Here is a 72,089-nt window from a genome sequence, read left to right as displayed (position 1 = left end):
GGATGCGCTTTAATATAGTTCATATACCGATTACTCTGTATGAACATTTAAAATGCTATCATAAAGTGTTACTACAGCGGGGTAAAAATATTGGTTCTACATTGGTTCGATATTAAAGTAATATCGACGTGAAGCGGTGAAAGGATAGCTACTGGAAGCAGACAGTCTTATGAGTTTCACGTGAAGCTACTAGACGGCTTCTGCTTTCGATGGTTGCTAATTTACGAGTGATACATTAGAGAAAATGTAACTAGTAAACATCACTTACGGCCGACTCTTAACATACTTTTACCAACGAAACATGAGATTGAACGTCACGTTAAAGATTCTTGATGCCTGAACGGACGAGGACGTTCGGTTAGGGACTTCAAACCGCGATCTGCCATGTTACTCCTAACCCTGAGATAAAGAGAATGAGCAAATAAGATTCGTTATTGAGGTATGTTTGACAGTGTTGACATTACTACGTTGCTAACATAGGGAAACATTTTACACAGAGACAAACGTGACCAGAAGGGTCTCACTCCTCTACTTTTCTCTATAAGGTCAACTAATGTCTTTGGTTTACTATGTTGCGCTCCCTTCTTTGAAACGGCTGAATGATAGCGTAGGACAGCAAGTAAGGTACAGCTGTTGGAGTCAGAGAGCATTATTTAAAACGACACTTAGTAAAGTACAATTGTTGGAAGTCGGACATTATTATTTAATATCACACCCAGAACAGTACAACTGTTAGAAGTGGAAGAGTATTATTTAATACAACACTTTGTAAAGTACAACTGTTGGAAGTGGGACAGTATTATTTAATATTACACCCAGAACAGTACAACTGTTGGAAGTGGGACAGTATTATTTAATACGAACACTTAGTAAAGTACAATTGTTGGAAGTCGGGCATTATTATTTAATACAACACTTTGTAAAGTACAACTGTTGGAAGTGGGACAGCATTTCTTAATACGACACTTAGTAAAGTACAACTGTTGGAAGTGGGACAGTATTATTTAATACAACACTTAGTAAAGTACAACTGTTGGAAGTGGGACAGTATTATTTAATACAACACTTTGTAAAGTACAACTGTTGGAAGTGGGGCACTATTATTTAACACGACACAGTATCATTTACAAATAAAAACAATACTGGACATGAATGGCGCTCATTATAAACACTTTTAATACGTTTTCTGTGTAAATTTTCGATCAGCACCCTCTAACGATAATGTTTCTCACTGAATTTGTTTTCCCGTCCTCTAAATTAGCTTAGACAACAGCTATTAAAGGACTCATTTGGTTAATATTCAAATTGTGTACATTGGAATAGTCAGAGAAACTTTACAATAGTTCTTGCATGTATAAACGAAGATGACAGAATTTTAAAAAAATAAACGTACAGTAAACACTGGGACATGCTGCAGTTCAAATGTATAGGATGTTGTAAAGAAAACGCTTAAAATAAAAGTCACAAGCTTTCATCAGTATAGCTTTTTTTATATAACACGTTTACAGTAACTCGGGGTGGTCTTTCTAACACGGCTGCTAATACGAACAAGGATAAGTGTTTTAATTGGCTTTCTCAAACAAGATGCGCCTCTATACATTTCATCACGTGCTACAAAACTTCCCGATGGAAAAATAAAGTTTGGTAAACATGGTATGTTTAAATAAGGGATAAAGTTCAGAAGTAGGTGGCCTAACCGTGGATTTCGTCCGTGTGATAACTAAAGCCTGCGTTCTGTAGAAACAGTCTGGTTTGCAAGAAGTTAGTTATTGGCTTGAACCTTCCGAGTGCTTTAATATGGGTGTCTTTTTGTTTGTTTGTTTATTTTTAGATGTTTATTACATTAGATGGAAATGTAATATGTAAGATTGTTTACGATAACACATTTATCGTGCATTAACTTAGCCGGCAAGTCGCTTCTGTTTCACTGTGATATATAGAGAACTGGAATATGGCTGATGTAATGTAGATAATTTTAAATGCATTATGAATCAACAGACATTGTCTCAACCGTCAGTAATAAATCTACAAGACGTTCCATCATTAATAACAAACTTAAAGTACTCTGAACTGTAAATAACAAATCTTAAACATACTGTCTTCATGGATGGTCTTCCATGACCTGATGATTAGAGGTCGCTCGACTCGCAGTCTGTTGGTTACGAGCTTTCATTCCCGTCACCAAACATGTTCGCCATTTCAGGCTTAAAAAATCAAAACACGTGTTGAAGAAAATGTATTGTATCAGATCACCTTCTATTAATAAACTATCAAATGCTACCTTGTCTGAAGTGACAACATACAAAACTAATTCTTGCACTTTTGTCTTAACTTCTTGAATTTAGGGCCCGTCGTGACCGAGTGGTTTAGGCGCTCGACTAGTAATAATTTTCCCGTTGCTATTAGGAAACCCGAGACGTGTATCGTAGTTCTTTGGATTTTAACAGCACATTGTGGAATATACGTTGATTACACATTTGTTACCATTAATAACCGGGAACATAGGGGTAAGTTCTGAGGTGTTTCGGTATCAACCAGATGGTTATGACGCTAGATTTGTAATTTGAGGGTCGCGGGTTCGTTCCCCACCACACCAAACACGATCACCCTTTAACCCGTGGGGTCATTATAATATGACGGTCAATCCCAATATCTGTTAGTAAAAGAGTTGGCGTAAGGTAGTTTTACCTAACTACTTTTCTCTAGTTTATTACTGTTAAATTGTGGACAGCTAACACACATAGCCCTCGGCTAAATGTATATGAAATTCAAAACGAACAAAACTCTTTTCATTCTTAATAAATCTACGGTACGTTACTGTTTCAATAAGAAACACCTTATCTTTCTTTCTCTTCATTGTAATATCTTCTCATGGATCAACAGTAAGATTACGTTCTTATAAAAGTTAAAATCCAGTGGACCGTTCTGCTAAAATCACGTTGTTTTTAATAATATGTTTGTTTGTTTATACTTAATCAAAAGCTACACAATAGGTTATTTTTCGCTTGAGGGAGAAAGTTAAAAGAAACCAGCGCGAGTTGTTGGAGAATGGTCACTGGTTTCTTCATCATGACAATGCGCCTTCACATATTGGTTTGTCTGTTCAAATATTTTTGCCAGAAAAGAACATTCCTGAGATACCGTAGCCCCAGTATTCTCTCGATCTTACACCCTGTGATTAAAAATTAAGTTGAAAGGAAAGACATATGATGACATTCCAATTATTATTAGAATTATTAAAATACGTAAAAATTAATCGTGTGTTAAAAAGTTGAATTGAAGAGATCCTTGAAATACAAATGATTTAAATTACGGATAAAATAGCTTTCAGATACAAACGTCTAATATAGTTAAACATATTGAACCATTATTAATAACAATATAACGTCATCAGATATCTCAAGTCAACACTATTCTTAAACCATATAAATAGATTTAATGTTTTTATTTAAATGTTCCGTGATAGTTCATGAGTAACTCCTAATATCCATAGATTAAGAATAGACTTTCTTTCGTGAAGGGATTAATAAAACGGAAACCTAATTATTCCGTGTTAGTTGATGAGTGGCTTCTAGTATCTAAAAATTAAACTTAATAATACAAAAGAACTGACAAAATGTTATTAAAGTCGTAGTTTCAAACTCGTGTTTAGAAACGTTCGGCGAGTGCATGACAAATAAAAATCTCCGACCAAACCACTCAAAATCTATGATTAAGTCAAATAGCCCCAAAGGTTTTCAGTAGAGTTTAGCTCTAGTTTTTTCTAACTTATGGTAGTAAGAAAACAACGTTTTTAAACACTGTAAAAATAGTCCATAGAATGACCAGTACATGGAGTTATAGTTTTATGACAAAACTTTAAAATTCAATCTCAAACCCGTGTTATACTTCTTAGAGAAGAAATTGTTTATAAATTTTAATTAGAGAATTTCACTATTCTAAATAGATTTAACAGCCCCCCTGTGGCTCAGCGGTATGTCTGCGGGTTTACCACGCTAAAAACCGGGTTTCGACACCCGTGGTGGGCAGAGCACAGATAGCCCATTGTGTAGCTTTGTGCTTAATTCAAAACAACAACAACAACAGATCTAACAAGTTGTGAAACCAAATGTTAACATACTACATTCAGCAAATTCTCTCTAAATCGTTACAAAGATGACATTGAATTAGACAATGTATATGCAGTAGTTTTAGGACTCTAAGAGTGATTACTGTTCCCCATGTCGAATTTTACACGGTGTAAACAACTTAAGACTATTGTACTCTCATTAATATTCGATGCTTTTCAAAACCAGTCTGATGTTCGTCTGTAGTTACAATAACCGATCTATTTTGAATTGATAAATTACCAGTCTGGTGTTTCTTCGTAGTTGTACGAAGTGATCTGTATTGTATAAATAAAATACCACTTTGTTGTCTATTTGTCGTTGTATCAACTAATATATCTTGTATTGATTAAATACTTGTCTGGTTTTCATTTGTAATTATACTAACTGATTTATTATGATAAAACACCAATCCGATGTTTCTCTGAAATTATAGTATTCTAGGTATCTGGTATTTATAAAGTAGCGGTCTGGTATTTTTCTGTTGTTATACTAACAGATATATCTTATAATGGTAAAATAGCAGTGTGATGTTTGTTTATAGTTACAATAGCTGATCTATCTTGTATTGATAATTAACCAATCAGGTTTTTGTCTGTTGTTACACTAACTGATATATTTAATGATGAAAAAATCCAAGTTTTTTTTTTGTCTGTAGTTACACAGACAGACCTATAGTGTATTGATAAAATACCAGTACGGTGTTTATCCACACATATACTGACCAATATGCCTTGTATTAACCCAATATCAATGTTTATAATAAAACTCATTGATTTATCTTGTGTTCTGGAACCAGTAAAATTATATTTAAAATGCATATATCTTTCTACGTTTTAATGTGAATTTGTAAAAATTGCGATACTTTGGTTATGGTACTCACACTTTTTGTCGTATACAGTATTAAAAAAAAATTATATATATGGAAGGTCTGCCCAGCAGGTCTCTCTACATTACTCTGGTTGAGTTTCTTATGTTAAAACGTAATAAACGTTGTTAGCTCTGACATATATTAATTGTCTCATATCAAGATTTGGGCCCTATTTGTAGTACAGCTGTATATCTGCGGATTTGTCACGCTAGAAACTGGGTTTAGATACCCGTGGTAGGCAGAGAGCTGATAGCCCATTGTGTAGCTTTGCAGTTAATTACAAACAAATAGTCCATCATAACGATTCCAGTTTGTTCTAGTCAGGTATATATATATATATATTTCTAAAGCTTTTAAAGTAATTATTGAATAAAGCGAGACGTACCTTTATTATTTAATTTTTCAACTAAAACTAATTATAATAAATACTAAGTTATAACTGAATAATTCAACAAAAAATTCTTCTCAACCAGTCATTATACAGTTTTACTCAGACTCATTAAAGTTTGTTTGCTTGTAATTAATCACAAAGCTACGCAATGAGCTGCCTGTATACTCTTCTCACCAAGGGTATTGAAGACCAGTTTCTAGCGCTGTAAGTCCGTAGACATACCGCTTTGCCACTACAGAGGAGGTTCTTTACAGAACAAAATGGAGAATTCTTATCGATGCAAACTAATATACTTAAACACGTTTCACTTTCTCCAGTTCCTGACAAACTCAGTTCTTTTTAAACTTGATATTTTTTATATTTTTCAAGTGTTTTCATCCTCGATTCAATACTGTTATGTGGAATTTGTTAACGTTACAGTAATGACACTGTAAGTCGTTGATTAGGGTTAACTAAAGAATCACGACCTTTCCATCAACAGCTAGAAAACAAAGTGAATCTTTCCTAAAATAATGAATTGCTTGAAGATCTTTCGGCATTTCACACTAGATATCCCAACAGGAAGCCAAGGAATTATTCATGTTACCTGATACCATTGGTCCTTGTAAAATCATACATTCTTTCAAGATTATTGGACGCTCTGCGGGTAAGGGAGCTAATCTCATAAGGAGTCCGTCTGATGGAAGGCAACCGCACCCAAGCGTCTGTATTTCATTTTCTGCAGGGATCCAGTTTGTGTTTCTCTATATACAAACGGAATTTGATGAGTCATTAGGATTCTTATTTGTATTCACCATGAGTATATAACTAAAACTCGAAGTTCAAGTGTACGTTACAGTAGTTTCACTTCGTTTATGGATGCACATGCACAAAACATTTGAATCGACTTACACATTCCATAAAGTCGGTGGCAAGAGTTACTTTGTACAAACATTTGAATCGACTTACACATTCCATAAAGTCGGTGGCAAGAGTTACTTTGTACAAACGTACGTTTTGCTCATAACAGTAGAAATAAATATGGCGTTATATATTTTATAATGAACCACTGTAAAATATTTTCTCAACCCAAACGAGCCGTTTTTACATATATATTTCTCTACAAGTGGGTTTTCTCGACATCACTGATCAGTGAGTGCTTTGTACACTATACTGTCAGTGTCTTCAGAGAACCAACCCCTTTATTATGTGCAAAGTTAAGAAGTAAAAAAAATCAATATAGATAATATTAAATTTTATTACAAAATTTCGTAGAATAATTACTTTAAGACACAAAGGTTTATTTAGTGCGATGTTTTATTTGAAAAGGCCGCTTTTTTACTTGTAAAAATTATTCGCTCATAATGGGGGACTGGGACTTAAACTAAGCATATATTTACCCATTGTTTAGAGGAATATAGTTTCACAGAAAGTATGAATTGTCACTATTTCCTCAAACGAATCTTCATGGCAAACTCCAGCTGCAGCTTAAATTTTACATTTCGAACTAATGTAATCAAGTAGTCAATGGCTATAGTAAATCATCATGAACCGTATCAGCTAGGTACTAAATATACTAATTATAATTACGATGTAGAAAGTCATTCACAATATCAAGTAATTCTTTGCCAATAGTTGAGCATAAAAAAGCCAGCAAACAAGATAAATACAAAAATTGGAATTGAAAAACCTGCCAGAAGAGATTGTAACAAGTAATAAATTAAGGCTGAATATAATGTAAACAGGTTAAGTAAGTAATGTTCACACTATCTTCAGCCTTCTTTCTTTGCATTATTTACGATCCCTAATTACAGGTTTGTAAATTCCAAATCTTTTTATTTATCTTGTAAATATTTTATTCTACAGATTTGAAAGATAATTTCATTTGTTTTGAGTGAAAACAAAACCAACCAAGAAACTGGGATTCAAAACGTTTACAAATATTTTCGAAATCTTTAATAAACAATAAAGTAAAGAAAAAACATTTTTTTTCGTCTTAAGTTGGTAAATTTTCAAACAGATAAATTTAATCTGAAGAGCTTTATGCAACAATAATTATCTTGTATATCATTTCGTCTTTGAACCTTTCTTTTACTAAAGACTGGTTATGATATAATTATTAAATATTCCTTCTGTCCAATGTGATATCTAGAGATAATCAAACACTATCCATGTGCTTTGCCATGTTATGTCTAAAACTTTCATTTTACATTTGTCAGATGTTTTATGATGAGAAAGAACATTTGTATTTCATATTTTTATCTGCCTTTATCCAAAACAAAAAAGAAAATTAAAGTCGCCTGAAAAGTAAGTTTGCTATTAACCTACTTGGGTGGATTTCTTTTTCGTGTTTTTTCTTATAGCAAAGCCACATCGGAATATCTGCCCAGCCCACCGAGAGGAATCGAACCCCTGATTTTAACGATGTAAATCCGTAGACATACCGCTGTACTAGCGGGGAACGAGCCTACTTGGAGAAACGTTTAAAATATCCAACAAACGTGATTGGTTGTTATGAGAGAGACAGTGACATTTATATATTATCTGTAAAACATTCAGTTACAAAACATTTGCATACAAAAGTCAGTATTTCTTCCTTCTTTTATTTTTTTGGTAACTTTAAACTAAGGGAAGGTCTCGTAATCTGAGGGTCGCGAGTCCCCGTCGCACGAAACATGCTCGCCCTCTCAGCCATAGGTACGTTATTCGTTGGTAAAAGAGTAGCCCAAGAGTTGGCGGTGGGTGGTGATGGCTAGCTACCTTCCCTCTAATCTTACACTGCTAAATTAAGGACGATAACCTCTGTGATACTTGTTAGGTACTTCATGTATGGAAATGGACGCCTTTTCACCTAAATTAATTTACGACCAAAGAAGATAATTTTGTATATATTAAACATTAGTTAATACAGACTAGAAAACTGTGTATTTGGCTTTTATCAGAAGACAACATACTCAACGGTTTTTCATTCCAACAAAATACCTGTTCGGTTTTTGTTTATTTGTTTTCTTGTTGACCTGTTACTTGTGATAGTTGACTACCAATGACTTAATTCAAACGGTCTATTGTATACTTATTTACTGGCTTGACTCACTTCGAGTACAAGTGAATAATTAATAGAAGTAATTTATAGCTTATATAAAAAAAAACAATAACATTTAACAAACTATCAGGAAAAAACAGGGTGTGGTTTTATTAGTAATATATAGCAGATTAGCGCCACCATCATACACGAAGTAGCTGAACAAGAGGGTTATACGTTCACTGCTAATAACAGTACTACTAGCGCCACTACCACGTATCAAATATCACAACCAGCAGGCTATACGTTCACTGCTAATAACAGTACTACTAGGACCACCGCCATGTACTAACTATCCGAATTAGTAGTTTCTCTTTCACTATTAGTACCACTGGTAATAATGTCAGCACTTTTTCTATCTTCACGTCGCTTTCAGTCAAAATATTCAACTTAAATGTATAATCAGTTTATATAGTTATTTGTAAAAACTAAAATATCGCATATGCGAAAGAAAAGCTTTTAGAATTGAAAATCTGAACCATATAAATGTGAAATAGCATGAAACAGTGCACAAACTATTATGGTTACACTTATGTATGCGGTCACAAAGCAGTTCATTACCTCCCTAAGTATAATTCAATTAAGACGTGTATGTTGTGAAATAGGGCCTACACTGTTAGGGCCACACTGCACCTTTACAATAAGCTTGAAACAATCAGACCAAAGTTAGTTAAAGAGAAAAGCTGGACGGAATTACGTAAGATTTGTTTACGCTCATTTCTTTTTTCCTTTTTAATCGTCTACACGAATTTCACAGTACAGGGATGTCACATAAAGATCACACCGCCTGCTGGGAAAGGGTTATAAAGGTTCGATGCTTCCCTCTGTGCCTTGTGCAGTGACAATAGCAGTAAAACAACGTATTCGTCAGACCCAGGTGATAACTTATTACGATGGAAACAGTATACACTGCTTGTTAAACAGGCGAGTCTACGTTCTCATTTGAATCAGACGTTGCGTTCACAACTGACTCCAGTTTTTATGAAACGTTGAAAATTTTCCAACGCATATCTGTTAATACAACATTGATTCTGATCAGACGTTAACTATAAACTAACTTTATTTTATTAAATGTTATGCTATTCTTATTAGGTGGTGGATAAATAATTTCTTAAACTTAGTTGGTGTTATAAAAAATGTTACACTAGCTCGATATGCATTTGTAAAAGAATAGACATGAATCTTTAATTACAGTTAAACAGTGTAATGCTCATCAATATATCTTGGGAACCCGATATACACATGTTACATTAATCTTTAAATGTTTCAAAGTTTTGACATAACAGTTTCTACGGTTACTATATACAGATCATAGCGACGATACATTAACCTCAGCAGGTGTTGTAACAATGATAAACTAGCTTCAGCAAGTATTGTAACAATGATACATTAACTTTAGCAAGTAATGTAACAATGATAAACTAACTTCAGCAAGTATTCTGACAATGATACATTAACTTCAGCAAGTATTGTAACAGTGATAAACTAACTTCAGCAATTATACCCACAACCACACATTAACTTCAACAAGTGCTATAGCGACGATAGATTAACCTCGATAGGTATTATAACAATGATAAACTAACCTCAACAAGTATTGCAACAATGAAGTATTAACCTCAACAAGTGCTATAGCAATAACACATTAACTTCAACAGGTGTTGTAACGATGATACAGTCACCTTTGTAAACGTGAAGATGACCTAAGAAGATCGAAATGTTGTCTCTACTTTATTCTGGCCCAGCATGACCAGGTAGGTTAAGGCATTCGACTCGTAATCTGAGGGTCGCGGGTTCGAATCCTGGTCGCACTAAACATGCTTACCCTTTTAGCCGTGATGCTCAATCCCACTATTCGTTGGTAAAAGAGTAGCCCAAAAGTTGGCGATGGGTTGTAATGACTATCTGCCTTCCCTCTAGTCTTACACTGCTAAATTAGGGACGGCTAGCGTAGATAGCCCTCGAGTAGTTTTGCGCGAAATTAAAAAAACAACAAAAACAAACTCTACTTTATTTCATTAAAAGGTTTAATATCCATACCAACCGTATGGCAGATATACAGGTAGTGATTATAGTGATAATACATTAACCTTAACAGGTATTGTAACAATAAAACATTAACCTCAATAGCTATTGTAACAATGATGCATTAATATCAACAGGTATTGTAACAATGATACATTAATCTTAACAGGTATTGCAACAATAATACATCAACCTCAACACGTATTGTAACAATGATACATTAATCTCAACAGGTACTGTAACAATGATACATTAATCTCAACAGGTACTGTAACAATAAAACATTAACTTCAACAGGTATCGTAACAAAGATACATTAATCTCAACAGGTGTTGTAACAATAAAACATTAACTTCAACGGGTATTACAACAATGATACATTAATCTCAACAGGTGTTGTAACAATAAAACATTAACTTCAACGGGTATTACAACAATGATACATTAACCTCAACAGGTAATGTAACAATAAAACATTAACTTCAACAGGTATTATAACAAAGATACATTAATCTCAACAGGTACTGTAACAATAAAACATTAACTTCAACGGGTATTACAACAAAGATACATTAATCTCAACAGGTGTTGTAACAATAAAACATTAACTTCAACGGGTATTATAACAAAGATACATCAACCTCAACAGGTATTGTAACAATAAAACATTAACTTCAACAGGTATCGTAGCAAAGATACATTAATCTCAACAGGTGTTGTAACAATAAAACATTAACTTCAACGGGTATCGTAACAAAGATACATTAACCTCAACAGGTGTTGTAACAATAAAACATTAACTTCAACGGGTATTATAACAAAGATACATTAATCTCAACAGGTGTTGTAACAATGATACATTAACCTCAACAGGTATTGTAACAATGATACATCAACCTCAACAGGTATTGTATTTTAAGGATCATATTATTCCTCGCAATACTTTAAAATAGTTTTGTTATAAATGGCTACATGAATCACAAGCATCAGAAACGTCAAGAAGAAGAAACTATACACAGTGAAAATAGTAGTTAATTATATCATAGCTTGTAAGGTATTTTATTAGAAAACGGTTTGTATGAAACCGTGGACATTTTCACTCATCCTCTTTAGTCAAACATTTCACAAACACGTTGAACTAAAAAGAATATGTGGAATGTTGAAACTTGTAACCCTAGAAAGTCTTCGTTCACTAATATTCGATCTAGATTTTATATTTTGTTAGCTGTCAGAACACGTTTATGCATCGCCACCTGTTCCACATTGTTTCATGAAATACATATTTAGTATTCGTATTCTATTTAAACTTTCCTGCGGGTACAGCGCTAAGTGTACTGAGTTACAACACTGTAGTCAGGCGTTCGATTCCCCTCCGTAGACTGAGCAGATAGTCCGATGCGGCTTTGTGATGTGAGAAACACACACGTTCCACACCAAGTGAAGGAAAGTCAGAAATGCACTGAAGGCAACACTTGCACTTTCTTACAAGCGACTTTACCTCTTACGTTGTTCAGATAATTCAGTTTTAGTTGATAGAAAATTGTAGTGAGATTTGCTGAAACGTTTAAGTAGAAAATCTGAAACCTTAAGTAAAACAGGAATGTGAAAGAAAAATATTATTTTAGGTGAATTAACCAAAATGTTTGTTTCTTATTAAAATTTAAGTTTCACTGCTGCGTGAGTGAGATATATCCTAGAAGTAAACTCGACAAGTTATGTGACGAGTTTTAGCTCCCTCTACCGGACGTCGAACTAAACAAATACTAACAACTTTTGTTTTTTGAAAAATTTTCACAAAAGCTATCTGACGTAGCTGTCCCTAATTTCGAACTGATAAACTAGGTGAAAGGTAGGTGGTCAAAGGCACCCACCGCCAACTCTTAAGCTACGATTGTACACTCGAATAAATGATTTCATCATCATTCTAAAGTGCGGACCGTTTCATTGTAGTAACGGGTCACGGACCATGAACCCTCAGACATACTACAGAAGAACGCTAGCTACCGAATTTTGCTGCCTGACCCTTTTAAGTGAAAATACACACCGATATTTAATACATTGAAATATGCATTCAATGCTATTTATTTTCCTATCTGTAAATATGTCGCTTTTCTCTTTAATACTCTGCAAATATTTTATAAGTATCTATTTAACACACACACACACATATATATATAAACTTAAAGGACCAGTGACCCCAGTTGGGCTTATTTGTAGATGACGTACAGATTGGCTGGACCTTAACGATTTGCGCAAGAAGACCGAACGTCTCCGACCAAAATCCTACAAACTTACTATCTGCAATCCGGCCCCTTTGTTTTTAGTGCAACAACAGACCCCTTATAATTTCGAAATTCGGATGATAAACGCCTGATGTAAATCAATTCGTACTGTTTGACTACTTCAAGGACTGTATGTTTCATAATGAATGAAATAAATTGACTATTTCACAATAGCCATATCGTTTAGCCTAAGGTACAAGTAAGGATACAGAAGTCACACCTGTTCGTTACCACAGTATTGTGCCAAATAGCCGTTCTCATATCTCAAGTAACAACTAAACACACACTTGATGTCTGAAACATTATAACACATGTTAGAATACTTGCCCACCACAACGCCAGAATCCACGTTTCCGAGCCTAAATTAAGCACAATAAAAGTACAGTTTAAAAAAGTATGAAAGAGTCCAAAATGTGAAATATATAACAGTCCAATAAATTAATTAGACCAAAATTCTTTAGTAAGTATGCGACTATCAGAGATAATAAATCGGTCACTAGTTTGAAATTATACGCGTATAACTTTTAAACAGACAGTTGACAACCAAATTATTTTTATTCGAACCCTACCTCGAGTGAAAATAAGAAAATACAATGAAACAAGATGACAACAAGCCCTCCGCAGACAATGGTGGCGCCACTGTGACCCTCAGAAACGTGACGCCACAATTACCTACACTTTGTCACGTCGTAACTAGTTCGTTTCAAACACCTCTTGTATATGTGTCTCCAGAATGATAAAATTTACATGTGTTTTTAATGGGCTTTTCCCCACATAATTTTTGGAACATAACTTGTTTCTCAGTTACAAAATTACACGTGTTATATTTCCTTTACAACATGAATTACCTGCTGTCATCGTAGATTTTATATTATTCCATTCACAAGTAAACGTTTCCGACATATAATTTTTTATATGATTTATGACACATGATTTTTGTTACATAATTTCACAACGACAGTGTTACTAGTATTTCATAATATTGCCTCCCAGTGGCTCAGCGGTGTGTCTGTGGACTTACAACGTTGAAAACAGGATTTCGATACCCGTGGTGGACAGAGCACAAATAATTCATTGTGTAGCTTTGTGCTTCAATACCCGTGGTGGACAGAGCACAAATAATCCATTGTGTAGCTTTGTGCTTCAATACCCGTAGTGGACAGAGCACAAATAATCCATTGTATAGCTTTGTGCTTCGATACCCGTGGTGGACAGAGCACAAATAATCCATTGTATAGCTTTGTGCTTCAATACCCGTGGTGGACAGAGCACAAATAATCCATTGTATAGCTTTGTGCTTCAATACCCGTGGTGCACAGAGCACAAATAATCCATTGTGTAGTTTTGTGCTTCAATACCCGTGGTGGACAGAGCACAAATAATCCATTGTATAGCTTTGTGCTTCAATACCCGTAGTGGACAGAGCACAAATAATCCATTGTGTAGCTTTGTGCTTCAATACCCGTGGTGGACAGAGCACAAATAATCCATTGTGTAGCTTTGTGCTTAATTCAAAACAACAACAACATTTCATAATATCACTTCATGAGTGATCGCTCCTAGAATAACTTTAAAAATTCACTCTTTACTATTAGAATTCTGAATCGATACATCTTACATTCTGCTTCTGCTAGTTGTCAGGGGCGCCGTAGCCTTCAGAATAAAACCTGATGTGATCATAAAGAGACAACTCTACTTTTGTCTTCTATGGCGAAAAAATATTAAAAATATTTAATTAACTAAAAAATATTTAATATAAAATAAATAGCAAGAAAAGTGTGAACAGATAAAAACAATAATGTATGTTTGTTTAACCCTAAAGTAAAAGGCCTATATAATGCAAGGTAATAAATACAGATTACATCAGTTACATGTACATGTCATGAAAAGTAGTAATGACTGATTACATATTTGAGAAATACCGATAGTCATGCAACCTCCTCCCTAAGAGGCACAGCGATACGTCTGTAAACTTAAAACTCTGTAAACCGGGTTTCTATTCCCGTGGTGGGCAGAGCACAGACAACCCTTCGTATTGCTTGTGCATAACAACAAACAAACAAATATATATACATGTAATGTAAAATAGTAATGAGTGATTACGGATATGAGGAAAGCAATCTGTAACATATACGGATGACGAAAAGCAGTAAATTATATATATTACGTATTAAAGAGGTTTTCAAATCGCTGTATATTAGCTCTTTTGTCACTTTGTTCTTGTGCACGTTACACAATCTTTTCTATGACAAGTGATGTTTTCGTAAGAGAAAAGCTTTTCTTTTGTTTTATTTCACGTGAACTGACACACACTCAGTTAGAAGGAAACTCGAACTACACGTGTAAACATTTTAGACATTGGAGATGCATTCGATGTAGCTTTTTTCTTGTACTTTCGAAAAATAAAATATTCAAGGAAAAACAAAAATGTTCTTGTTGTTCCTGCGAAAACAATGAAGTCCAAGAGTCGTGTATAAACACTTGTAAACAGACTTATGAAACACATAAATGTATGCCTGGAATAATGTGACCCACTTATGAATAGTGAATAATCATTTTATTTTATTTTTTAATTCTGTAGCTGTTTGAAGTTTATTCGCGTGACTGGTCTAGTAGAATTCGTAGGGTACGGTTAATGTCTACAACGAATAGGGTAGTGTAATTCCTGTAAAGAATAGAGTTGTGATGATGTCCACAGGGTATAGGGTATTCTTAATGTCTACAGAGGGTAGGGTATTATTAATGTCTACAGAGGATAGTGTATTATTAACTTCCACAGGGTGTAGGGTATCGTTAATGTCCACAGAGTGTAAGGTATTGTTAATGCCTAGGGAAATCTTTACTGGTCATCTCTTATCTGGATATTTTTTTTTTGTCTGTGAACGTCATTTTTGAAAACACGATAATACACAGAACACAAAGCTCAATTTATTTACTGTTTGTTTTTCTCTAAATAAAGCCAGGTTTCTAGAGAATTAATTCTAGGCGCCATTGACCCAAGGTCTTAAGCCTCTAACCTATATTTGTTACCTTTCCAGGAACTAAGTTTCGGACTGACCGCTTTTTATGTTAATTCCAGCTTGCTTGAAAATTCTGTACTTCATTATAGTCCTTTCGGTTTCAGATCACAGCTGGATTATGGGAACACTGATCAAAAGTGGCTAGCCAGATGGTGAGCTGCACGTGTGGGGACCACATCAGCGTTATACGCCAAAGTCGCAAACGCGTTCACTATCAATTAATCATACAATATATTGCATATTGTTTATGCATATTGCATAACTTTTGCATATATATTACTGGAAAAAAACATTTTTATTACGCGATGTGCAGCCCCCAACTTTGTTAAATTTGCGTGCATATAGATTTGCAATAGGAGGTCACGTTTTTCCTTGTTTCGACCCCGTTTCTTGCCACAAAAAAAATTTTACTTTTCTTTATTCGAATGTACAGAAAAAAAACTGGGTTGCTGAATTTGCTGTGCGTAGTGGAGTAAAACGCATGTTTGACGTTTACGGAGTTTTTGGGATGTTTTTTGTCTTTGGACAATAAGATAAAAAAGGAATCCAATAGAGGTTAGTGTGCAAGGCTGCAAATCGTTGACAGCCACCCAACACCGTCATCCCTACCAATTGCTGGCACCCCAAGTGAGCACTGGCGCCACGGGTAATCGTCTAGTGATAATTAATATACAACAGGTAGTATCGCTAAGCAAAAATCTGTAGTCTGTAAAATTTATCGTAAAATTGGTTGCCCTTAAGATATTGCTGTATTAAGGGGGTTACTCAAACCTTCGATTCAAGATTTGTATATGTTAATACAATATCATGTGGCTGAAAATTCTATTTGTAGCGTTACTAACGAGATATGTAAATAGCATCTACAAGCGTTTGTTTCACAGCATATTTATCACCAAATCATTGTCGCCTCTGCTGTTCTTATGATTGGAAAAGGGTATTTCGTGTAGCACGAATGTTAATGATTTCGAGCTGAGGGACAGAACATTTCAAAGAAGACAATCTTCAGCGTTTTCCAGGAACGTGGGAGAAAACTTTCGTAGAATAAATTTTACAGTTGCAATAACTCTTGAAACCACATCTAAACCAATCAGAAGTTACCAAATTGACGAAAGAAGAACCTCACAACCAATGATAAAAAATGAAATATGAAAATCACTGATATAAAGCTGGACACATATTATGGCACTGTTAAGAAGAAAATTCACCAGGTTTCAAAACTGGTTATAGTTCTCACTGTTACACTTATCACACAGAGCCAATGGTTGGAAAGACAGGAACCATGACAACTCCATTCAGCTATCAAGCTGTGTCAACCGATTCAACTCATGTGGGCTTTTGTGTCATTGGTCTTCGTAAACAGATGCTCATGTTCAATAGAATGTCCGTGAAAAGATGTTTGTTTGTTTTAGTTTTAATATGTGTAATATAATATGGATCTCAGAGTTCTTTGTCAAAACGTGTCACGTTCGAAAATTGTGGTGTTGGTAAATAATACGTAATCCTGACCATCAAGCTTAGCAAGACCGCAGATGAAAGAGGAATTTCTAAGGACAGTACTGGTTGTGGTCACTATTCTAACAAACTGATATCAAGCTAACTCAGTATTATATTCGTATATGCGTGTTTGCATGTAGACAGATAGAAATATTGAACACTATATCGCAGTATTCAGCGTTGCTAGAACCTAAGTTAAAATTTTGAATCCAAGTCAACAAACTCGATGGCATGGCCTCTGACCCATGACACGTCTGAAAAGGGTTAGTTCATGTTGTACTTGTTTACTTTCCCTGAATGTCTTTTTTTACTTTTACTTCTATCATAGTTTTCATATTTCTTGGCAGACATTGGAAACATCTTAAATCAAACAAACAAACCAACATCAGGATAAAGAAACTAAAAAAGAAAAAAACAATAATATTTTAGCTAAATGACATTTTTACAAAAGAATGGATATTACAATAAAATGAATATTGTAGTACACTAGGGTGCTATGAAATAATGGAATACTTCTAAATACTACAGTAAAACAAAACCCCGGAGTGCTATGAGTAATGAAATACTCCTAAACACTGGAGTAATACAAAACAATGGGGTGCTAGGAAAGAATATAATACTTGTAAATACTGGAGTAATACAGAACACTGGGATACTATAAAATATATAGGAAGGAACAAAAAATGGTGTGCTATGAAATAATAGAGTGTAACTGAATGCTCGAGTGATACAAAACACTGAGGTAATATCAAATAATAGAATATTCGTTAATACAGAAGTAATAGAAAACACTGGGGTGCTATGAAATAATAAAATACTTCTAAATATGGAATAATAGAATACTCTCATGTGCTATGAAATAATGGAATACTTCTATACACTAGAGTAATAGAAAACTCTGGGGTGGTATGAAATAATAAAATACTATTAAATACTGCAGTAATACAAAACACTGGGGTGGTATGAAATAATAAAATACTATTAAATACTGCAGTAATACAAAACACTGGGGTGGTATGAAATAATGGAATACTATTAAATACTGCAGTAATAGAGAACTCTGGGGTGGTATGAAATAATAAAATACTATTAAATACTGCAGTAATACAAAACACTGGGGTGCTATAAAATGATAGAATACTTCTAAATACTGGAGTAATACAAAACAGTGAGGTGCTATGAAATGATAGAATACTTCTAAATACTGGAGTAATACAAAACACTGAGGTGCTATGAAATGATAGAATACTTCTAAATACTGGAGTAATACAAAACACTGGGGTGCTATGAAATGATAGAATACTTCTAAATACTGGAGTAATACAAAACACTGGGGTGCTATGAAATAATAGAATACTTCTAAATACTGGAGTAATACAAAACACTGGGGTGCTATGAAATAATAGAATACTTCTAAATACTGGAGTAATACAAAACACTAGGGTGCTATGAAATGATAGAATACTTCTAAATACTGGAGTAATACAAAACACTGGGGTGCTATGAAATGATAGAATACTTCTAAATACTGGAGTAATACAAAACAGTGAGGTGCTATGAAATGATAGAATACTTCTAAATACTGGAGTAATACAAAACACTGGGGTGCTATGAAGTGATAGAATACTTCTAAATACTGGAGTAATACAAAACAGTGAGGTGCTATGAAATGATAGAATACTTCTAAATACTGGAGTAATACAAAACACTGGGGTGCTATGAAATGATAGAATACTTCTAAATACTGGAGTAATACAAAACACTGGGGTGCTATGAAATAATAGAATACTTCTAAATACTGGAGTAATACAAAACACTGGGGTGCTATGAAATAATAGAATACTTCTAAATACTGGAGTAATACAAAACACTGGGGTGCTATGAAATAATAGAATACTTCTAAATACTGGAGTAATACAAAACACTGGGGTGCTATGAAATGATAGAATACTTCTAAATACTGGAGTAATACAAAACACTGAGGTGCTATGAAATGATAGAATACTTCTAAATACTGGAGTAATACAAAACACTGGGGTGCTATGAAATGATAGAATACTTCTAAATACTGGAGTAATACAAAACACTGAGGTGCTATGAAATAATAGAATACTTCTAAATACTGGAGTTTTACAAAACCTTGGTGTGGTATGAAATAATGGAATACTTCTAAATATTGGAGTAATATAAAACACTGGTGTGCTATTAAATAATTCTATACACAGAAGTAACACAGAATACTGAAGTGCTGTGAAATAATGAAATAGTTCTAAAAACTCAAAGACTAGAAAACATTTGGGTTCTATAAGAACATCGTAGTTTCAGAAACCGTTGTTGTATTGTAAACCGTTGTCGTAAAATGGTTTAATTTCCATTAAATATCTTTATTGTAAAAAAAATCAACAGTGAAATATAAATAAAGACAAAAATAATCTTATTTATTCATGTATCCATTACTCATGTCCTAGCTCTAAGTTTATTCATGTATCCATAACTCATGTCCTAGCTCTAAGTTTATTCATGTATCCATTATTCATGTCCCAGCTCTAAGGTTATTCATGTATCTGTTACTCATGTCCTAGCTCTAAGGTTATTCATGTATCCATTACTCATGTCCTAGCTCTAAATTTATTCATGTATCCATTACTCATGTCCTAGCTCTAAGTTTATTCATGTATCCATTACTCATCTCCTAGCTCTAAGTTTATTCATGTATCCATTACTCAGGTCCTAGCTCTAAGTTTATTCATGTATCCATTACTCACGTCCTAGCTCTAAGTTTATTCATGTATCCATTACTCATGTCCTAGCTCTAAGTTTATTCATGTATCCATTACTCACGTCCTAGCTCTAAGTTTATTCATGTATCCATTACTCAGCTCCTAGCTCTAAGTTTATTCATGTATCCATTACTCAGCTCCTAGCTCTAAGTTTATTCATGTATCCATTACTCATGTCCTAGCTCTAAGTTTATTCATGTATCCATTACTCAGCTCCTAGCTCTAAGTTTATTCATGTATCCATTACTCAGCTCCTAGCTCTAAGTTTATTCATGTATCCATTACTCATGTCCTAGCTCTAAGTTTATTCATGTATCCATTACTCACGTCTTAGCTCTAAGAAAACTGTATGTGATACGTGCTACCGAGCGCGTCATTATATATAATATAAACAGCAATAAAAACAAAATTCACTAGATGGGGTGGGGCCTTTTGGTTAATGTTCTGGGTTTTGGATCACGAGATTAGAGGTTCGAGTCCGCAATGTACTTTGACTACCTCTTCATTTATGGACGTTTCTTAAAAGCTGCAGTAAATTACGCTATGCGTTAAGAATAACTATTTTGGCGGGTAGTATAGACCACACTATTTGCTTCCTTCTGATTAGCAGTTTTAAATTAAGTGTCTCTAGCCAAGTTGCTTACCTCGCGTCGTGCACACTACTGTTCGTTAAAATCAAATGGTGCTCCACAGTTATTCACCGTATCTTTATAGCTAGGTTGCTTAGCTTTTCATCAGACGTGTTATTCGCTCTATTATAGTATCAGTATATTCGAAAAAACAAATCACAATATCTTACAAGAGTTTACGCAATATTAAAGTCAAGTATCATAGCTTAAAACATTCGTTTCATTTTTATTTTTTATTTGAAAAAAATAGAAATCCTCTCATATCTTTTTCGATCCTTTATTATATGCTTGAAATTTTAAAATTGACCAACACGAATATTTTACTCTTACAAAAATAGTACACGAATATTCTATATGATATTTATCAACTTATTTATTAATAGTAAAGTCCATAGAGTATGCCTTCCAACAGTTGGACCATCATGGCTAGGTGGTTACTAACAGCCGCTAGAGGTCTGAGGGCCGCGGATTCGAATCTCCGTCACACCAAACATGTTCATCCTTTCAGTTATTAGGACGTTATAAAGTGACGGTTAATCCCACTATTCGTTGGTAAAAGAGCAGCACAAGAGTTGGTGGTCGGTGGTGATGACTAGCTGCCTTCCTTCTAGTCTTACACTGCTAAATTAGGGACGGCTAGCGCAGATAGCACTCGTATAGCTTTGCGCGAAAATAAAAACAAGCAAACAAACTTATGATGACAGGCGACACAAAAGAAGAGAATGCAACAGTTTGAAATAGAAATGTTTCTTCGAAAAGTCTCAACTCAGTTAAGCTCGGGTGATGATGGAAATAATTTAGATAATTTATCGATTTATTTATTTAAATTAAACAGCCTGATCGTCTACGAGGAAAACGTCTGCACTTTATGAAAGTTATAAGATCCACAACTCGACCTTAATCTCTAACAGTTTGAGAATTGCACGATATACCAAATTCAACCTGTCTTTCTATGAAGAGTTGGCAGCCGGTGGTAATGACTAGCTGCCTTCCCACCAGTCTTACCCTGTTAATTAGGGACGGCTAGCGAAGATAGCCCTCGTATAACTGTGTGGGAAATTCAAAACAAATAAACAAAATATTTATCTGTTATCACAGCAACTTTTAAATTATCATTAGACTCTGGTTAAATCCCGGTTTCTTGGAAGCATGCAAATGTATTAATGTTCCATAAAGAAGGAAAGGCAGCCAATAAACTTAATATCTACCGACCAATGAGCCTGACCAGCTGTGTAGGCAAAATTCTGGAGAGAATAATCAATAACAAACTCTTCACATTCCTGAAAATAACATCAGTAAACATCAGTAATAATAGTTTTAACAAACGATAATGCACTGTCGTCTGCTTTCTCGATATTGAGAAGGCTTTCGACACTGTATGACATAAGGGTCTCCGGTTCCGAATGCAAGAAATGGAACTACAGCGGGGAACTATTCGCTGGCTGTGAAACATTCTGGAAAACAGATCAAACAGAATAGATGTTGAAAGGACATTCTCTGAGAGTTTCACTCCAGAAGCTGGTGTCCCTCAAGAGGGATGGTTAGCCCTATCCTGTTCATCATGTACGTGAATAATATGCTTCTAAAAGATCCAAATCATGGATAATCCTCACAGTTTGCAGACTGTGGCAATCTGGAAATGTGCACCAACACCAGCAATAACAGCACAAACATACAACCACAGTTAAATATAATAAGTGAATATTGTCAAAAATATAGAATCGAAATAAACACAACTGGTAGTATTCACTAAGTTAACTATATAAAAAAGCACAACCACGGATCTATATGAATGGAGCACTCCTTCGGTCTGCCACATCTGTAAAATTTTTAGGACTTACATTCGATTCAAAACTAACGTGGGTAAACCACATAAATAATATTAGAACAAAAAATTGGCGAAGAACAAACAATGCTAGGAGTCTAACTGGTAAAAATAGTGGAGTAACGGCAGATAACATTATAAAAATATATAAAACATACATTCGACCTGTCATTGACTATGCAGCCGCTGCATGGATAAACGCAAGTAAAAAACTTCTTCGATCAAAAGTACAATACAATATACAAAATACACTACTCACAACAGCTTATAAAGTACCCAGAACAATATCATCGGAATTCATGCATAAATAAGCACACATAGAATCAATAGCAGATAGACTTAGACATAGTACAAAAAATTATTTTCACAAAAATTGGAGAAAAAATGAACTAGTAAGCGAACTTCACAGGCACTGTACACATGATAAGGATAGACCTAAACACCTTTCCTCAGGAATATATATTTCCTTAATAAATAAAGTTAAAAAAGTCACCTATAAACTAGACTCCACATTAGTTTAAGGGTTAATTACTAAACATTGAAAGGGTTTGTTTTTTTTATGTAATTGCTTTACAGCTAATACGTAACTAATGAAAGTGTAAATAATTATGGAACTATAAAATAAATGATTTATTTGTATCGAGTGTATATGGAGATAGTACATAGACATTACCCTGATAGAAGCTTGACCAAGTGCAGGTTATTCTGGCCCTCGTGCACAATATATAAATACACTTGACAGATGCAAAAACAAATTTAAGGAAATGAGGAAGAGATCGGCGAAACTTGACCCTCCTGGGTGTATAAACATGAACATCCAAACATCTTGACCCTCCTGGGTGTATAAACATGAACATCCGAACATCTTGACCCTCCTGGGTGTATAAACATGAACATCCGAACATCTTGACCCTCCTGGGTGTATAAACATGAACATCCAAACATCTTGACCCTCCTGGGTGTATAAGCATGAACATCCGAACATCTTGACCTTCCTGGGTGTATAAACATGAACATCCGAACATCTTGACCCTCCTGGGTCTATAAACATGAACATCCAAACATCTTGACCCTCCTGGGTGTATAAACATGAACATCCGAACATCTTGACCCTCCTGGGTGTATAAACATGAACATCCGAACAACCATGAGAGACAGAGAGCGATGATCTGTTATTCTTCATGTATTTTTCTTATCACCATGTATATTTACGACAAAAGAACATTGAGTTTATTTAATAATGTCCACAGGTTGGGCTGCAAATAAACTTACTTGACCACATATTTCCTTTCTTTTGATGGTTCCTGAAAAGTTTACATATAATATGAAAAACCAACATTTGTCTCAAACATACATAAGAGTTTCTACTTTTTGTTCTGAAGGGAAATAATACACAATCATTTGAGACTAAATATTACTCACATCGGTAGTACTTCTAACACCTACTATATGGGACACTAAGTTACTACTAACATCTGTAAGGTGTAATAATGAATTATTACTGACACCTGTAATGTAAGATACCAAGTTATTACTTGACACACTAAGGTATTGCTAGCAGCTGTAATGTGGGACACTAAGGTATTGCTAACAACTGTAATGTGGGACACTAAGATATTGCTTACAGATGTAATGTGAGATGCTAAGAACTTGTTAACACTTGTAATGTGGGACACTAGGTATTGCTAACACCTGTAATGCGGGACACTACGGTATTGTTAACAGCTGTAATGTAAGATACTAAGATATTGATAACAGCTGTAGTATGAGACACTCAGGTATTGCTAATACCTGTAATATAGGTAAATAAGGTATTGTGAACAGCTGTAATGTGGGTGTGTAAGGTATTGCTAACGCTATAATGTAAGATACTAAGGTATTCCTAACACCTGTAATGTGGATAACTAAGGTATTGCCAACAGCTGTAATATGGGGCACTATGGTATTGATAACAGCTGTAATGTGGGGCACAAAGGTATTGATAACTGCTGTAATGTGGGACAGCTAGAAACGTTTCTGTAATGCTGTCATCAAATTTGTATAAAGTTTCAGTATGTTTAGACTAAACATCTGGGAAGGTGTACAACGTTTTAGTACAAGATTCTAATAATGGTAAACCAAATGCCAGTAATTTTACATCCAACATGTACATATGTATACAACATGTCAGTAATTTTACATCCAACATGTACAAATGTATACAACATGTCAGTAATTTTACATCCAACATGTACAAATGTATACAACATGTCAGTAATTTTACATCCAACATGTACAAATGTATACAACATGTCAGTAATTTTACATACAACATGTACAAATGTATACAACATGTCAGTAATTTTACATACAACATGTACAAATGTATACAATATTTCAGTAATTTTACATCCAACATGTACAAATGTATACAACATGTCAGTAATTTTACATCCAACATGTACAAATGTATACAACATGTCAGTAATTTTACATACAACATGTACATATGTATACAACATGTCAGTAATTTTACACCATGTGTCTTTAAATATATACAACATTTTGTTAGTTCTACATTAAGCATGTACAAATGTGTAAAATAATTCAGTAATGGTATCCACACGTCTACGAGTGTGGACAATATTTATGTATAAACGTAATAAAATATTCGTTCAAAAATACAAAATAAGCCATAGGCGAAAAATATTATTTATGTTCGAACAAAGGTCGTATTGTAACTTAGAAATGTCTTGCATTGTATTTTTCTAAAATATAAATTAAATCCTATTTATAAAATGATTTATTTCTATTAATCAAATATTTTGTTCGTTTACGTTTGAAAACAAAATCTTTATATATTTTCGTTTCGTCAATTGCTATCCGCAGTTTATCGAAAAGCAGAAACATCGGGATTTGTTAGCGACCTCTTGCAGATTTATTCTGGAATAAGTTACAAAATATATTTCTGTTCGAAAATAAGAGGAGAAGAAAATGGATCATGCGTGGGATGGAAGCAACTTCAGAGTTCCGGCCACAACTTAACACAAGTTTACAAATATTTTGCAAATTATTCTCAGTGTGACTCAATACAACAGAAACCAAGAAATTAAAGATAAACCAAGGTAAAACATGTATACCAGGTACGAGTCAGAACAGTGAATTTATGTCTCTGACTATGTTAGAAAACAGGCGACCCACGTGGTCTTGATTTATGATCTTTAACTACATGCGATCGTTAAGCCTAATGCTGGTGAATATCATATTTCTACGGTATTGAAATATATATATATATATATATATATACTTGACTGAAACCTTAACAACTCACAATGTTACAACATGGCTTCCGTTAGAACCTGGTACACTGAGTAAGACAGGAAAGGAGATACTAGTAAATTACAAAGTAATGTATTATTACTGTCCACACATAATATAATTAATTTAGTAGCACCAAGTACAAACGAATAAAACTTCATACAAATGTATCATACAGCGCCACCTATAGAAAAGTTTGAAAAACTTCCTCTAGTGTTTCATAGAAACATCTCTCACGTTCATTTGTATAAAAAAGAATCCTCTACCATACACACATCCAAGAACTATTTCGTTTGGATAGATTATTTATACAACATATTCGTGACGAAACTAAGTTGAATGCACGGAAACTGCCTGTTGTAGAAACACAAATGTAGAGGACGACGTTCAGAAAATCCTTCACCCTTCGACTTCAAGTCCTTTTATTCCTCTCAGTGAAGGACTTTAATGAAGATATTGAGGCGTTTTGTCGGATTCAAAACATTATTTCTTCAAGTTCGTTTTGAAATATTCCCTTTATTATTGCTGTAAGGAAACTACAAAATATCATTGGATTGAAATCGATTCCTCATGCGTTGTGAGACATTTGCAATGAGTTTGAAACGAACTATTGTGATTAGCTGTCTTCTAATGGCTGTTCGTATGAGTTCAAGCTCAAAAGCAGATATCCTGGTTAGTAGACAAGTTATCACATGTTAGTGTCCCCTATCTTTGAAATTATGACATGATAAAGATATAGCTTAGCAGAAGTGATCTACAGAATGGTCTCTTACGTACGTGCGTGGAAATGTTTGTCCAATTTTGATATAGTCACTTGTACCTTGTTTCTCCTACGCGTTAACATTACCTCTGTTAACTAGTGAAGGGGATCGAACATTCGCACACACACCTCCATTCACAAATAAACTTTTGAATTATTGACACAGAAAAACATATTTGTTGTCTTATTTTTCATGTTTCATTTGTTGTTGTTTTTTAATTTCGCACAAAGCTACTCGAGAGCTATCTGTGCTAGCCGTCCCTAATTTAGCAGTGTAAGGCTAGAGGGAAGGTAGCTAGTCATCACCACCCACCGCCAACTCTTTTACCAACGAATAGTGGGATTGACCGTCACATTATAACGCCCCCACGGGTGAAAGGGCGAGCATGTTTGGCGCGACGGGGATGCGAACCTGCGACCCTCAGATTACGAGTCGCACGCCTTAACACGCTTGGCCATGCCAGGCCCCCTTCATATTTCATATTCCATCATTTCCAGATATATTTTCGTAAATAAAATGATCTTGAATAATATCATAATTTATAAGCATCTGAACATTCTTTATTTGTAGAATAATTAAATAGGATTAGAACATGATATTGGACTTATAGTTCGAGCTTCATTTGTACCATAATGGTTACTAAGTAATGCGTGATCAAGCGGTAAAAATGATAAAAAAATTAAAACACGATCAGCTGAAAGATCGGGCTACTAAAAAATGATAGATCAGAGAGTTGATTTGGCCACAATAAAAACATGATCAACTTTACAGAAGGAGTTAATAAACAAATAATAAACCTAATAGACATAATATAATTATAACACCTTATAATAAAATTGAAAATGTAGTTGATAGCATAATAATGGCAAGTGAAATATTGTAGTATAAAGGTAGCTTTCAAAAGTTACCACTAGATAGAAGCACACGCTGAACGACAAGTTTCGTCTGAACTTTGATTCAGTAGGTTGCAAAACAACAAATAATCAGTTGGTAGACCAAGCTATTGAATAATGTCAATCAACAGACAAAGTTAACAGTTAAATAACCACAAATATGAAAGCCTAACTTAAGTTAATATTAGTTTATTTTCTTTATAAAATTGGGAACTTTTTTTCCTGACAACATATCGGCATGGCGGAATAGTTAGGAAGCTGTACTTGTAATCTGAGGGTCGTGTGCTCGAATCCCCGTCTCACCAAACATGCTCGTCTTTTCAGCTGTGGGGTCATTATAATGTTAACGTCAATCCCACTGTTCGTTGACAAAAGAGAAGCCCAAGAATTGGAGGTGAATGGTGATGACTAGCTGCCTTCCATCTAGCCTTACACTTCTAAGTTAGGGACGGCTAGCTCAGATAACCCTCGTGTAACTTTGCGCAAAATTGCAAAACTAAGAATACCTTCCTGACATGGAAGTAAGGATATTGTTATGTAGATCGTGAAATCACCTGTTGTTTTCTGGCATGAAATCATTCAATATACCTCACGTTATATACTTTTAGATTTGATGTGAAACGCCAAACAATTTTTTTATTCAGATTTTTGTTGTAAATACAGAATGAAAGCACATGTGAAGTAGGAATTTCTTGTGATTTAAATACTGATGTGAACTACTTTCTTAGCGTGTCTGTGAAATAAAAAAATGTTCTGTATATAAGTCTTGTAATAAATTGTGTATTACATACAGCATTAAATAAATACGGTGATAATTGCATGTCTTGAGCATAAAAATGTACACTGGGCTACTTTCGATTTGCCAATACGTGGTGTCCGATCTTTATTTTTTACGTCTTAAGCCTATGGACTTGGCGATGACCTACTGAGTTTAGCAACTACATACAACGTATAGTTTTCAGCTTTTATCAGTAGAGAGCAGCACATACTGGACGGATGTTTCAACTGTTTTTCAAACGAATGAATATATTTTCCATATCCAAACATGGTGCACGAACAATTCTTACAATTTATAATTATTATGAATGAATGGAAATGTTGTGTATAATAATGTCGTCTCAATACATTTAATGTTTATTCTTAAATTAATTAATTTAAGTTAATTAAAAAAGAAAAATAAGATATGAGACAATTAACATTATGGACTGTGCTGCTATCTAGTAACACGTTTTAAAAATATATTTTTTTTCATGACGAAATGGCTCCCTAATAAGTCTATGAACATATATATAATCTATTGCGTAACTTTGCGCTCCAAAACAAAAAACAACAAACTAGATTATTTCTTCATTAATTTTATGTTTAAATTTTTACTACATAATGAAAATTTTTATTTTATCTTTTATTCACAATTTATAAATTAAACAAATAATAAACATCAACAAAGCCAACTATTTATTCATTGTTACTACTACACAAATGTTAACTTATTGTTGCTCGTACATCGTGGAAAATATTCTTTTATTTTTCGACCTTATACAGTGAAAAATATTTATTCATTGTTGTTTCTTTGCCGTATTGGTTTGGCGCCACACTTATTGGACTATCTCCTGTACTATATCTCTCCAGGTTTGGCGCCACACTTATTGGACTATCTCCTATACTATATCTCTCCAGGTTTGGCGCCACACTTATTGGACTATCTCCTGTACTATATCTCTTTAGCTTTGGCGCCATTCTTATTGGACTATCTCCTGTACTATATCTCTCCAGGTTTGGGGCCACATTTATTGGACTATCTCCTGTACTATATCTCTCCAGGTTTGGCGCCACACTTATTGGACTATCTCCTGTGCTATATCTCTCCAGGTTTGGCGCCATTCTTATTGGACTATCTCCTGTACTATATCTCTCCAGGTTTGGCGCCACATTTATTGGTCTATCTCCTGTACTATATCTCTCCAGGTTTGGCGCCATTCTTATTGGACTATCTCCTGTACTATATCTCTCCAGGTTTGGCGCCACACTTATTGGACTATCTCCTGTACTATATCTCTCCAGATTTGGCGCCACACTTATTGGACTATCTCCTGTACTATATCTCTCCAGGTTTGGCGCCATTCTTATTGGACTATCTCCTGTACTATATCTCTCCAGGTTTGGCGCCACACTTATTGGACTATCTCCTGTACTATATCTCTCCAGGTTTGGCGCCACACTTATTGGACTATCTCCTGTACTATATCTCTCCAGGTTTGGCGCCACACTTATTGGACTATCTCCTGTACTATATCTCTCCAGGTTTGGCGCCACACTTATTGGACTATCTCCTGTACTATATCTCTCCAGGTTTGGCGCCACACTTATTGGACTATCTCCTGTACTACATCTCTCCAGGTTTGGTGGCACACTTATTGGACTATCTCCTGTACTATATCTCTCCAAGTTTGGCATCACATGTACTACGCTGTCTCAACGTCGCACTGGCCCATTTCAAGAGTAATAGTCATACTTTATTATTTAATTAAAGTGACCCAAGAGATGGCGGTAAATGCTGTTGACTAGATGTATTCCCCTTTGGTGTATCATTTCCAAATTCGGACGTGTAACGCAGTTCTTGTATAACTTCGTGCAAATATCCTAAACAAACAAAACCTAACCATTCCGTTGTGTATCCAATATACCTGGAATTATAATAAAGTCATTTAACTTCACACACTACATCTGTTGATTTTAACAAATATGGTTTACATTCGAGCCCAAGAAACGTTCTGACATCTTACTTAAGATTTAAAAAAAGTTCTTCAATCAATGTATGGAAAAACTACCTTTAGAAGCTTACACAAGTGGTTTTTCACGTGTATTGATATGCTTGTTGGTACAGGGTATTGTATTCATAAGGACAACTATTACCATACATTGGCTATTCTGGAATATTTCTGAGTTGTGTTAATCACAATATTAATAGAAAAGCTACCTTTTTCAAAATACATTTTATTATTTTCTCTCTCATTCTGAAATTATTAATACCTTTTAAAGCATATAATGTACCTATCGCGGGTATCGAAACCATATTTTCAGTGTTGTAGGCCCACAAACCTCTGCTCGTTTCTAGGCGTGACAGTAGTAAGCTTATGAACTTATGGTTCCTTTCCCTAAGATGAAAAAAAAAACAAAACCAGATAGCCCAGTGTGGCTTTATTCAGAAAAAAACAATCTTACCGTTCAGCCACCAGATGGCAATTCAAACTTAATGTAAAACAAATATTATCTTATCTAATTTTGTTACTTTTCAGGTTTCTTTAGGTTCTTTTTCAAATTCAATTCAAACTTAATGTAAAACAAATATTGTCTTACCTAATTTTGTTACTTATCAGGTTTCTTTAGGTTCTTTTTCAAATTCAATTCAAACTTAATGTAAAACAAATATTGTCTTATCTAATTTTGTTACTTTTCAGGTTTCTTTAGGTTCTTTTCAAATTCAATTCAAACTTCATGTAAAACAAATATTCTCTTACCTAATTTTGTTACTTATCAGGTTTCTTTAGGTTCTTTTTCAAATTCAATTCAAACTTAATGTAAAACAAATATTCTCTTACCTAATTTTGTTACTTTTCAGGTTTCTTTAGGTTCTTTTTCAAATTCAATTCAAACTTAATGTAAAACAAATACTGTCTTACCTAATTTTGTTACTTTTCAGGTTTCTTTAGGTTCTTTTTCAAATTCAATTCAAACTTAATGTAAAACAAATATTGTCTTACCTAATTTTGTTACTTTTCAGGTTTCTTTAGGTTCTTTTCAAAATGTAAACAGTGCCAAAGAATTAAAATCTAATTACTGAGCTGTGAAATTTAACAAAGTGAACAGTAAAACTTTGAAAACACAAGTTCGTAGTTTAGGCTACACACATTTTATAAACTAAGGAATGAAATGTTAATAAAAAATACAAAAAGTAATTTGATAAACTTAACGGATTGAGAAAGTATTGTTAGTTCGTTCATTATTGTATTACTTATACATTATCTAACATTTATGGTTTGGTTTTGATCACGACTGAGAAGACATCGTAACGAAACCTCAAAAGTGCTAAGATCTTACTTTATATGTTAAAGCTGAAAATTATTCTTTGTATGTTGATTTATTATTGCAAATTGCAAAACAGAAATGTGGTCTAATTGTAATGAACCATTTGATTTGTTATTTTTTGTTTAGAGCAAAGTCACTTAGGGCTGTCTGCTGTGTCCACTGCAAGGAATCGAATCTCAAGAGCGTTGTATGTCTGTCAACTTAAGACTAACCAACCCGGTGACCAATCGTTTTGTCGTCTTACAATTCAAATAAGTAATATCATTCTATTATTTTTTAACAAATCAAATCTTAAATATAAACCCTCTCGTCTCATCTCCCGCTGGTACAGTAGTAAGTCTAAGAATCTACGACTTTAAAATGAGCGGTTCGTTTCTGCTCGGTGTACACAGCAGATATCCCGATATGTCTTTGGTATAAGAAGACAAAATCAAGTTAGTACGAATATAATTTTTTTTCATCAAAGCCACAATGGGCCGTCCGGTGTGTCCACCGGAGAGTCGAATCCTGGGATTTTGTGTTTTTAAGTCCCACTTGCGGTAAACTGCAATAAGATATATCTGTAAAGAATAGTTTTAACCAAAAGTGATAAAGGAAAATACAGTTATAATGAATAAAGTGGATTATAAATGTAAGCTAGAGAACGTTTTATTTGATACAACAAACGTAAAGTTGTAAATAAATCCAGCGGAAACTAGAAAAACTAAGATGTAATTATTTATTGAAACATAGAATCATAAGTTTTTAATGCGAGAAAAATACGTTAGTGGAAGGTCATGCCGTTGTCATCCACGTTTAAACAATACCATTGAGGTACATAAACAATGTTTAATTGTGAGATACATAGGTTCTTATGTAAGTGTATATAATCATAAAGTAGTTAATCAAATGGTTGGTCTTTTACTACGTTTCTGGAACAATTCAACATAAATATTTGGGACATTTTGTTTTTTATCAACGAAATGTAGAACTCTTGAAAAGTTTGATAATAATATTTACAATACCATTCTTGTGTTTGTTGTAAACCGCAAAGCTACACAATGGGCTATCTATGCTGTGCCAACCATGGATATTGAAACCAGATTTTAGAGTTAGAAGCCTTTAAACTTAGTGTCGGGCCACTAGAGGACGTCCAATCACAGTTTTGATGTGAAACTTTATTACGATAGCAATCCTTTAAAAGAGATAACACTTTTAACACAGGATCGTGTTTATCAGATGATTATGATAGAAGAGTTCCCAAGTACTGTTTCGGAAAATGTGAAAACATAAAATCTCGTTTCAGGTTTGGTACATCCAGGTTGATAAAGTATTACCTACAACTCCATCACTTGCTGTTATAATAATTTTCCCTTTAATCTTAGGAAACCCGATGTGTGTATCATTGTTCTTTGGATTTCAACCAAACATTACGGAATATATGTTGATGACACATTTGTTACCTTTGATAACCGATAACAAAGTAGTAAGTTATGAGGTGTTCCAGCATGGCCAGGTGGTTTGGACGCTCGACTTGTAATGTGAGGGTCGCAGGTTTGAATTCCCCGTTATAAGTAACGGTCAATTCCACTATTCATTGGTAAAAGAGTAGCCCAAGAGTTGACTGCGGGTGGTGACAAGTAGCTGTGACTTTCAAGTGTACCAGAAGAACACACTTACTGTTTTATACCAGAAGAACACATTTACTGTTTTATACCAGAAGAACACATTTACTGTTTTATATCTTAGTTTAAATAATTTCTTATACTAAATTTGGGATTCACTGTGCTTATTTAAACCACCACCACTCCTGAAAAGGTCATGTCTCTTTCCAATTGATGTTGTTGATAACATTACACGAAGAAAGTACACAAGAAAATTTTGTCAGAAATATTTCGTATACTGCTAAGTGTTGTTTTTTTAATATTATTTTAATTTCGCGCAAAGTTACACGAGGGCTATCTGCGCTAGCCGTCTCTAATTCAGCAGTGTAAGACTAAAGGGAAGACAACTAGTCATCACCACCCACCGCCAACTCTTAGGCTACTATTTTACCAACAAATTGTGGGATTGACTGTCACATTATAACGCCCCCACGGCTGAAAGGGCGAGCACGTTTGGTGCGACGGGGATTCGAATCCGCGACCCTCAGATTACGAGACGAACGCTTTAACCCACCTGGCCATGCTGGGCCTGTACTGCTAACCATATAGTACAAATAAAAAAACCGATCGTAACAGCTATTTATCCACGTGTTCTTTTCTCGTGCGTACTAGAGGAATTTAAACTTCATTCTCCACGTTCTGGTCTTGAGAGTTATCAGTTAAGCCTAAAGACGAATCTTGAAGTGTTTGCTTTATGTTCTGATTCAAAGTGTGGATTTAAATATCTGACCTGAAGTTATAAAAGAACATTTAAATCTGATGATCTATTACAGATCGAGTATACTAGTCATGCACAAAATTAATGTGACGTAAGAGATTTATATTTTAAAAGAGTTCCTCGTTTTGCTGTTTGTTTAAACAAAATTGTATAACTCGTTACCTTCTTGTTTTCACTGGAGGAATCGAACCCCATATTTTAATATGGAGTATTAATACTGATCTATCGAGGGGAGCCAACAAAACGTTGATATAATGAATCATCACCTCCACTTCTCACAAAGACTTTATTTCTAATACTGTGTTTGTAACTAAACTGAAAGTTATACAATGGGTTATATGTATGTTGCCCGTCACGGGTATCAATACCCGGTTTCTTGCGTTGTAAGTCCGCAAACATACCGTTATAACATTGGAACATTATTCATGGTAGAACTTTCAGGCTATCACATCCGACTGCTATGAAGTTTAGATAGAAACCTACAAATAGCTAGATAACTTTATTTGAATTAACCACGTTCAAAACGTTTTGAATTTCATTTTTATTTCTAAGTTCATTCCATACAGAGATGCATATCTTGGGGTGCTGAATGATACACATACGCATGTCAGCGTGAAATAAAAATGTATTCAATATATTCTGATATATAACTCTTCTAACACAGATAATATAAAACAAGTGTTTTTTGGTGTTTTTCTTCACTTATAAATTTCTCTACAAATGTAATCAAGCCACAGCTTGCATAACTTATAATTTCACCCACAAAATAAATTCAACATCTTAGCACAATATATCCTTACATGACAGTCGGATAAAATAAGATTAAACAAAAACTATATCGCTTTACAAAATAAAACAGTTATTTATAAATGGTACACTTTACAGATAAACAAACAGTAAGTTGTACTAATGAGCTAACATCAGTCGAAACTTGTATCCATTTACAGATAAACAAACAGTAAGTTGTACTAATGAGCTGACATCAGTCGAAACTTGTATCCATTTACAGATAAACAAACAGTAAGTTGTACTAATGAGCTGACATCAGTCAAAACTTGTATCCATTTACAGATAAAACCTTTCGCAATCCTTTCAATAATATTACATGAAAAATTAGTTTTATAATTTTAGGTCGAACTGTGTCAGTTCACAGAGAATACAAACCACAAACACTACAGCTTACGAAACTAGTATGGCAAAATAACTGGTAGAATTTGTTACTATATTATAATTCTGACGACAAAAGTAGCTATTAACACAAAATTCATACACTGTTACATATTAGTCAACAGAAATGGAACCTATAATTAAAATTCAAAAATTTTTTTCTAGTTGTTATTGGTGGTAGTTGTTTTGCTTTAATTATTCGCCCTGCTTACACTGGGTAGTTTCATGGTTTGTCCAAAGTGCAGTTCCAAATTTTTGCAGAGACATTGTTATAACTCAGGTTACACCTAGCAACATTGTTGTCGAATCTCATCTCTGGCACCTTGAACTCAGGATTCACAGATAACTAAATAGAATTTTGAAAATAACAAGAGCATAAGTTTAACTAATTACGCTACGAATAGTTATCTCTCATTATATCCAACTTTTATTTACACAGACAACGGACAAATGTTTTGAAATATTATGACCCCAGAACGTAATGTATGCAGTCACCATATGCTCAAATAACTTCTCTTTCATGCGTGAGCATTTCAGAAACTTGTGCATTTTTTTATTCAAACAACAGCTCATTTTGTACATCATTTGTTATGTTGAGGACAACGATTCACTCCGTGTATTAGGACTATTGTTCTGTACATAACAGTGCTGTTAAGAATTCTTGTTATGTTTGTAGCTCAAATATACTAGTTGAAACAACTGTTCATTTTATACACAAAAACCAATACTGGGAATAAATATTCATTCTTTGCATCAGGACTAAAATTGGAAAAAACGATACATTCTTTATGTGAGGACTACTATCCGTAAAACAGCTCATTCTGTGTAACAGGACTAATATTGGGAAGAACGATACATTCTTTATATGAAGACTACTATCCGTAAAACAGCTCATTCTGGGTAACAGGACTAATATCGGGAAGAACGATACATTCTTTATATGAGGACTACTATCCGTAAAACAGCTCATTCTGGATAACAGGACTAATATTGGGAAGAACGATATATTCTTTATATGAGAACTACTATCCGTAAAACAGCTCATTCTGGGTAACAGGACTAATATTGGGAAGAACGATACATTCTTTATATGAGGACTACTATCCGTAAAACAGCTCATTCTGTGTAACAGGACTAATATTGGGAAGAACGATATATTCTTTATATGAGGACTACTATCCGTAAAACAGCTCATTCTGGGTAACAGGACTAATATTGGGAAGAACGATACATTCTTTATATGAGGACTACTATCCGTAAAACAGATCATTCTGTGTAATAGGACTAATATTGGACAGAACTGTTCATTTTGCGCATCAGTACTACTATCCGTAAAACAGCTCATTCTGTAACAGGACTAATATTGGGAAGAACGATACATATCTTTATAATATCATTACTACTTAATATCCGTAAAACAATATTAGTTATCTGCTCATTCTGTTTGTAACAATGTAATATTAGTTATCTGTTTGTAACAATATGGTGTTAACTAATATTATCTGTTTGTAACAATATGGTGTTATTCTTTAATATTAGGACTAACTATGGTGTAAAACAGTTATCTGTTAACAATATGGTGTTATTATCTAGTTAACTAGTTATATTGGACAATGAACTGTTCATTTTCGCATCAGTATTAACAATGTGGTGTTATTATCTAGTTAATATTAGTTGGTTTGTAATTATCTAACAGTTCATTTTTAGTACCTGTTTGTAACACTAGTATTGCTAGTTAATAAAAATCACTTATCTAACTTAGGTGTTATTATCAGTTAATATTAGTTATCTGTTTGTAACAATGTGGTGTTATTATCTAGTTAATATTAGTTATCTGTTTGTAACAATGTGGTGTTATTATCTAGTTAATATTAGTTATCTGTTTGTAACAATGTATTAATATTAGTTATCTGTTTGTAACAGCTCATATTAATATTAGTTATCTGTTTGTAACAATGTGGTGTTATTATCTAGTTAATATTAGTTAACTGTTTGTAACAATGTGGTGTTATTATCTAGTTAATATTAGTTATCTGTTTGTAACAATATGGTGTTATTATCTAGTTAATATTAGTTATCTGTTTGTAACAATGTGGTGTTATTATCTAGTTAATATTAGTTATCTGTTTGTAACAATGTGGTGTTATTATCTAGTTAATGTGAAAACATGAATAATGGACAATGACAAACTTGACTTTGCAATATTTAAACTCAGTAATGCAATCAGAATTTGATAATTGTTATGGGTGGGGGTTGGTGTCATTTGATAATTGTTATGGGCGAGTTTGGTGACATTTGATAATTGTTATGGGTAGGGACTGGTGGCGTTGGATAATTGTTATGGGTGGGGGTTGGTGGTATTTGATAATTGTTATGGGTAGGGGTTGGTGGAATTTGATAAATGTTATGGGTAGGGACTGGTGGCGTTTGATAATTGTTGTGGGTGAGGGTTGGTGGCATTTGATAATTGTTATGGGTGGGGACTGGTAGCATTTGATAATATATTATAGGTAGGCGTTGGTAGCGTTTGATAATTATTATAGGTAGGACTGGTAGCCTTGATAATTATTATGGTGAGTTTTTGACATTTGATAACTATTATAGGTAGGACTAGTAGCGTTTGATAATTGTTGTAGGTAGGGCGGGTTAATAATTATTATAGGTAGGGGACTGGTAGCGTTTGATAACTATTATAGGTAGGGACTAGTAGCGTTTGATAACTATTATAGGTAGGAGTTGGTAGTTGGTAGGGACTGGTAGCGTTTGATAATATTATAGGTAGGAGTTAGGCATTGATAATATTATTAGTAGGTAGACTAGCGTTTGATAACTATTATAGGTAGGACTGGTAGCATTTAATAATATTATAGGTAGGACTGGTAGCATTGAATAACTATTATAGGTAGGACTGGTAGCGTTTGATAATATTATTATGGGTGGGGTTGGTAGCATTTGATATAGCGTTATAGGTAGGGGACTGGTAGCGTTGATAAGTATTATAGGTTATTGGTGGGTTAGAACTAATTATTATAGGGGCAGGACTGGTAGCGTTGATAATAGTATTGGGTAGGTAGGACTTGGTAGCGTTTAATAATTGTATTATAGGTAGGTTTGAGCGGTAGGACTAGGTTTGATAACTATTATAGGTGGGCGTTGGTAGCATTGATAATTATTATAGGTAGGGACTGGTAGCGTTTGATAACTATTATAGGTGGGCGTTGGTAGCGTTTGATAATTATTATAGGTAGGGACTAGTAGCGTTTGATAATTATTATAGGTAGGGACTGGTAGCGTTTGATAATTATTATATATTAGTAGCGTTTGACAATTATTATAGGTAGGGTTAGTAGCATTTGATAATTATTATAGGTAGGTAGCGTTTGATAGTAGCATTTAATTGATAATTATTAGGTAGGTAGGACTGGTAGGGTTGATAGCGTTTTATAATTAGGTAGTGGGTGGGCGTTTGGTAGGCATTTGATAATTTTGATAATTATTATAGGTAGGTGGTGATAATTTTATAATTGGACTGGTTTTGATAATTATTATAGGGCTGGTGGCATTTGTAATTGATAATTGTTATGGGTGGGGACTCGTGGCGTTTGATAATTGTTATGTGTAGGGACTGGTGGCGTTTGACAATTGTTATGGGTGGGGGTTGGTGGCATTTGATAATTGTTATGGGTGGGGTTGGTGGCGTTTGATAATTGTTATGGGTGGGGGTTGGTGGCATTATCACAGATCTTTTATTAAAATAAAATCTCTTACCTTGAAATAATAATTCCCTGCAGTCAAGTCTGTCAGGTCCACCCACTGGCAATCAATGTTATGTAGATAAGTATCAGTGCAGCCCACTGAGATACCCTGGTCACCGTAGTTCACGCATGCGTATTTCTTCCTTGCTCCTCGTCTGCAATAGTTGTCTTCCAGGCAGAAGCTTGCCTTATGCCCCTCGGCTACTTTGTTGCCCTGCATATCAATGATGTCAAAATGTGCAAATACTTCCATGCTGTGATAGTGACTGTAAAAAATAAAAATAAAATAAACTATACTTTGTCTGTTTGGTTTGTTTTGAATTTCGCGCAAAGCTACACAAGGGTTATCTGCGCTAGCCGTCCCTAATTTAGCAGTATAAGACTAGTGGGATGGCAGCTAATCTTCACCACTTACCGCTAATTCTTGGGTTAGCTACTCATTTACCAACGAATAGTGAGATTGACTGACACATTATAACGCCCCCACGGCTGAAATAGTAAGCATGTTTGGTGTGACTGGAATTTGAACACGCGATCCTGAGATTACGAGTCGAATGCCTAAACGTCATGCCGGGCCGAAACTGTAAAAATTAGACAAACAGTTTCTTTGTATTTTGAATTTTGCGCTGAGCTTCTCGAGAGCCATCTGCGATAGCCGTCCATAATTTTGAAGCGACAGACTAGGTTTCGTTTCGTTGTTGTTGAATACAAAGCTATACAAAGCCCACGACAGGTATCGAAATCAGATTTCTGGCGTCGTAAGCCTGTAGGCTTACCCTGTGTCACTGGAGAGCAGGTGGACAGCAGTTAGACCACACCACCCACCGTCAGCTCTTGGTCTACTGTTTACTAACAAATAGTGGGATTAAATGACACATTATAATGCCCCTAGGCGGCATTGTTCGGGGACTGAACACGAACCCGCGACTGTTAGATCACGAATCGAGTGCACTGATCCCCATGCTCAGCCAGTGGCTGGTGATTTCGGTGAATATACTGATATTAGCCGTACAAAGTGAGTCAAACTGTTTTGCGCATGCTCCTTAACTCTGGTAGCTGTGATTAAGACATTGAATCCGTGGGCATGTATACGTGTATTGTCACATCACCATCGATTTTTTATTATTATTTATTACATAACAGTTCGTTCTGTTTGAAGTTCATTCTCAGGCTGGCTTGGGGTTAAGTTGACTGCAGAATTTTCTCGATTTTATGGTTTAGTTTGATATTATAAGAACCAGCAAAAGGTAACACCAAGGTATAGGACATTTAGGAATGCTAAAGTTTAAAATCTTAAGGTAGTAAACTTTATTAATATATTCACAAATACTATTGCTGGCTAGTGCAGAGAAAAGGAATCTTCAGACAGATAGTTTTTTTTTATTGATTATTTGATAACGAAAATTACAATAAGAACTGATAAGTTTATCAGTTACAATACTTATTAATTGACTTTCGAGGTCCGGCATGGCCAGGTCGTTAAGACTCATAATCCGAGGGTCGCGCGTTCAACTGCTTGTCATACCGAACATGCTCGCCCTTTCAGCTGTGGGGGCGTTATAATGTTACGGTCAATTCCACGATCAATCGTTTGGATGATTAGCTGCCTTCCCTCTAGTCTTACATTGCTAAATTAGGGAAGGTTAGCGCAAATAACCATTGTGTATCCTTGTGCGAAATCCAAACAACACAAATCAGTTTTGTAGCAATCAGATATGAATGTGCTAAAATGACAAGACGTGGCAGTTATCACATTGTATTTTATAAATAATATTGGTGTGATGTTTGTCAGTGTAGTTTTTACATAGTATAGACCTCAGTTTTGTGCCTGGTTTTTGCCAAATGTTGGTTATTTGTCTGCTGACGTCGGGAATATATGGTATGCAGCAGTATATGGTTTCGTGAGTTTTTGATTCGTGAGATATATTTACTTTTGTTGGTTGATTTTGCTTTCTGTCTAGGTGTGTGCGTATAATGTTTTCTACGGTTTGTGGAGGAAACTTATTGATGTTGATGAAGTATTGTTTTATTTTGTCTAATTCATCGTTAATTTTATCTGGTGAGCATAGTTTTATGGCTGTGTTTATTTGGTTTCTTAGTATGTTGAGTTTTTGTTTTGTTTCATGTGCTGAGTCCCAAGGAATGTATAGTCCAGTGTGGATGATTTTGCAGTGGATTTCTGTTTTAAATTGTGTATCGGTTAAGAAACAATATTTGATTGCTTTCTTCTTGTTCACATGTGAAGTTAATGTTGGGATGTATAGAGTTAATGTGATTGAAAAAATTAAGTATCTGTTGGGATGTATAGAGTTAATGTGATTGAAAAAATTAAGTATGTGTTCTGTAGATCTGAATCCCGCAACCGTGTCATCTACATATCTGTACCAGTATAGTGGTGGATGTAATGCTGTGTTAACTGCTTGTGTTTCAACTTGTGTCATAAAAATATTGGCTAGAACTGGTGCTACTGAGTCACTCATGCTTAGGCCATTTGTTTGAATATAGTTGTGGTTGTTGAACATGGAGTTTGTCTTCATTGTGGTGAATTTTATGACGGTTGATAATTGGTTGCTGGGAATGTATATTGATGGGTTAGAGTCTCGGATATAGAGTTCTAAGGCTATCTTGCAGGCTTCAACGGTTGGGACTTCTGTAAAGACAAATATGACATTGAAACTGGCCATTAAGGCTTTCTGATTAAGTTGATTAAGGTTAGAGTTGAAGTTAAAATAGTCTTTGATGAATGAGCTGGCTGATGTTACATATTTGGAGAATGTCCATGCTATGTATTTACTAAGTTTGTAATTAAACGATTCATATGTGGACATTATTGGTCGTAGTGGACAATCTGGTTTATGAGGTTTGGGGATGCCGTATATTTGCGGTGTGCGTGAGTCGGTTTTACGTAGGTAGGAATAAAGTGTTTGTGAAATTGTTTAAGATGTTGTTTTAGGTGTTTCTGGAAAATATAAATTTGTAATTTTACCTGCGAAGTTTGGCTGTTGGATGTCAATAAAATTATCTAAGTTGTCTTCTTTCTGTTGGTTGTTTCCTTGTTTTTGTTCTCTGTAGAAAGTATCACAAGTCTCCTGGTTAGGTCTTCTAAACATGTTTTGATTTCTATGGTTGGAATGCACCTAGGTGCTATTGCGAGTTGAGTCCTTTGTTAGGTAGATGTATCTCGTCTGTGTTTAATTGTCGGTCGGATCTGTTAATTATGAGGTTAGTCAACGGTTTGTCTTTTCTGTTGTTTGCATCTTAGTTTTTCTAGTTTTTTGTTGTGGCAGATCTTTTTGTCTCTGTCGTTCTTAGTATTGATTTGGTTTATGTTTCGTTGTATAAGTCCGTAAATCTCTGGTTTAATACAGCATGCCAGTTCATGGTCTAGGTTCATTGTTTGTTTTTGTAGTTCTTTGTATTTTGTGTTCAACATGGCTTTAAGTATACGTATTAAAATTTTTTGATAGTTTTACCTTTACAACGTTAGGGGCTAGTTGTTCCTTTTTACATTTCTTCTATTGATAATTCTTTGGTTTAAGTTTCTTAGTTTCTTTATGATCGTATGATCGTGTACTGTTAATAGTGGTGTAATGTGTGTTACTTCAGACATAATGGTAACAGGTAAGCACAAATACACAAAGAAAACACAAAGACTTACACTTCTCGTACAATTTCCGTGATGATATAATAATCAGTGATGTCGAGAAAATAGGTACAGATATGTAGATGACACGATTGCGGGATTCACATCTACAGAACACATACTTAATTTTTTTCAATCACATTAACTCCATACATCCCAACATTAACTTCACATGTGAACAGGAAGAAAGCAATCAAATATCACATCTTAACCTCAAAATTACAAGAACCGACACACAATTTAAAACAGAAATCCACCGAAAAATCACCCATACTGGACTATACATTCCTTGGGACTCAGCACATGAAACAAAACAAAAACTCAACATACTAAGAAACCAAATAAACACAGCCATAAAACTATGCTCACCAGATAAAATTAACGATGAATTAGACAAAATAAAACAATACTTCATCAACATCAATAAGTTTCCTCCACAAACCGTAGAAAACATTATACGCACACACCTAGACAGAAAGCAAAATCAACCAACAAAAGTAAATATATCTCACGAATCAAAAAATCACGAAACCATATACTGCTGCATACCATATATTCCCGACATCAGCAGACAAATAACCAACATTTGGCAAAAACTAGTAACAAAATATGACATTCCAGTTAATACCAAATTTATTCAAAAACCAGACACAAAACTGAGGTCTATACTATGTAAAAACTACACTGACAAACACCACACCAACATTATTTATAAAATACAATGTGATAACTGCCACGACTTCTATATTGGAGAAACAAGTAGAAAAATGGAAACCAGATTCAAAGAACATAAAAAGTCACCTTCACACGTTTTCGAACAGTGCAAATTAAATAAACACAACATAACGATAGAAAACACTCAAATACTAAATAAAGAAGCAAACATAAATATACGCAAAATTAAAGAAGCCTTACTTATACAACAACTCAAGCTCAATATAAACCAATACAAAGGAACACCTTTATACCTATATTAAAAATAATATAATAAATAATAATAATAAAATTAATAATATTAAATTATATATTCAAACATCTAAGCACGCCCTCTACATTCCGACACTCAGTTACACAACCCCTTTCAAACATGTGGTCAGCTTCCGGTCAGTTACCTCTTTCTTTCTTTGTGAACCTGACGATGACCGAAGAAGGTCGAAACGCTGTTCGCTCCTCTACGTAAAAAATTTTCTGAACCCAAACGAGCCGTTTTTACACGTATATGAGGTAATTATTTACATGTATATTTTTCTCTACAAGTGGGTTTTCTCGACATCACTAAATATTTATTTCCTCCTTCTTTCCATCATTATTGATAACAATAACAGTCAATGCAACTGTTCGCACAGACACTTACCAGTACTAGTCTTACCGGGCACACCATTCGAGATCAGAGTGAGATGAGTCGTAACGAACGAATATTCGTGCAATTTAACATGCTAGGGCCTGGCATGGTTTAGTTGTTAGGACATTCGACTTGTAACGTGAGGGTTGCAGGTTCAAGTCCTTGTCATCGAATAAACTCCCCCTTTCAGCCGTGAGAGTGTTGTAATGTAAAAGTTAAACACACAATTCGTTGATAAAAGAGTAGCCTAAAAGTTCACTAGTTGTTGTTAATCACTACAAAATTAAGGACGGCAAGTGCAGTAAAAAACAAAACAAACCTTGAGTAGATTTGCACGAAATTCAAAACTAATTCATTATCCTGCTAACCGCGACAAACAGCTAGGTTTTCTAAACACGAGATTTTACACCTTTTACATATAAGGGATCGTCTCGCTGCCCCCTAAACTGTAGCAGGCCGGTAAAATATAAGTAGTCACGAGATATCATTACGTCATACACATGAGGAGTAACCCAGTGGCACAGCGGCATGTCTGCGGACTTACAACGCTAGAAACCGACTTTCGATACCCGTAGTGATCACAGCACATTGTGTAACTCCGTCCTTAACTTCAAACAAACAAAAAACGCACACGACTATCCTGTCACTTTTTTATTTATTTGTTTTCGCAAAATACAACAGATTAATAATACGGTTGTAACAGATCGCAGCTTGAGAAACACTGGTCCAAAAAACATGGTAAAACAGGAGCATATTTGAAACTTGGAGCACATGGAATGATTCGTGTTCCAAGATTTACTTCTCCCAAACACAGTCTTTTTTTACAAAACAGAAGACAGAATACAACCAGACTTACAGATGACAGGAATGCCACTCCCACGCATGTTTGGGTAAAATGGTCGAAAATCAGCAGTACCTACGTTTCCTATTCTCGCAGTAAATCTCAGCAGTTTTCTCTTCTCAAACAAATATCCTGTGAACAGAAGAACATTACTGATTTTCACCATGTGATGAGAATTCATTCTTTATTTATATTTGTTATTTATTTCATGTTATATGAGGAATGACATTCATGTTAAGTACAGCCTCATAACAACATGATGGTGTGGAACTATAACCATACTGTGACGTTAATTATAACTTCATACCTCAAATTTCTTATAACTATACACTGTTCAGTAAACCAGTGTAATCACATTTCTTATAACTTTACTCTACACTGTTCAGTAAACCAGTGTAATCACCTTTCTTATAACTTTACTCTACACTGTTCAGTGAACCAGTGTAAACACCTTTCTTATAACTTTATTCTACACTGTTCAGTAAACCAGTGTAATCAAATTTCTTATAACTTTACTCTACACTGTTCAGTAAACCAGTGCAATCAAATTTCTTATAACTTTACTCTACACTGTTCAGTAAACCAGTGTAATCAAATTTCTTATAACTTTACTCTACACTGTTCAGTAAACCAGTGTAATTACCTTTCTTATAACTTTACTCTACACTGTTCAGTAAACAAGTGTAATCACCTTTCTTATAACTTTACTCTACATTGTTCAGTACACCAGTGTAATCACCTTTCTTATAACTTTACTCTACACTGTTCAGTGAACCAGTGTAATCAAATTTCTTATAACTTTACTCTACACTGTTCAGTAAACCAGTGTAATCAAATTTCTTATAACTTTACTCTACACTGTTCAGTAAACCAGTGTAATCAAATTTCTTATAACTTTACTCTACACTGTTCAGTAAACCAGTGTAATCAAACGTCTTATAACTTTACCCTACACTCTTCAGTAAACCAGTGTAATCAAATTTCTTATAACTTTACTCTACACTGTTCAGTACACCAGTGTTATCAAATTTCTTATAACTTTACTCTACACTGTTCAGTGAACCAGTGTAATCAAATTTCTTATAACTTTACTCAACACTGTTCAGTAAACCAGTGTAATCACATTTCTTATAACTTTACTCTACACTGTTCAGTAAACCAGTGTAATCACCTTTCTTATAACTTTACTCTACACTGTTCAGTAAACAAGTGTAATCACCTTTCTTATAACTTTACTCTACACTGTTCAGTAAACCAGTGTAATCACCTTTCTTATAACTTTACTCTACACTGTTCAGCAAACCAGTGTAATCAAATTTCTTATAACTTTACTCTACACTGTTCAGTAAACAAGTGTAATCACCTTTCTTATAACTTTACTCTACACTGTTCAGTAAACCAGTGTAATCACCTTTCTTATAACTTTACTCTACACTGTTCAGTAAACAAGTGTAATCACCTTTCTTATAACTTTACTCTACACTGTTCAGTAAACCAGTGTAATCACCTTTCTTATAACTTTACTCTACACTGTTCAGCAAACCAGTGTAATCAAATTTCTTATAACTTTACTCTACACTGTTCAGTAAACAAGTGTAATCACCTTTCTTATAACTTTACTCTACACTGTTCAGTAAACCAGTGTAATCACCTTTCTTATAACTTTACTCTACACTGTTCAGCAAACCAGTGTAATCACCTTTCTTATAACTTTACTCCACACTGTTCAGTAAACCAGTGTAATCACCTTTCTTATAACTTTACTCTACACTGTTCAGTGAACCAGTGTAATCAAATTTCTTATAACTTTACTCTACACTGTTCAGTAAACCAGTGTAATCAAATTTCTTATAACTTTACTCTGCACTGTTCAGTAAACCAGTGCAATCAAATTTCTTATAACTTTACTCTACACTGTTCAGTAAACCAGTGTAATCAAATTTCTTATAACTTTACTCTACACTGTTCAGTAAACAAGTGTAATCACCTTTCTTATAACTTTACTCTACACTGTTCAGTACACCAGTGTAATCTCCTATCTTATAACTTCACTCTACACTGTTCAGTAAACCAGTGTAATCACCTTTCTTATAACTTTACTCTACACTCTTCAGTAAACCAGTGTAATCACCTTTCTTATAACTTTACTCTATACTGTTCAGTAAACCAGTGTAATCACCTTTCTTATAACTTTACTCTACACTGTTCAGTAAACCAGTGTAATCAAATTTCTTATAACTTTACTCTACACTCTTCAGTAAACCAGTGTAATCAAACGTCTTATAACTTTACTCTACACTGTTCAGTGAACCAGTGTAATCAAATTTCTTATAACTTTACTCTACACTGTTCAGTAAACCAGTGTAATCAAATTTCTTATAACTTTACTCTACACTGTTCAGTAAACCAGTGTAATCAAACGTCTTATAACTTTACCCTACACTGTTCAGTAAACCAGTGTAATCAAATTTCTTATAACTTTACTCTACACTGTTCAGTACACCAGTGTTATCAAATTTCTTATAACTTTACTCTACACTGTTCAGTGAACCAGTGTAATCAAATTTCTTATAACTTTACTCAACACTGTTCAGTAAACCAGTGTAATCACCTTTCTTATAACTTTACTCTACACTGTTCAGTAAACCAGTGTAATCACATTTCTTATAACTTTACTCTACACTGTTCAGTAAACCAGTGTAATCACCTTTCTTATAACTTTACTCTACACTGTTCAGTAAACCAGTGTAATCACATTTCTTATAACTTTACTCTACACTGTTCAGTAAACCAGTGTAATCACCTTTCTTATAACTTTACTCTACACTGTTCAGTAAACAAGTGTAATCATCTTTCTTATAACTTTACTCTACACTGTTCAGTAAACCAGTGTAATCACCTTTCTTATAACTTTACTCTACACTGTTCAGTAAACCAGTGTAATCACCTTTCTTATAACTTTACTCCACACTGTTCAGTAAACCAGTGTAATCACCTTTCTTATAACTTTACTCTACACTGTTCAGTGAACCAGTGTAATCAAATTTCTTATAACTTTACTCTACACTGTTCAGTAAACCAGTGTAATCAAATTTCTTATAACTTTACTCTACACTGTTCAGTAAACCAGTGTAATCAAATTTCTTATAACTTTACTCTACACTGTTCAGTGAACCAGTGTAATCAAATTTCTTATAACTTTACTCAACACTGTTCAGTAAACCAGTGTAATCACATTTCTTATAACTTTACTCTACACTGTTCAGTAAATCAGTGTAATTACCTTTGTTATAACTTTACTCTACACTGTTCAGTACACCAGTGTAATCACCTTTCTTATAACTTTACTCTACACTGTTCAGCAAACCAGTGTAATCACCTTTCTTATAACTTTACTCTACACTCTTCAGTAAACCAGTGTAATCACCTTTCTTATAACTTTACTCTACACTGTTCAGTAAACCAGTGTAATCACCTTTCTTATAACTTTACTCTACACTGTTCAGTAAACCAGTGTAATCAAATTTCTTATAACTTTACTCTACACTCTTCAGTAAACCAGTGTAATCAAACGTCTTATAACTTTACTCTACACTGTTCAGTGAACCAGTGTAATCAAATTTCTTATAACTTTACTCTACACTGTTCAGTAAACCAGTGTAATCAAATTTCTTATAACTTTACTCTACACTGTTCAGTAAACCAGTGTAATCAAACGTCTTATAACTTTACCCTACACTGTTCAGTAAACCAGTGTAATCAAATTTCTTATAACTTTACTCTACACTGTTCAGTACACCAGTGTTATCAAATTTCTTATAACTTTACTCTACACTGTTCAGTGAACCAGTGTAATCAAATTTCTTATAACTTTACTCAACACTGTTCAGTAAACCAGTGTAATCACCTTTCTTATAACTTTACTCTACACTGTTCAGTAAACCAGTGTAATCACATTTCTTATAACTTTACTCTACACTGTTCAGTAAACCAGTGTAATCACCTTTCTTATAACTTTACTCTACACTGTTCAGTAAACCAGTGTAATCACATTTCTTATAACTTTACTCTACACTGTTCAGTAAACCAGTGTAATCACCTTTCTTATAACTTTACTCTACACTGTTCAGTAAACCAGTGTAATCACCTTTCTTATAACTTTACTCTACACTGTTCAGTAAACCAGTGTAATCACCTTTCTTATAACTTTACTCTACACTGTTCAGTAAACCAGTGTAATCACCTTTCTTATAACTTTACTCCACACTGTTCAGTAAACCAGTGTAATCACCTTTCTTATAACTTTACTCTACACTGTTCAGTGAACCAGTGTAATCAAATTTCTTATAACTTTACTCTACACTGTTCAGTAAACCAGTGTAATCAAATTTCTTATAACTTTACTCTACACTGTTCAGTAAACCAGTGTTATCAAATTTCTTATAACTTTACTCTACACTGTTCAGTGAACCAGTGTAATCAAATTTCTTATAACTTTACTCAACACTGTTCAGTAAACCAGTGTAATCACATTTCTTATAACTTTACTCTACACTGTTCAGTAAATCAGTGTAATTACCTTTGTTATAACTTTACTCTACACTGTTCAGTACACCAGTGTAATCACCTTTCTTATAACTTTACTCTACACTGTTCAGCAAACCAGTGTAATCAAATTTCTTATAACTTTACTCTACACTGTTCAGTAAACCAGTGTAATCACCTTTCTTATAACTTTACTCTACACTGTTCAGTAAACCAGTGTAATCACCTTTCTTATAACTTTACTCTACACTGTTCAGCAAACCAGTGTAATCACCTTCCTCATAACTTTACTCTACACTGTTCAGTAAACCAGTGTAATCAGATTTCTTATAACTTTACTCTACACTGTTCAGTAAACCAGTTTAATCAAATTTCTTATAACTTTACTCTACACTGTTCAGTAAACAAGTGTAATCACCTTTCTTATAACTTTACTCTACACTGTTCAGTAAACAAGTGTAATCACCTTTCTTATAACTTTACTCTACACTGTTCAGTACACCAGTGTAATCACCTTTCTCATAACTTTACTCTACACTGTTCAGTACACCAGTGTAATCACTTTTCTTATAACTTTACTCTACACTGTTCAGTAAACCAGTGTAATCACCTTTCTTATAACTTTACTCTACACTGTTCAGTAAACCAGTGTAATCACCTTTCTTATAACTTTACTCTACACTGTTCAGTAAACCAGTGTAATCACCTTTCTTATAACTTTACTCTACACTGTTCAGTAAACCAGTGTAATCACCTTTCTTATAACTTTACTCTACACTGTTCAGTAAACCAGTGTAATCACCTTTCTTATAACTTTACTCTACACTGTTCAGTAAACCAGTGTAATCACCTTTCTTATAACTTTACTCTACACTGTTCAGTAAACCAGTGTAATCACCTTTCTTATAACTTTACTCTACACTGTTCAGTAAACCAGTGTAATCACCTTTCTTATAACTTTACTCTACACTGTTCAGTAAACCAGTGTAATCACCTTTCTTATAACTTTACTCTACACTGTTCAGTAAACCAGTGTAATCACCTTTCTTATAACTTTACTCTACACTATTCAGTAAACCAGTGTAATCACCTTTCTCATAACTTTACTCTACACTGTTCAGTAAACCAGTGTAATCACCTTTCTTATAACTTTACTCTACACTGTTCAGTAAACCAGTGTAATCACCTATATTATAACTTTACTCTACACTGTTCAGTAAACCAGTGTAATCACCTTTCTTATAACTTTACTCTACACTGTTCAGTAAACCAGTGTAATCACCTTTCTTATAACTTTACTCTACACTGCTCAGTAAACCAGTGTAATCACCTTTCTTATAACTTTACTCTACACTGTTCAGTGAACCAGTGTAATCAAATTTCTTATAACTTTACTCTACACTGTTCAGTAAACCAGTGTAATCACCTTTCTTATAACTTTACACTGTTCAGTAAACCAGTGTAATCTCCTATCTTATAACTTCACTCTACACTGTTCAGTAAACCAGTGTAATCACCTTTCTCATAACTTTACTCTACACTCTTCAGTAAACCAGTGTAATCACCTTTCTTATAACTTTACTCTACACTGTTCAGTAAACCAGTGTAATCACCTTTCTTATAACTTTACTCTACACTGTTCAGTAAACCAGTGTAATCACCTATCTTATAACTTTACTCTACACTGTTCAGTAAACCAGTGTATTCACCTTTCTTATAACTTTACTCTACACTGTTCAGTAAACCAGTGTAATCACCTTTCTTATAACTTTACTCTACACTGTTCAGTACACCAGTGTAATCACCTTTCTTATAACTTTACTCTACACTGTTCAGTGAACCAGTGTAATCAAATTTCTTATAACTTTACTCTACACTGTTCAGTAAACCAGTGTAATCACCTTTCTTATAACTTTACTCTACACTGTTCAGTAAATAAGTGTAATCACCTTTCTTATAAATTTACTCTACACTGTTCAGTGAACCAGTGTAATCACCTTTCTTATAACTTTACACTGTTCAGTAAACCAGTGTAATCTCCTATCTTATAACTTCACTCTACACTATTCAGTAAACCAGTGTAATCACCTTTCTTATAACTTTACTCTACACTCTTCAGTAAACCAGTGTAATCACCTTTCTTATAACTTTACTCTACACTGTTCAGTGAACCAGTGTAATCACCTTTCTTATAACTTTACTCTATACTGTTCAGTAAACCAGTGTAATCAAATTTCTTATAACTTTACTCTACACTGTTCAGTAAACCAGTGTAATCAAATTTCTTATAACTTTACTTTACACTGTTCAGTAAACCAGTGTAATCACCTTTCTTATAACTTTACTCTACACTCTTCAGTAAACCAGTGTAATCACCTTTCTTATAACTTTACTCTACACTGTTCAGTGAACCAGTGTAATCACCTTTCTTATAACTTTACTCTATACTGTTCAGTAAACCAGTGTTATCAAATTTCTTATAACTTTACTCTACACTGTTCAGTAAACCAGTGTAATCAAATTTCTTATAACTTTACTCTATACTGTTCAGTAAACCAGTGTAATCAAATTTCTTATAACTTTACTCTACACTGTTCAGTAAACCAGTGTAATCAAATTTCTTATAACTTTACTTTACACTGTTCAGTAAACTAGTATAATCACCTTCCTTACATCCTTATTCCATTCTTTGCATTGAACCAGAATAAATATTATAAATATATTATTCTGAATTGTGCGTTAAAATAAATTTTGCTTCAGTTTAGAAAAGAAACAAATCTCACGTGATATGACATATGTCACGAGAAATCACGAACAAGAACCTGTGTGAAAATATTCTGATTTGTGTAAAATCGGTTGTCATCATTTCACGAGGTAAATATTAGTTTCTGTAGGATATTTTAAGTTACATTCTGTATTGACCATCTTTATGATACGGTTGGTCCAATAAAACAACTGTTGTTTAAAGGTTTTCAGTTACTATATTATATAATATTAATAAAAAGAATTGCTTTCTTTAGACCCTTGCTGTTACAATAACAAAATTAATTATTCACTGATACAAAGTTTTCCAAAATTAAATTTCTATTTTCAAACTCATTTTCGACAGATCAAACGAAACGTTTTCTGGTCGATTTTTGACATGTGAAGAAAAAATTTCCTTCGGTTACATACGAAAACCGAATACTCAATGTCAAAAACCATTGTTTTCCAAAGTTCAAAGCTACCATGTTAAATTACAAGCGTACAATTTAATAGAAAAGGTACATACTGTGGACGCCATTAAAGTTTATTAGTAATTATTTTTGAAAGTGATAAATCATATTTTGAGGAATTTTTGTGGGTAGGGGTCTTTTTTTTTTTTTAGTTCACATGAAGGAAATGTAAGACTAAAAGAATAGAAAATAAAACAATTGCCTTCATCTTATATTTAAAAAATACTTAATTTTTCGTGCATAAAATCGAGTTCTATTGCATACTTTCCAGTTCGTATCCTCTGTTTCTTTTCCATAGAAAAAGACCTGGCATGGCCTGATGGTTAGGGCGATCGAATCATAATTTCAGGGTCGCAGTTCGAACTAAATATGCTCGTCCTTTGAGCCGTTGGGAATTGTTATAATGTGAAAATCAATCCCACTATTCGCTGGTAAAAGAGTAGCCCAACAGTTGGTGGTGGGTGGTGATGACTAGCTGCCTTCCCTCTAGTCTTACACTGCTAAATTAGGGCTACACGAGGGCTATTTGCGCTAATCGTCACTAATTTAGCAGTAAAAAACGAACATGTTTAATATGACGGGAATATTCGAACCCGCAACCCTCATATTTCGAGTCGAGTGCCTTAATCACCTGGCCATGCTGAAAACCCGTATCTGGACAAGTGTTCGTAACATTCTCACCGTATCTTTTCTCCTTCTGTAGCTGGTATGCAGAACTAGAAAGACAATTTTCTTCCATGGCACACTGCAAATACAAGAGTTCCTTTACTTCCAGATGCGATGACCGTTCGATCTCCTTTTCGTCTGGGACGAGATCAGGCATATCTTTGAACGGAAACAAATATATTCTCTTGTAACTATAAAACTTTATTAGAGCATATAAAACCTAAAATAAAATCAACATTCTTTTTTTTTATTAAAATCATTGTGTTCGTCTCCAGGGTTAAGAACTGTGGATAAACAATCTCTCATGATGATAGAACCGATTACCCGTGGCTACAGTACCTTAGATTTGCGAGTGACGTGTTCATGACGTCATATTTGCACTCTGAGAATGGAGAAAAATAAAATTCTCCATGACGGGAAACGGATGTATGTGTTTGAGTGTTTTCTTATAGCAAAGCCAAACTGGGCTATCTTTTTTGCCCACTGAGGAGAAATGAGCTCCTGGTTTTAGCGTTGTAAATTCAAAGACTTACCGATAATCCAATGGGGAGCGACGGGAAACCGAAACAAAATCGTGACCCCTATTACAAATCTACATGCACGCAGAATAAAACTTTCGCGAAGTTGAAGATTGCACATCACGTAATAAAAAAGGTTTTCCAGTATCATATAAGCAAAAGTTCCATTATAGTATAATGATGATTATTATTATTATCTGCAAACCTAAATAATAAAAGTCACAGTAAAGGGCTTCTATTTTATTCATGTGTATAATTTATTTTATTTTTATTATTATTCTCCACAAAATTAAATAATGAAAGTAACAAAAGGGCTTCTATTTCTTTTTTATGTATAATTTTATTATTATTTCCCCAAAAGTAAGTAACGAAAGGGACAATTCTTCTACTCACTTTTCTTGAGTGATGGAAACCTTAAAGTGACCCAAAACATTTTTAAAGATATTTATTTTAAGTTATCAATGTATCAATTCAACTTGTGGACACATGATGTTATTGGAAGGAAGATCCCTCGTTATATACGAAACACAATAACGTTTTTTATTTAAAATAACACCAATATTATAATTAATTTTACTAATTAATTCTTAGTGCTATTAGATTTTTTCCCCCACGGAGAATGAATTATTTTATTAACTGATTCTTTGAGAGACAAAGACATAAGGTTACCCAACATAAAGTAACATGTGGGCCTCACAGATAACGAACAATATAAAGCACATTCAATAGGTAAAACATGTCATATTATTTTCTTTTAAAGTTAGTTACTTTCACTAACAGTACTAAGAGAAATGTTGCCCAATGGACGACTTTTTGTGATAATCGTATCATTCATACCTCATGAAAAATTGAGTAAAAATGAACATTTTACAAAAATAAAATTCTGGAAAATGCTACTTTGGAAAAATGTTCGAATTGTGCGGATACAAACTGTAATGTTTCTATATATATATATATATATATATATAGTTAAAGTGCTACCCATTACAAAACTCCATTTTTTAGTATTGTATTTACAAATTACATCAATAAATATATAATGAAGCCCTCACGTACAACCCTAGTGAATGTCGTAGTCTTGATGCAAGGAGGATACTTTTATTTAGAATTCTGTTCTGTGATAAAAAAAAAAAGGTTGTTGCACGAATCATACTTATTTTTACAATTGTCTGAGTCTTGAAAACCCAAAGGACGAAATGTTTTGGTTATTTGTTTATATTGTAACTCAATAGATGGCGCCATATTGTGTTTATTATTTCGTCACACATGTTGCTATTTCCTTTGTAGTAAAAAGACTCGTTAGAATATTTAATATATCGAGTCGTATTACTTTTTTGTTTCGTTTTTATTATTATACCTTTATCAATATGTCGTTTGATATCTTCTAACTCAGTATAATAATTTAGAACTAACCTAAATTTTCTTTACTATACTTGGATAAAGGCCGAAAACATCTTTAAGAGCAAGCTTGTCAAATTGATAAATCAATGCGTTCTAGTCAATATATATTTTATTTTATGATTTTGCATACATCTAACAAGAATAATACACTAAATTAACTATGTGGATACATTACTTTCATTAAAACTTAATGATATTTGGTGAGTTTCGGAGTTTTTAAGCCTAGCATTTAAGTGAAAGGAGTAAGAAATTAATATATTTTTCTTCCTCAAATCCACAATTTGTTTTACCTTTTACACAAATAACGCCAGCAAAATTTCTACCGCTTCCTGGACAATCGACAGCACCAACGTTATCGTGACGACAAGATGCTAGTGTTTTTTCGTCTCCCCGACACTTCACTCCACTGAGAATCATTTGGCTACGTTGTCCTCCGAAAGAGGAACTCTGGAAGAAATACATACTGAACGTATGATACTTAGAACTAATGATAACGATGTTGATTATAAGTGTTGAATGAGTCGACAACAAACTTGACTTACATACGTTGTTGACCCCTTCTTCAGTAGCTTACCAGCGAGCCTAAAGACTTACGTCACTAAAAATCGAGTTCCGATACCATTTGTGGGCAGAACATAGAAAACCCACTGTCTAACTTATCGCTTAACAACAACCAACAAACCAATCATAAGATTGGTGTGCCATCTGATAACAGTTTTTGGAACGTTAAAAGTTATTTCAATTGTTTCTTTTAACAAATTCCTTTTAAGTTCACGTGTATGAGAGAGCGTTGATGTATATTTAAATTAAGGAAGTTTTCTAGGACACTTGTGATATTTTTGTGTTTTATAGTCCAATCATCTGAGGCAGTGGGCAAAGCTAAACCGAGATCCATTATATATTAAACATACACTTGTTAAGTCTCAAGTAGCTTAGCAGTAACTCTGCAGACTTACGACGCCAAAACCCAGTGATCCATCCCGTGGCAGGTAATGTACAGATAACCTATTGTGTAGCTTTGTGCTTGACTAGATCAAAAACCTAATGATACTTATATTCAATCACAGTTTAAAGTAAACTGAAATATTATCACACCCACTTCTTACCTGTGTAGCTGCTTTGGCAAATCCTAGGCCTAACTGTTTGCAAACCACTCCAGCCTCTAGTATCTCCCAACCATCTCCACACACAAGACCCCACTCAGTCCCTGGAATTTTGATCTCGACTCGTCCTTCCAATGGCGAGCGCCCTCCAACGAGCCGAAGGGAAAAGTTGTTTTCCTTGAGCTGCAAAAACTATTCCGTGTATTTTTCTTTCCTTGAACATTTCATATTTTTTAATGTTTTGCATATATTGTACAGACTGGAAACTTAGAAAAGTATTTGTGGTTTCGAAGGAGAAAGACTTCGAGAGAACGAAGGGTATTCTGTTATCTGTTTTATAGCAATGTTTCAACTTTATATAAAAATAATGCACAATAATGGGTAAAGGAGACTGTCTCCTTATGCAGGTCAGTTATGGAATCTTCAAACCAAAGCTGTATCTAATCATCCATACATCTATCTGTCTGTCTGACTATCCATATATCCGTTCATCTGTCTGTATCTATCCATCCTTCTCTCTGTGTCTATACGTCTATCTGTTCATCTATCTGCGCTTATCCATACTTATCTCTGGGCCCGGCATGACAGGTGGGTTAAGGCGTTCGACTCTTAATCTGAGGGTCGCGGGTTCGAATCCCGGTTGCACCAAACATGCTCGTACTTTCAGCCGTGGAGGCGTTATAATGTGACGGTCAATCCCACTATTCGTTGGTAAAAGAGTATCCCAAGAGTTGGCTGTGGGTGGTGATAACTAGCTGCCTTCCCTCTAGTCTTATACTGCTAAATTAGGGGACGGCTAGCGCAGTGCGAAATTAAAAAAACAAAACAAAACAATACTTATCCCTATATAGTCTAGTTGACTATATAAACAAAAATAATTTCAATACAACCGTGTCTTGTTATTCCTCAGGAAAGAACATCCTTAACATTACTCAACGTTTCCTCACATCACGAATGTATTACAGTTAAGCCTAATACATAATTCGTGGTTACATAGCAAGTTGAACCGATAACCATTTACATAACTTACAAGCGTAACAAGTCGAACGTATAACTAACTGATGGTTACATGAGTTACAATAGCAAGTTGGACTTACAACTTGTGGTTACGTAAGTTACAAAGATATTACGTCGAAGTTACAACTAGTAGTTACATAAGTTACGAACGTAATAAGTTGAACCTATAACTGGTGGTTACTACATGAGTTAGAAGAGTCGAAAGTTGTAAGAGCAAGAAGACAGAAACTTGAACACAAAATTGAAAAAAAAAAAATCCAATATTTCTATAAATTTCAGAACCGTTTTTATTTATGTGAATTATTACATTCCTATTAAAAACGTATTGTGATTAATGTTTCACCAAAATGTCACACGCTATACACAGTATCAAGGGCTAAACAGTATTAATATTCTGGTAAAAAAACGTAACACGACCAACTATATCCCATGTTTTTATGTTAAATATACGACAACGCACCAAGCTTTTTAGTGAATATAGACACAACCAGGTGCAATATTTTTTATAATATACGTAAAATCATTGGTACTTTTCTGTGCACACGAACACGTGCCAAGTTCTTCCTTTTAATTAATAAAAATATAAACACTGACACAGACGATTCAATATGCTGCATGCGCCTCAACAATCTATACGGTGGCCAAAAACATCAGCCAACGTGTACAATAATACAAATAGTCGTAGTCATAAACATCAGCCAACTTGTACAATAATACAAATAGTCGTAGTCATAAACATCAGCCAACTTGTACCATAATACAAATAGTCGTAGCCATAAATATTAGTCAACTTGTACAATGATACAAATAGTCGTAGCCATAAATATTAGTCAACTTGTACAATGATACAAATAGTCGTTGCCATAAATATTAATAAACTTGAACAATAATACAAATAGTCGTAGCCATAAATATTAGTCAACTTGTACAATGAGAAATAAATAAATACGATGTAATCTTAACTAAAACTTTAAACGTACAAAGAGAGGTTGTATTTACAAATTTCGTATTCCGTTTACCGGGATGTTCTGGTTTGTAATTACACGAATATAAACAAAGTAAACATTATTTTAAAATTCCCTATTTTAAATGTAACAGAAACTACTGATGTTTGAGGTATGTGATAATACTTAGATGGTAAACAAGTTGTAAGGAGTAATGTATAGAAGGGATGAAGTTTAGCCTTACTTTCTCGAGTATTACATACGTTATTATAATAAATCATATTTACACGAACTGACTCCGGTACTTCTTTACCAGCAGAGCTGGATGAGGAAGAATTTTGTTGTGGATGATTTCTTTGGCATACAACACCAGCGACCTCTGATGGATTGCAGTCATGTATACCCCAGCCATCAAACGGGCAGTCCTGTAACCTCCTTTCTTTTCCAGTACAGTATAAGTTATCCATCCATACCTGAGACGCTAGAAACAAGATGGAAGAAACTAAAGTTGTAACAAATAACATATTCGTTGTTCACTTTACGTGACCAAGTGTCTTAAGGTGTGTGACTCGTAATCTGAGGATCGCGGGTTCGCATCCCCGTCGCGCCAAACATGCTCGCCCTTTCAGCCGTGTGGGCGTTATAATGTGACAGTCAATCCCACTTTTCGTTGGTAAAAGAGTAGCCCAAGAGTTGGCGGTGGGTGGTGATGACTAGCTGCCTTCCCTCTAATCTTACACATCTAAATTAGGGACGGCTAGCGCAGATAGCCCTCGAGTAGCTTTGTGCGAAATTCAAAAGCAAACAATCAAACACTTTACGTAAACTGTACTTTTAGTTTGTGTGTGTGTTTTCTTATAGCAAAACCACATGGGGCTATCTACTAAGCCCACCGAGGGGAATCGAACCCCTGATTTTAGCGTGGTAAATCCGTAGACATACCGCTGTACTAACGGGGGTCTGAACTTTCAGTTAAAGTGTATTCGGAAAAGTCAAATGAAACACTGTTTTAACACATTGGATGACAGAATGACTCTTGACGAAGGAAAGTTAGATATTAGCTACTTTTGTTTTCCTTCACAAACCAAGACAAATCTATAAGATAGATATGGAAGATCAATTTGTATTCTTCATTTTCCACGTTTATCCTTTAGTACAATTTTATCTTTCAACTCTCTGAACATATTAATTAACGTTGACTGTGTTATAAAGGCTGTTTAATAATCCGTGTATTTCATGAAAATATTAGTTATTATGAAACATATGGTAAACATATTATTACTCTATGTAATAGCACAAAAACTAAATTAGAATATCTGAAAGGTGATGACTAATTATTTTAATAAGGACAAGTAACACTGGAATTTGACTACAGATATTAATATTTTCCAATTTTAATTAATAAAAATCAACACTTTCCGACTACAGATATGTAGTTGGTATTCCCTCACTTTTATAGAAACAAACATTCGAAGAGCGTCTAGAATGTGACATTTCCTCAAGATGTTATCAGTTGTTTTTTTTAGTTTAGCCTAACTGCCTGCGGATATTTAGCTAACAGTTAACCATTCTTATTAAAAAACAAACACAAGTTTCAAAGACAGATATCAACTAAAGAGATGCGGTATTGTTGTATTTCGTAACTTTATCACTAACTGTACTTATATGAGTCAACATCCACAGCTCGATCCCCCGCAGTAGAAAGACTGAAGATAGACCGCTGCGTAGCTTTACGTTAAAAGAAAACACAAAACAACAGTAGCAGAATTCTAAACATGATGGACGAGGCTTAACGGTCATGTGCTTTAAATAAACTATAAAATTGCATAATATGTGAATGTAACTTGTGTCTTTTTCTTAAATCCCTGTAAGCGAACTGGCATGTTCTGGTTACACAACTGATTCTAACAACTATAAATCTATTTAACTATTTTCGAGTGGACGTGTAAATCACCAACAATAAGATTTCGTGTAACAGAACGAGTTATGTGATGCACTTCAAAATAACAACCACGCAGCAATAATCTTACACTGTCCTAAAAAAATACGAAAATGTGTTCGTCTGTCCGACGTTATCAACACACACGAACCATTTCCAGCACAACAGTTAAGAATAGTATTGTGCATAGGTCTACCAATTTTTATCAAAAATCTGATAATTTTTAATGAGTTATAGAGCAAAAATAGCGGGAAAAATCGGTCCCCTCGTTAAAAGGTGGAGAATTTTTTTTTAGTTTCGTGACCTTAAATTTTGGGTTTGATCATTCAAAGACTATTCACTTCTACGTTGGGTTTTGTTTCAAATGTAAGCCAACTTTTGTCCAAATACATTCAGCCGTCTTCGAGATATCTTGCTAACAAACACACATGGGTGAAAACATAACTTCCTTCACCGTCAATAGTGGAGGTAATTATTTAATAAAATAATACGGTATCTTTTGAACTGTTTAACTTTTTCGATCCGTATTGTATTATATCACGCCTTTTACACGTGTTGTTCTGTCATTGATTGGATCTCTGATGCAGTTTCCAGAGGGCGAAGGTATCGTAAAACATGTGATAGCCTGACTAATACAATGACTTGATTGTCCATCACTACAAAGTGCAAACACGTGTCTGATGGGTCGAGCTAGGGGTGGGGTATGGGTGTCATTACAGCGGGAAAAATTGTGACAGTTCATTTCTGTAAGTGGGATGTCTATTGACATAGGCGTTTAGTACTATGAAGAACTGGATACTAGTGTCTTTATGTTCAATAGATAACATGTTATTTCTTTGCAGTTATTTCATTTAACAGAATTGGTTACAATGATTAATATATCTAGTTTCAGTTCTACCTTCATTATACACACTAGTATATTTAACCAAAACTACTTTAGAGCTTTCACTTTCGAATAAGTGCACTGACATCGTGCTACTTACTGATTTACAATAATATATCTGTAATTGTGTTATGTGTCTCGATTCTTCATTGTTAAAAGTTATTTATCTCACACAAGAAGATCCACGTTTCTATAAAAGTATCCACACAATAAAAGTAAATAACATTTGTTTTGGGTTCAAAGCTTTCACATTCTTTGTCACGGAGAGTTTCAAATAATCGTAATGATGTTTATAAATTTACCTATTTAGTCTATAAAGTTATTTTTCTGGAAGATCAGTTCTACTATTTCTTAAGTAGTAAGATTACTTTTAATAATATGTGGCTCTAGTGCATAAGATCCGTGTGTGACATATTCATGACGTCATACCTGTACCCTGAGAATGGATAAAATAAACATCCTCCGTGACGAGAAATAGAGGTAAAACGAGAAAGTCGTGACCCCTGTTGCAAATCTACATGCACGCAGGACTAAAATTTCGCGAACTTGGAGGTTCCATTTCAGTAATAATTTTTTTTTTCCAGTATCATATAAGCAAGAGTTCCACTATATTATGATTTTTCATTTATGGTTTAATATTTGTATTCATGGCTAACATAAATCTCCTCAGGTGGTCAAATCTCGTGAGATATTATTGGGTTTACGGCCGAAAATAGTTAACAGCGAGAATACCCAACAGATGAAACAATGGATTCTGATCTTTACAAGTGAAGTATGAAAAAAAAGTATACTCAATTAACTATAATGATGGTCAGTTTGATTTCTAGTTGATCTTTAAGTGCATAGCTAACTATGATCAGGAGTTATTATAATCTAACAACTGTTTTTTTTTTTTCAAAGTATAAAATTCTACAAAATTATAAATCATAGACGAAAAGTGACCTGAAGAGATGAACCTTGGTGCAATAAACATTGGGCAGTCATAAACTGTGAGATGAGGCAAGAGGCATAACTAAAGTTTCTTTGTTTTTGCCTTTATCTGACCTAATAACAAAACTACATCAGTAAGAAGAAAGACTCGACAGAATGATCTGGAACTTAATTATCAATAGAAGGAATGAGGAAGCTTGGTGTTTTGGATAGCTGCCAGAAAAAATAAAATAAATAAGTAAAAGGAGAGAAATTGGTTATTATTCGTGACCTTGGAAGGACACGACTTGATCTTCCTGCTGGGAAATTCAAGGTCGTGATGACTGCTTGGTTTGAAAATGAAAATAAAAATTGCTTCTTACCCAGTTTCACTAAACAAGCGTTTGAAACGTAAACAAATAAAAACAAAACCTGAACTTAACTGTCAGGGATATAAAAAGATAATAGGCCCGGCGTGGCCAAGCGATTAAGGCGTTCGACTCGTAATCCGAAGGTCACGGGTCCCAATCCCGGTCGCACCAAACATGCTCGCCCTTTCAGCCGTGGGGGCGTTATAATGTTACGGTCAATTCGTTGGCATAAGAGTAGCCCAAGAGTTGGCGGTGGATGGTGATGACTAACTGCCTTCCCTGTTGTCTTACACTGCTAAATTAGGGACGGCTAGCGCAGATAGACCTCAAGTAGCTTTGCGCGAATTTCAAAACAAACAAACAAATAAAAAGATAATAGATTTCATTTTACCTTCTTGAGGCCTGGATACAGTACAGTAGAAACGAATAAGATGTTTAGTCACCGCAGTTAGGAATACTGAATTTACACATAAAACATGGTGACAGAACTATTTGTTCCTCTTTTCTCCTTGACTCTTGTTTCCTATACATAAACTCAGTTATTTTAATAATCTGTATTTGTAATTATTTCGCTCCTTCCGCTGAACTATTTGATAGCAGAAATCTCTGTTTTAATAATTATTCTAATACTTTATAAATGGTCTCACACAGCTTCCTGATACTTTGTTCCGTTACGATTACCACAGGTTACAAGTGGCCTTGCACAAAGTCCTGTTACTTTGTTCAGTTATGGTTACCAAAGGCCACAAGTGGTCCCTCAAAAGGTCCGTTTCGTTATGATTACCACAGGTTCCAAGTAGCCTTGCACAAATTCCTGTTACTTTGTTTAGTTATGGTTACCACAGCTTACAGGCGGTCTTTCACAAAGTTCTGTTACTTTGTTCAGTTATGGTTACCATAAACCACAAGTGGCCCCTCAAAAGGTCCGTTTCGTTATGATTACCACAGGTTCCAAGTAGCCTTGCACAAATTCCTGTTACTTTGTTTAGTTATGGTTACCACAGCTTACAGGCGGTCTTTCACAAAATCTATTTCATTGTTATTACCACAGGTAACAGAGGGCCTTACTCAAGATCTTTTCCCTTGTGGTTACAACAGATTTTAAGTGGTCTTGTTTCATTACGTGTCGTCCCCGTAAGTGCACTGCAATATTATTGCTAGACTCTACTTAGAAAAAATTAGAAACCGAGGTTTCATGTTATTACTTAATTGTGAAATGACAATAAATTTATCCTACTATTTGTACAAATTGTTACACATTAGGCTATCTTTGATGTGCTCATCGCAGGTATCTAACCCAAATTTTATTACTAATATTTGAATTACAGTTAGTTTCAAATCTTTTTTTTTACTGATTTCATTGTTTCACTGATTGTCTTACATCTTTGTACTTTTAATATGTTCTGTCCTCTTTGCATAACTCTCTTCAATAAAGTAAATCATCTTGCCAACCATACACGTTAGATATATCGGAAAGGCTATTCGATTGCTGGATAATTCTTAAGAACACTGTTGTCATTATAACTTTTAACTGACAAAACCAATAAAGTAATTACCATGACAAAATATCGAACATATTGTTGAATTATTGGATATTTTAACAGTCTTATAAAAATTGTACCCAAAATGTTATCACCAATATTAAAGTGTGACCAGAGTTGTACAATCAGTATAAAAACATGATGAAAAAGGCACAATCAATATGAAAGTCTGATCACAATGATAATGATAAATACTAGTATAAAAGTCTAGTCTGTAACAACTTTACTGTTGTACATTTATTTTAATGCCTATTTTTGTTTCAGTGTAGAAGTTTTATACATGTGGCGTATATTGTTGGATATGTATAGCTCAAGTCCCTCCCGTTCTCTAAATTTGTAGAAGATTCTCGAGAGCAAGAATCAATACGTGGTTTATGCTGCTCCCTTTCTCTCTAAAAGACCGTACGAATTATGATAAGGTTAAAGCAACTATTTTCAAGTCATACGAATTGGTGGTTTTATTAACACATAAAATCACTTTTCATAAAAAGAAATTTATACCGGCTCAGCTAAAGCCTGTAACTGTTCAATCTACTAAAGCTAAGAATTATTATAAAAAATCCAGCTCCTCTAGTTCAAAATCTTCTGACAGTCAGGATGAAAATTCATCAAAATTATCAAGGTTTGTCTGCTATTTTTGTAAAAAAACAAAAAAAAACTGGTCATGGTATGTCGAATTGTTGGTCTTTTAAAAAGGAGGCAACACTCAGTGTGGTCATGTCTACATATGGACGTAGGTTCACCAGATCACCCGAAGTTGTTGAGTTAGCCACTAATAAGAAGGCTGCTGTAATGAAGGGGGTGGGGATTTAGACATTGTGTGTCTGTTGGTCCTGTGTCTTTGACAAATGACACTGTTAATCCTATACACATACGTATCTTACATGATACTTGGTGACTTAATCACTGTTTTTAGAAGGTGTATTGTCTTTAGATTCGAGTTCATTCACTAGTGAGTCTGTCATTGCTCAGGGTATTCAGTGTGTCTTTGTTTATGTTCCTCTTCATAACATTTATTCAGCATCAAAGAGTTTCTGAACCAGACGTTGTTGGAATAAGACGTACTCTGCTAATTAAAGCTGTATCATTAAGTTGTTGGGAAACGATATAGCTGGGGGAAATTGTTGTTGAACCTAAGATGGTTAACGAGCCAATCACTGTTTCATCTAGAGATGATGTTGTTGTTAAGGAAAGTCCAAATATGTTTCTCTTGTATGTTGTGACTAGAGTTCAGGCTAAGAAATCAAGCCAAAAACATACGATAGACACGTGTTCATATGATGACGTTATAGATTTACAAATATGTTTCTCTTGTATGTTGTGACTAGAGTTCAGGCTAAGAAATCAAGCCAAAAACATACGATAGACACGTGTTCATATGATGACGTTATAGATTTGTCTCGGACATTTTTTGGATCCAACAAGAATCTTGTGAACAACTATCCCACTGGTAATTGTTTGGTGAGTGACAATGATGAACGTGAGGGATCTGGTTCACCTGGTGAAGTTCCGTTTGCTAGAAGTAAACAGGTCGATGAGCAAAAAATGAGTCCACAGATACCTTCACTATTTAAATATGAACTGCCAGAGAATGAACTGGAGAAAATTCCAAATTATTACTTTTTCAAAAATGGTGTGTTCATGAGAAAATGGAGACCACCAGATGTACCGGCTTCAGAGAACTGAGCTGTAGTTTATCAAATTGTTGTTCCAAAAGCATATCTTTCTAATATATTGAAAGTTGCCCATTAAAAGTGAGATAGGATTAGTAAAACTGTTTTAAAAGTGTGATCAAAATGGTACAACCATTAGAAAAGTGTGATCAAAATGGTACAACCATTGGAAAAGTGTGATCAAAATGGTACAACCATTGGAAAAGTGTGATCAAAACGGTACAATCATTGTAAAAGTGTGATCAAAATGATAAAAATATTGTAAAAGTTTAACCATAATGGTATTACCAGTATAAGATTCTAACCAAAATGGTATTATCAATAAAAACGTGATACCATAAAGATAATACATTATAAAATGTTGAGTAAAGTGATAAAACCATTGTAAAGGCTTAACCACAATGGCATTACTACTATAAAAGAATGTCCAAAATGGTTTTCCAACATAAAAAAGTCATTTTAAAAAGATATTATGACATAAAATGTTGACCAAAATTGTCCAACCAATACAACAGCATAAAATTACTAAACTTCCACCGGCGTTAAATTTATCTATTTTTACACAGTATAGAAAGCCAAGGTCAACTCTATGTTAACAAAGACGTTTTCTTAATGCTCAAAGTTTCTACGGAGCAAATATATATAATTAACTGATCTGTACAGAGTTCGGTGACGTCGATACTAAACGTCATTCTTAATTTCAAAACATGAGATTTATGTAATAAGTTAGAAAAACAGCCAGTGAAAATTTTAAAAACAGCCCTAACACAATTCTTCTTTATTAAAATAATTAATGTGATTTGTAAAACAAAAAAAACAGTACGCCATTTTCTTCCGTTATAAAGCCCCAAGATGTCGCTATTTTCCCTCTGGATCCTGGTATTTTAGAAACACGTTTTTGTTATTTAGCTCTAGTGCTTGTTTGGTGTCCTGGAGTCAGCTAACGAGCTTTGCATTTTAAAAGTACAATTGCAACTGTTTATGAATCGAACAAAGCGAATTATTTAGGCCAATATATAAAACAAAATGTTCTGACAGTTGTGCATCAATTCTATATGTTGTTTCATATATACAGTTTTCTGTACCTAATATTATGTAGGAGTGTATTTTCATGTATTTCCAGAAATTTGGTTCTGTTTTATGATAACAGCAAACTTCACAGAGATACGATTATTCTTATCCGTTTTCCTGCCAAATGAACTCGAGGTTGTCACTAGGAAGATATAAACCTTTGATGAGTAAGACAACTTCTAGACACTGCATCAAATAAGAACTATCTAAAAGCTACATTTACACCCCAGTCGACTTATATCGCTAGAAACTGAGTTTCGATACCTGTGGTAGGCCGAGCACAGATAGTCCTTTGTATAACTTTGTGCTTAACTACTAGCCAGCCTTCCAGCGGCACAGCAGTATGTCTTCGGATTCACGCTCCTAGAAACTGGGTTTCGATACTCGTGGTAAGCAGAACACAAACAGCCCTTTGTGTAGCTTTTTGCTTAACTACCACCCAAAGCTACATTCATAACCTCAAGAAAAACTAACGTGTTTGTTTTTTTGTAAAGAAAACCCACAATGAGATATCTACTATGTTCACCTTAAGGAATCGAACCACGCATTTTAACGTTGTAAATTCGAAGATGTACCGTTGCTCTACCAGAAAACCTGCAAAACCTACAGTCAGACTTTCTATGTTCCTATTTGCTTTTATATTTATTGCAAATATTTAAAATGTTTGTACTTACCTGGAAAAATATAGATTAATAAACATTATATTTACTGACATATATATCTTATAGATGTTAATAATATCTATATACATTATAGTTGACGACATTATCTATATATTTTATATGTGTTAACAATATCTATATACATTATAGTTGCTGACATTATCTATATATCTTATAGATGTTAATAATATCCATATACATTATAGTTGCTGACATTATCTATATATCTTATAGATGTTAACAATATCTATATACATTATAGTTGCTGACATTATCTACATATCTTATAGATGTTAATAATATCCATATACATTATAGTTGCTGACATCATCTATATATCTTATAGATGTTAACAATATCTATATACATTATAGTTGCTGACATTATCTGTATATCTTATAGGTGTTAACAATATCTATATGCATCATAGTTGACGACATTATCTATATATCTTATAGATGTTAATAATATCCATATACATTATAGTTGCTGACATTATATATCTTATAGGTGTTAACAATATCTATATGCATCATAGTTGACGACATTATCTATATATCTTATAGGTGTTAACAATATCTATATACATTATAGTTGCTGACATTATCTATATATCTTATATGTGGTAACAATATCTATATATCTTATATGTGGTAACAATATCTATATATATTATAGTTGCTGACATTATCTATATATCTTATAGATGTTAACAATATCTATATATATTATAGTTGCTGACATTATCTACATAACTTATAGATGTTAATAATATCCATATACATTATAGTTGCTGACATTATATATCTTATAGGTGTTAACAATATCTATATGCATCATAGTTGACGACATTATCTATATATCTTATAGGTGTTAACAATATCTATATGCATCATAGTTGACGACATTATCTATATATCTTATAGGTGTTAACAATATCTATATACATTATAGTTGCTGACATTATCTATATATCTTATATATATCTATATATCTTATATGTAATAATAATCCATATATATTTATAGTTGCTGACATTATCTATATATCTTATAGATGTTAACAATATCTATATAATTATAGTTGCTGACATCATCTATATATCTTATATGTGGTAACAATATCCATATACATTATGGTTGTTGACATTATCTATATATCTTACAAGTATTAATATCTATATACATTATAGTTGCCATTATCTTTGTTATATCTTACATGGTTGATTTTATGTCTTACAGGGTGCATAAAAACAAATTGTTCTTACAAATTTGCAAAAAATAAAATAAACGTTCCTCTTGGTTGTTCTTACATTTTATTGATGTTTGCATTCTTGTCTGTTATACATTTTTAGAGGATTATGAATTCTTCAATTAACAGAAGTTTAGCTCAATTCCTTCTTTTTGGCTATACACTTCTATTCAATTATTCTATAGTAAACTTTATGATCTAGTGGTTAAACAAATGAACTGATCAAAGTTAACAGTCTAATTTAACACTCTCTAAAATTAGTTGTAATGTGTTATGTAATCTTAGTAATGGCAATACAGGATTATAAAAAGTAAGAACTACAAATGTGGTATTGTAATGATGTATACATGATAATACAGGATCAGATAAATTAAGAACTCTATCTGTGGTACTGTAATGATGTATACATGATAATACAGGATCAGATAAATTAAGAACTCTAGCTGTGGTACTGTAATGATGTATACATGATAATACAGGATCAGATAAATTAAGAACTCTAGCTGTGGTACTGTAATGATGTATACATGATAATACAGGATCAGATAAATTAAGAACTCTAGCTGTGGTACTGTAATGATGTATACATGATAATACAGGATCAGATAAATTAAGAACTCTAGCTGTGGTACTGTAATGATGTATACATGATAATACAGGATCAGATAAATTAAGAACTCTAGCTGTGGTACTGTAATGATGTATACATGATAATACAGGATCAGATAAATTAAGAACTCTAGCTGTGGTACTGTAATGATGTATACATGATAATACAGGATCAGATAAATTAAGAACTCTAGCTGTGGTACTGTAATGATGTATACATGATAATACAGGATCAGATAAATTAAGAACTCTAGCTGTGGTACTGTAATGATGTATACATGATAATACAGGATCAGATAAATTAAGAATTCTAGCTGTGGTATTGTTGTGACCTATGCAAGTTTACCAATCAAGAATTTAAATGTTCAAAAAGTCTGTAAAATATGTTTAAATGACGTTTATGTGTTTACTGTTATGTATTTTGTGTTATTTACAGCTAAACTATAAATTCTTCAACAGAACAACTCACACGATCTTATTCTTATTAAGCACTTTAATAAGGCTACTACTATAACCTGCACATCTTAGGTTTCAAAGTTAACTTTAAAGAACTCCGAACCGGTATAACAACCTACAAGTGTTCAGAGTGAAACTCCGAACCGGTATAACAACCTACAAGTGTTCATAGTGAAACTCCGAACCGGTATAACAACCTACAAGTGTTCATAGTGAAACTCTGAACCGGTATAACAACCTACAAGTGTTCATAGTGAAACTCTGAACCGGTATAACAACCTACAAGTGTTCATAGTGAAACTCTGAACCGGTATAACAACCTACAAGTGTTCATAGTGAAACTCTGAACCGGTATAACAACCTACAAGTGTTCATAGTGAAACTCCGAACCGGTATAACAACCTACAAGTGTTCATAGTGAAACTCCGAACCGGTATAACAACCTACAAGTGTTCATAGTGAAACTCTGAACCGGTATAACAACCTACAAGTGTTCATAGTGAAACTCCGAACCGGTATAACAACCTACAAGTGTTCATAGTGAAACTCCGAACCGGTATAACAACCTACAAGTGTTCATAGTGAAACTCTGAACCGGTATAACAATCTACAAGTGTTCATAGTGAAACTCTGAACCGGTATAACAACCTACAAGTGTTCATACTGACAACAAACAAAAATTGTAGCATAACGTTTTAAGAAAATTTTTCTTCTTTTTACATCAGTTATAATTTGAACCCTTGGTAACAAGCATTTACTGAATTAAGGAACGTAACATTTAAATATGTATGAATTAACTCTTACTACAATACCATGCTACATCGATAAAACACAAAATATATTTAGATATACTTTGTCCTTGATGGTCATCATATACTAAGTTTAGAGATACAGTGCGTAAACGTGTCTACTTTTCTGAGAGATCCCGATGTCATCCAATCAAGTTTTACATCCGGGCTGTCGATCGCCCTCTAGTGATAATTATACCCACCAAATTTGAATATGAATTTTGCTAACTCCACGTTTCTTCATATTTATACTTCGTCGAGGAAACAGTACAACGACACAAGTTATGTTCACATGTTTTTTTTTTGACTCTCTGGAAATATTAGTGTATTTCAGGTGAATAGTAACAAAGAGATCCGAAATTTATATTTGAGATTTTGTTTGCAATTAGTAACTGTATTTTCGCGCTGTAATGCGAAACAACACATTTTGAAAAGCCAATAGTGCCTTTTTCTTCCGTAAGTGTGTATTCTACAGCAAAGTCACATCGTGCTCTCTGCTGTGTCCACCGAGGGGAATCGAACCCCTGATTTTAGCGTTGTAAATCCGAAGACTTACCGTTGTCCCACCAGGGGACGTTCTGTAAGTAAGTAAGCATTGATATATATATTATATATAAATATTATATTTCTATTATATATATTTACGAATGTCATCTTAATTTTCCTTAATTGTGTAATTTTGTTATACGGTTTACTTTGCATTATTATCTTAATATATGAATATACAAGTCACTAGAATTCTTTATAATGGCCGAAACTCTCCAGATATTATTTGAATTACGTCTGATAACATCGCTAACCGCTAGGGTACTTTTGGACTGCATTTTAAGGATTCTTATATTTAAAATAATAAATTTCAAGTACTTTGATCGTGGTTTGGTGTTACTTTTATGAAATAAGCTTCTATTGAAAGACATTAACTTACATGAAGCATGTCCAAAAACAGAATCTCCGGTAGATCTCTCCGCCCCTGGATAACCTAGCAAACGACAGACAATATTCGCTTCCCTTTGGTCCCATTCGTCATCGCATATATACCCCCAGCGGCCAACATGGTATATCTGCACGTTTCCTTGATTCGCTCTATGTCCTCCAATCAGACGAATTGCACCTTCTGGTATTGCACGGGGACGACGACGAAAAAACATTCGTCGAGAAGGTGACAGGTAACTTTGACGATAGAAATATCGATACCATTGTCCATCTACTGAAACGATAAGAAAGGTAGTTACCACAAACCAAAACGTTGTAAGAAATATTACTCGCCGAAGAAACACATTGGTTAAAGAATCAGTCATTGTAATTCACAGATTTTGTTCAGCGTTCAGCTGTATAACATAACCAAACTTCCAGTGTATTGCCAACAGTCTATTGAAAAACAAGGTTATTGATTAAGACGCCGTAGCAGCTCGTACTTTATACTTCAGATATGGAGGGGGGGAATTCCAACTAAGGGGTTAATATATTAGTCATTGCTTCCTAAATTTCTGTCAAAGATTGTCAGCCAATTCCTTATATTTTGATGCTGGCTTAAGCCTAGTAACAACCAAAACACGTGGCATATCGTCATGATTTTATTATACTTGCTCACTGCCACGCCTCCCTTAACTTCTTGTCCAATGAACAACCGCTTGATGCTGGATATTTATGTGCAAATACTGTTTGTGTGTCCGATAAGAATGCTGGTTATTTTTCAGCATCATTTTTTCTTCAGCTATGTTAACAACTATTTTATTGACTGTTTAAACTATTTTGTTGTTTGCTTGGTCCTAATTCTTCAGCATTACCCTGTATGCCGCTATTTCAAAAGTAAAAATACCAAGTTTAAACATCTTTTACATAAGTATTAATCTGTGCGTGTTAGGTTTTTGTCTTAAAACATGTGCATATGAGAGTT

At 34.1% G+C, this 72,089-nt stretch overlaps 1 pseudogene across 1 annotated transcript; it reads right to left on the bottom strand.

Moving 5' to 3' along the window:
- Positions 1-35,151: 35,151 nt before the first annotated feature.
- LOC143223746 (lysyl oxidase homolog 3A-like) lies at positions 35,152-71,740 on the bottom strand (annotated as a pseudogene). The gene is made up of 8 exons (XR_013013065.1): positions 71,118-71,740; positions 58,327-58,520; positions 56,082-56,261; positions 55,266-55,422; positions 53,072-53,215; positions 44,646-44,762; positions 38,818-39,070; positions 35,152-35,395 (listed from the first exon to the last, which is right to left on the bottom strand). The product of XR_013013065.1 is annotated as a lysyl oxidase homolog 3A-like (transcript).
- Between the last annotated feature and the right edge of the window lie 349 nt (positions 71,741-72,089).

The sequence above is a fragment of the Tachypleus tridentatus genome, chromosome 8 (genome assembly GCF_004210375.1).
Source record: "Tachypleus tridentatus isolate NWPU-2018 chromosome 8, ASM421037v1, whole genome shotgun sequence".
NCBI classification, from domain to species: domain Eukaryota; kingdom Metazoa; phylum Arthropoda; class Merostomata; order Xiphosura; family Limulidae; genus Tachypleus; species Tachypleus tridentatus.
Note: the sequence above shows the minus strand (reverse complement) of the source record. Positions and strands in the feature narration are given on the sequence as shown.